Genomic DNA, 72,089 nt, shown 5'->3' on the forward strand with positions numbered 1-72,089 from the left:
CGGTTCTAAGGTTTAACTTCGTACCAAGAGCTTATTGGAAGCTTTTCCAGAAGTGAGACGTAAAACGTCTGTCTCGATCAGAAATTATAGACAGCAGTACTCCATGCAAAGCAACAATATTGTTTACATAAATATGCGCTAGTCTATCCATTGAGTACGACTCATTGATTGGTATGAAGTGTGCGGATTTTGTTAAACGATCCACAATTACCCATATAGCATTGTGTTGTCGAGTCATCTTCGGGAGTTTTGTATTGAAATCCATGGTTATTAACTCTCACTTCCATACGGGAAGTTCGGGTTGCTGAAGCAATCCCGAAGGCTTTTGGTGTTCAGCCTTGACTTTCAAGCAAGTTAAACATTTCGCAACATGTGAAGCGACATCCCTTTTCATCCCATTCCACCAATAATTCTCCTTAAGATTGTGGTACATTTTATCACTACAGGGATGCATCATGTATTTCGACTTATGAGCTTCGTTCAAGATTTTCTCACGCATACCTCCAATGATTGGTACCCAAATCCTATTACCGAGTCTAAGGATACCATCGTCACCTTTGATTAGCGAGTCAATGGTGCCGTTACGTTTTTCATCGCAGATTTGGTTTTCATTGATCGCTTGAGTTTGAGCGGATTTGATTTATTCGATGAGATCAATTTGAAGTTCTGAACGCAACGCTCGGACTCTTTTAGGATTCTCATGTTCCTTGCGACTTAAGGCATCGGCCACAACGTTGGCCTTGCCTTCATGGTAAACGATGTCACAATCGTAATCATTAAGCGTTTCCATCCATCGCCGTTGGCGCATGTTAAGCTCTTTTTGATCAAAAATGTGTTTCAAGCTTTTATGATCAGTGTACACGGTAAATCTTACTCCATAGAGATAGTACCTCCATATCTTAAGTGCAAAGATTATGGCGCCTAACTCAAGATCGTGAGTCGTGTAGTTCTTTTCGTGTAATTTCAGTTGACGAGAGGCGTAAGCGATAACTTTCTTGCGTTGCATTAGCACACATCCCAAGCCGGAGTGAGACGCGTCACTAAATACCACAAAGTCCTCAATACCTTCTTGCAAAGCCAAGATAGGTGCTTGGGTAAGCTTTTGTTTAAATATATCGAATGCCTCTTGTTGCTTTGCTCCCCATTCATATTTGATGTTCTTACGAGTTAAAGAAGTTTGGGGAACGGCGATACAAGAAAATTTTTCGATAAACCTATGGTAATAGCCGGCCACACCTAAGAAACTTCGAATCTCAGTTGACGACTTCGGGACCTCCCACTTAGAGATAGTTTCAATCTTAGCGGGGTCCACTTGTATGCCGTTTAGATTAATAATATGACCAAGAAATTGCACTTCGTGCAACCAGACATCGCATTTCGAGAACTTGGCATACAACTTCTCGGTTCTAAGAATTTCAAGCAACGTTCAAAGGTGGACTTCATGATCGGCCTTTGACTTAGAATAAATAAGTATGTATCGATGAATACGATAACAAATTTATCCAAGTAAGGATTGCAAATACGGTTCATCATGTCCATGAACGTGGCCGGAGCATTAGTAAGTCCAAACGGCATAACCGTGAACTCATAATGTCCATACCTTGTTCGAAAAGCAGTCTTTGGAATGTCTTCGGATTGGACTTTGAGTTGGTGATAGCCAGAACGAAGACCGATTTTAGAAAAGAAGCTAGCACCTTGAAGTTGGTCGAATAGATCGTCGATACGAGGGAGTGGATATCGGTTTTTTATTGTAACTTTGTTTAACGCACGATAGTCAATACAAATCCTCATGGAACCATCTTTCTTTTTGATAAACAGAATTGGCGCTCCCCAAGGCGACGAACTCGGACGAATGAAACCTTTCTCTAGTAGCTCATCGAGTTGTTTCTTTAACTCCTTAATTTCGGTTGGCGCTAAGCGATACGGAGCTTTGGTGATCGGAGCAGTACTGGGAACAAGATCGATCCTAAACTCTACTTCACGATCGGGAGGGATTCCGGGAAGTTCATTAGGAAAGACATCAGAAAAGTCGGAGACTATAGGTACGTCCTTTATCTCCTTTGGCTTTGACTCCTCAGTGACGTAAGCCATGAATGCTAAGCATCCTTGATTTAAACATTTGTTAGCCCTAATCATGGAAAATATGCTAACTTGGCCAGCGTCTTTGTCCCCTTCAATTCGAATTGTTCGTTTATCGGGGGCTTGAAGTTCAACAATTTTGCTATTCCAGATGATACGAGCATGGTTATCGGATAACCAATCCATACCAAGTACAATATCAATACCAGCCAGACTCATGGGTAGCAAACAAATCGGTAGAATATAACTAGCTAAAAGAATTTTTCCGTTTTCAAGGGCTTCGGAGATCTTAACGATTTCGCCACTAGCAGTCTAGACGCTTAGAGTTTTATCTAATTTTATTAATGGTTCATTTAATAGACTACAAAAATTATAATATATAAAACTTAGATTGACACCCGAATCAAATAAAACTCTAGCATAGGTGTTGTTGACTAGAAACGTACCGGTAATGGTTTCCGGCAAGTCAGCGGCTTTCTTTGTGTCGAGTACGAAGACTCGAGCATTTCCTTTCTTGTCTTTGCCACTTCCACCCACACCACCAGCAGTGGGTTTGTTCTTTGGGCACTCTAAACTCAAATGGCCCATTTCCTTGCAATTGTAGCAAGTGATTTTCTTCTTCCAACAGTCAGCAGCTGCATGACCCGTACGGTTGCATGACTCGCATACTTTGGGAGGCGGAGCAAAATTGCATCGGCCTTTGTGGTATCTTCTACAGGTCTTGCAAGGCGTGGCGTTTCTTAGATTTATGCCTTTGCCTTTGAAGTTGGAACCTCCTCCAGTTCTTCCTTGTGCGGTTGTTGTTGTAACTTTCTTGTCCTCTTCTTTATTGCGAACCATGCCGCCCATCAAGTAACCAGCCAACTCCATCGCAGAGTATGCGGTTTGAGGTAAGTGTAACCTTACCGTGTCGCAGATTTCCCGCGGAAATCCCTATATATATCGTGTGACTTTGCTGGACTCAGGGTTAACCAGCTGGGGAACCAGACGGTAGTATTCGTGAAACTTGGTGTTGTATTCACGAAGGTTCGTTCCCACGACCTTAAGATTGAGAAATTTTGTTTGGATTTGGTCGGTCTCAAGCATGGGACAGAATTATGCCATCAACAAGGCTTTGAATTCACTCCAACTAAATCTATACATCATCTCTCGTCCTTTGCTCATCAACAGAGCATTCCACCACTTCAGTGCCTCTCATTTAAACATTAAGGTGGAGTATTGAATCTTCTCCTCATCGGAACACTTACTAGTAATAACGATTGTTTCCATCTCCTCAAGCCATCTCACAGTCGTGATGGCTCCTTTGTCACCATGTAACTCTTTTGGTCCATAGTACTTGAAGTCTTTAAACGAACACCCACTAATCTTGAGTTTCTTGAACTCCTGCCTAACTCCACCATCAGCGTTAGACTCATGAACACTCTCTTCGACACGAGATTGTTTTGGATGGGATTTAACGGATTTGGAAGGACGAACGGATTGAGAATTTCTAGTTTGTCTAGAGTGGGTTCTATTCATCGATTCTTCCCTAACCACTTCTTTTATCATCTTTTGAATTTTATTCATGTATTTTTCGGGAATTTCTTCCTCTTGCTCGTTCTCGTGGCCTTTCCCCTTTATTTCTTTTTTCCTTTCGAGCATTCTCGATGTTGTTACTTTGTTCAGACATCTTTTTTTTATCTTTTTCAATTAAGTCTGAAATTTTTAACAACGTTTTTTTGTTAAACATATATTTTATTTCACATTAATATATATATCACAAATGATATATATATATTTTATTATACAACTCACTTATATATATATATATATCGTTTTGACGGATATATATATATATATATATATATATATATATATATATATATTATCCTATCATTACATGAGAACGTTTCAGACATTCTTTATTACACATATCATATAAAACTATATTACACATAGCTTCACATCGCATTCTTCTTTCCACCATCTTCAATCTTTCAAGAACTTCTTCACAACTTTCGTTAATTTTTTGCATTTGCGAAGAAGTGCTTATCCCATGTTCTTTTTCTTCTTTCCTTCCTCAGCCACCTTCTTTCTCCAGTTGTTGGTTTCGTTCAAAGCACGATCCAAATGCTCTTCATACGACTGCGGGACTACGTTTGGGTATCCATATTCTGGAGGTGGGTCACGGTAACCCAGTGTCACCATCTCGTAGTGATTCCTCGGTTCTGGATACGAAACGTAAGTCATGTCGGACAAGGTAGATGTAAGTCTTGGCGGCTTGGTTTTGCTCTCGGATCTCATCGGCTTGTTCTTGAATTGAAGGAATTTCTCCTTGGAATGGTGGGAAGCTTGTCGAAGCTTGGTTCTTAAGTTTCTCAAGGTATTGGACATATGGTTCCACAGAACCATAGCTTAGGTTTTGGGAAGTGAGTGATCCATTCATTGAGCTTGACATCTCATTAGGGTTCTCAGGATGCTCTTCTTCCGGTTCTTCCTCAGACTTTTCCTCAAGTTCCTCCTCTTCTTCAGGATCTTCCTCTTCATCGGGATCCTCCTCTTCCTCGGGTTCTTATTCTTCCAGTTCATCTTCCTCCATGGGTTGAGTAGTCTCAATGTTTATTGGGGTCATCTGGAAACTCTCGAAAGGCATCATAATCCTCATCTTGGGCTTTCGGGACGACCCTTCATTATTGTTTGGTTGAGAGCTGACTTCATTAAAAGTAGAGCTTCCGGTATACCATCGACATGGATCGGAGTGGCATTTCATCCAGTCGGAAGATCGGGATCTTGGTTCTTCCTTGATAGGTAAGTTGGATAGGAAAGCATATGATGGATGTGGATTTGGTGGTATGTATCCAGTCGGGAAATATTGTGGTACCTCCATGGGTTGATAAGTGGGGATCTCCGATGGGTGATACGTCGGAATTTCCGAGGGATGATACATTGGTATTGTTGGTGGATGATAGCTTGAGTGCCTTGGTGGCTCAACACTTGGTTTTGGTGGACTATCGGGAACATTGATTGGATAATGTTTACTTTCGGGGTAGTACACGGGTTTTGTTAAGTCATTTTCCACATCTTGGTCAAAGTACGCTTCGTAGTAACCATCAGTCATGTTGTCTTCGGGAAAAGGTTCGGCGATTCCGGCCTCCTTAGCCTTGCGCACATAATTTTCCATATAAGTCTTGAAATGACATCTAACAATTTGGGTGGTTTAGAATGTAGTGAGGGAAAGAAAAGGTTATCAGCCTATCTTATCCCTAAAACACATAAACAATTGTTTCCTATACTTGGATCGAAGCTTGGGTATTGTTTTATGATACCCAATTCGCTAAGATCGATGGCTTTGATACCAACCTGTCACACCCCCATCTTAGGCCTATGAGTGTGATCAATAGTTGGTACCACAAGTGTAAATAAATCAGAGTTACGTTAATTTAGCGGAAGTCTTATAAAACTTGCGGGTTTAAGATATAAATATTTACATAAACAAAAGTTGGGATTTTAAAAGATTCCCGAACTTAAGTACAAAAAGATTACTTGTTTTACATTACTAAAAACCACCACCATTTACATAATAAAGTTTTAACAAAAAATCCGAGCCATCGGATTTAATATAGCACTTCGATGCTTCCAAGTGCTAATCTTGTTCACCTGCAAAATGTAAGAAAATACGTTAGCCCAACCCCCGTCTCCCTCCCCAGCCCACTTTTCCAGCGATGCTACCACTGGCGAAGGTGGACGGCCTCCGGTGAGGCTCGTTTCACTTTCTTTAACGTTGTTTTAACCCAATTAAACATCATAAAGATGATTGATTTGGACCAAACTTTGTTAATGACCCATTAATTCGTGATTACAACTCATAATTTAAGCTTAATCGGTCCGTATCAACGCGAGAACGGCCGGAAGTAATTAAAATGTTAACGACCGATTTAAACGCTAAAATCTTCAATTACTTGTATAATAGGACATCAAGCATCAACTAAACTTGCAATGACAATCGTTTTAACCTCAAACACTCTCTATAACTCGTAACAATCGGTTATCCATTAAGCAGAGGAAATCATAGTTAACATAGACCCCTCTTGCAAGAACGGACTAACAGGGTCAGCTACCCAGCCATCCTTTATAATTAAATACCGTTACTGTATAGTAGAGCTTGTTGTGAAAGACCTATTACTGGATAATTCATGGGTAGAGCCGAAGAATGTGAACTATACAAGTTAGCAATAACATTGATTAAATGAAGTAAAGGCTCCGGTGTATAGAGAAGACCTCACCATTTAATAAGTAACCATAGAAACGATGGAATCCACTATTTCTTTATCATTACTTTGATTTTTTAATACCTAGTATAGTACAATTTCGTATTTCGAGGTGAAATGCCTAGAAAAAATAAAAAATTGTGGTTGGGAAGGTTATAGTAGCCAAAGCCATTGGAATTCTTAGTTTATACATTGGAATAATCAGTTTTGTTATTAATATACTAGGAAAGGGGCAAAGAATAACTGAAAGAAAGGAAATCTATTAGTTATTCGTTAAAGTTTCATTTATTCAATGACCAGAATTAGACGGGGATATATCGCTCGGAGACGTAAAACAAAAATTCGTTATTTGCATCAAGCTTTCGGGGGGCTCATTCAAGACTTACTCGAACTATTACTCAACAAAAAATAAGAGCTTTGGTTTCGGCTCATCGGGATAGGGATAGGAAAAAATAAATTTTCGTCGTTTGTGGATCACTCGAATAAATGCAGCAATTCGCGAAAGGGGGGTATGCTATAGTTATAGTAGATTAATAAATGATCTGTACATAAGACAGTTGCTTCTTAATCGTAAAATACTTGCACAAATAGCTATATCAAATAGGAATTGTCTTTATATGATTTCCAATGAGATCATAAAGGAAGTAAGTTGGAAGGAATCCACCGGCTAAACGGAGTTGCCCGGAGAATGAACTCCGGGAAGGTCGAATAAAAAAGAAAATCAAATCATTTTTCCTGCGAGGTTCCATTCTCCGTCAATCCGAAACCATACGAGGTAATTAATATATGGGTTGTCATTGTTTTTGGCCGTCATAAATAACCCCTAAACTTAATTGATCAAATATGGAACGGATAAACAGATTGAAATCTAGGGTTGTATTAAGAAGATGATGAACTTGATTGTGTAATATAAATATATATTTTTCTAGTTAGAATAACAAACAAACAATCAATCCTGTTGGTTGTGTTCATGTCTTGTTACCACGGAGATCCGAGTTCAAACCCAGGGCACTACACATCTTTTTATATAATATTTTTAAAAACTATGTTTATTAATTATAAAAAATTATAATAAATCATTATAAATCAAATAGAATCATTATTAAGTTAAATAAAAATTGTTCAAGATTCTTTTTAACCTTTTGAACCAAAAACCAAGCTTTTAGAAACCCGAAACGTTTATTAAAACTCGTAAAATATAATATATATATATATGTATATATATATATATATGTGTGTGTGTGTATTATCGTTGAAAACCTTATAAATTCTAAAACGACAACGCTAATATTAGAATAAAATATACCGTTAACGATAAAATCCCGCAAACATTATTATATTCAAATTTGATATTAATCTCGTAATGTAAACTAATATTAAATTAATAAATTCGTTAAAATTCGTTAATGTATAAAATCATATTATAATATCCAACTCATAAAATATACATTCAACACTTCTAATTCCCGACAACCCGATCTATTTACTTTATAAGTCGTTAGTAATAATTAATTTTGTACTTTTAATTCTAGTTCGTGACGTTCAATTGCTTCGGTTTCATTTACGTAATTTCGGTTTATTTCAACTTTGTTTTCAGCTTCAAGGTGAGTTTTTCACACCCTCTTTTTACCTTTTTTTAACTATTTTGGGGGTAGCATATATATCCTATCAACATTTCAATTTCATTTATTAATTATTTACAAACTACAATTCGTTACATAGACTTGTGTGTTTACTTGTTACTTGCTCAAAGATTACGTGCATGGTTTCCTCAGTAAGTATGATCATACGCCCCCCTATGCACTCAGGACCTCGATGTTATGAGTGGAATAGGGACCCCCCGATCCGAATACATTGGCTGTTATTAATTGGAAAAGACACTTACGTGCGCAATTATCCGAGTACGTTGGTTCACAATTCCAACTGGAAAGGACCTTACTTGCTCATTTTACACTTGTTCATGGAATTGTAGATTTTTATGTACTTATATCAAAATTTGTGTAAACTCACCAACTATTCATTAGTTGACATTATTTTATATATATGCTACAGGTATCTTATCTAGAGGATGCTGTCGTGACAAAGACACTAGTACTTAGGATATTCAACTCAAAAGGACAAATTTCTTAGACGTGTATTTCTTTGTAATTCTTTGAATTCCAAACTTGTGTACTTGTTGTTTAAATTAATTAATGGTAATATTGTCACTTAACAGTGTCACATGTGTTTTGAGCAATCTGTACGTCACACTCAGGCATTTCTGCTTTAGCTGGGTTGTTACAGGCTCTTCCGAACTCGACTACCTTTGTAACCATGTTCACGACCATTACCTCGACCATTTGAACACGCATATCCACTCCCCTGGTTGTGATTCTTGACATCTAATCGAGTGAACATTAGACTTCTTTAATCATATTTTATACCCCAAATCAAAACACGAGCGCATCATTCAAATCAAACCTTGGTAAAAACATAACTCATTTGACCCATATAAAAGCGAACCCTGAATTGAACCCGCTTGCCCAACCCGAATATCGAATATCACCAAATTGTTGTTTGTCTCCGAACCTTGTCTCGATCACGGACCTTCACCCTGATTATTCAATCTATTTACCGGCGTGCATACTAAAAGTCAGCTACGCTGAGTGAGTTCTAGTTAATCAGATAACATACTTACACATATACATGCTTGAAGGTACGTATTACATACTTAACCTGTTTATCATTCTTCCATATATACATACGTTCATTCTTTCATACTTTCTTTCTTTAGCATACATAGTATATCCATAACTATGCTTACATTATAAAGAGCACTTCACCCTGCATACCTCGGATATTATTAGGGTCTGGTACCCTCCATCCTCGTATATTATTAGGGTACGTTACCCTCCATCCTCGGATATTATTAGGGTTCGGTACTCTTCTTTCCATGCAACCATACCTTCATTCATTTATTACTTTCATATTTATGTACTCTTAACATTTCCTAAACCATTCATAGATCATTCATACCACATTCATATAGCATTCATACATTATTCACAACATATTCATATACCATACACTTACAACTTAAGGTAAGTGTATTAACTAATCACATCGAGTATGCACACAAACCCGAAAACATATCAAGGAAATGGGGCTAGAAACTCAAATGTGAACGATTCTTTTTAGAGTTAATGGTAACGTCTTTCCTCAACTGGGCGTGGCTAACTGTATAACAATTACATGTATCAATTAACTAGCCCTATCCATATCATATTTTTAGGTTATTGTAACCCCTAGCTACGTGGGTCCGGGGGCAGCGCCCTGGCAGTGGGGTTCTTAGGGCAGCAGCTCCTAGCGGGGTCCAAGGGCAGAGCCCCTGGCTGGGGTTAAGTCTTTACTCAAAATCTCATCAGAAAACTGAAGTTTAATTATTTAATCAAATCAAATATTCATTATAAACGTTACCTTTCACTATTAATTATTTACTTATCTTTAGCTCATATATCGTATAAGTCCATATCTATCGTTTACGTATGTATACTTTGTCTATCTTTCATTTATTTTATAAAATCATATCAAGTCCGTATAAGTTCACTATTGACGTATAAGTGAAATATAGCGTATAAGTTCCACTAGCGTATAAGGTGTCTCGCCGTATAAGTTCTATAGGCGTGTAAGCCATTCAGGCGTATAAGGTGTTCGATGTATAATTCATCATATTCCTACTTACGCGCTATGCTTACTTACACGTTGTCATGCTTACACGCTACTTACACGCTGTCATACTCGCACGCTTCTTACATATACAGCCGATACACTTTTACACTGCTTAGACTTACGCGGCATATATACTTATACAACGCATAAGTTATGTTCAACTCTTAAATACGCGTTTTTAAAGTTTTTCGCCGATTCCGGCGCCGTCAGCCGCCGTTAACCACCATGGTTGGTCGGGGTTTAATCGTTTATGACTTAGGTAGCTTCGGGGTGTCCAGATCTGAGCTAAGGTGGTCCTTAAGCTCATTTTTGGTTGGTTAAACACCCGAATAAAGCTAGATCTAGATCCAAACGGCTCATACGGCATCACGGGGCTACGGTATCGGGTTCTAATAGGTTGTGTCAGCTGAGATAAATTATTTCTTACGTTTGAATGGTCTCGGATCATTGAATATAGTAAAATAGAGAGTGTTTCGCTTAAGATTGTGTTTTTGATGGTGTAGGTTATAGTGTAGATATGAATGAAAATGGAGAGGATTAGGGTTTAAGTGGTATTTATACTCTTTTAAGCCCATGAACCTTCGGCCCATCTTTCATTTTTAGTCCATAATCCATTCATTTAACTAGTATGCCATCTTCTATCTTTATTATTATTTTATTAGTCTACTAACTCAATTTAATTCATACAACATAAATAATATATTAAATATTATTCTTAGAAATTTCGGGATGTTACACCTAACGTGTGTTACGCCAGAGAGTTCTGCTCTTGTGGTGGCACAACGACTGTCAAATAGGATTCGTCGGTATGGTTTTTTGGGGAACACCCAAGTCAAACTCTGAAGTCAGCATGGCCCAATAAAGACAACATAGTCTGGCCAGAGTGGGGCATCAGGGTTCTCAAATTTGAAGAGTGCGGTAACTTAAATACAAAAAAGTCGTCGTTCTAAAAAAGTAACTAATAATCATTAATTATTAATTAATGATAAGTTACAAAGTATTATTATTATTATTATTAATTTTGATATCAAATTTGATCCATTTAAAATCATTTAATCTAAAACATGACTTATCATTATTATTTTTTTCAATTTGATCTCAAGGGTGAAGTTTTTTTAATTTTAGTTTTTATCAACTATCATAGTGTAGATCGTACGTGTACTTTCAAATGTATTGTAGGAATAACTAATGTAGTGTATGTATATCTAATGCATGTAGTGTAGGCATCCTTTCAAATGTAGTGTAGACATAGTTACGCAATGTAGTATGAGCATAAGTTTGTTTATATAATACAGTGTAGGAAAAACACATTAAGTGTAGCCCATCAAAATGTATTATAGCCATCTTAAATAAAAGTTAAGTTTATGCATCAAAAAGTATTATTAAGAACAAAAATGTATTTGGAAATTAGTATAGTATACACTTTAATATTATGCAAGACTAAATGACTAATAACATAAAATTAAAAATTTCATTAATGCTTTACATTACATGCATTAATGCTACACATTAATAGCTACTTAATTAATTAATCAATTAACCAAGTACCTTTTTGGTAATTAAATGCATTTAAATTATACAAGTAATAATTATAGATTTTCCATTTTTAATGCATACTATTGATTTGCATACACATAATCAATTATCATGATTAATATCATTTCTCTCAAATGATCCACCACCATTACAACAAAATATATATAAATATTTGATATAGGTAGTTAAGAACTTTTTAAGTAATTTAAAAGTTATACGTCATTTGACCAATATATAGCATAACACTTTGTGCATTCACTTTGAATGAATAAAACATTTTTAAGAAGTAAAATTGTCTTTTATACATACTATTAATTTATATACATTATTTATTAATGAATATTTAATTCACTGTACATATAATAATAAACATTTAATAATGACAATGATAACCATAACAATAATAATAATAATACTCAAATATAATAAAAGTTTAAGACAAGTCGAGTTAGATTTAACTCTTATGAACCCGTTAAAAAATTTAGTTTAGGCATCAAAAAGTATTAGTAAGAATAAAAATGTATTTGAAAAGCCATGAAATATAGTATACACTTTAATATTATGCAAGACTAATAACATAAAATTAAAAGTTTCTCTAATGCTGCTTTACATTACATACATTAATGCTCCACATTAATAGCTACTTATACAATTAATTAATTAACTAAGTACCTTTTTGATAATGAAATACATATAAGTTATACTAGTATTAATTATAAATTTGCCATTTTTAATGTAAACTATTTATTTGCATACACATAATCAGTTATCATGATTAATTTCTTGATTAATATCATTTCTCAAATGATCTACCATCATTACAACAAGTATTATATATATAAACATAAACATTTGATATAAGTAATTAAGAACTTTTTAAGTAATTTAAAAGTTTTACATCATTTGATCAATATATAGCATAACACTTTCTGCATTCACTTTGAATGAATAAAACTTTTTTAAGGAGTAAAATTATCTTTTGTAATAACTATTAACTAATACACTATAATTATTTATGAAATGTTTAATTCACTACATTACGTATGTATAATAATACACATTTAATAATAATAATAATAATAATAATAATACTTAAATATAATAAAAGTTTAAGACAAGTTGAGTTAGATTTAACTCTTATGAACCCGTCGTAAAGCATGGGCCGCATACAAGTATATATATGGTAAGGATCATAAGAAAACTTTTTTAAATTGAGAACCTTTTAGAACCATTTTGAATTGAACCACTAATTTTCAATTAAGCAATTTGTTTTGATCTTATGCATATGTGTATTAAGCAAAACATGTGTGCGTATATATATATATATATATATATTTATATGTATTTGATCATTTCAGAAGTTCTTTTACAGCGAGAAGTGAAGGAGTAAATCTATTAATCCCTAGTTTAACTCAATTTCTTATGTGTAGGTGCGTTGTGTAGGTGCATATGTATGTGTGTATGTACGTATGTTTGTATATGTGTACGTATATATGTATATGTGTATGTATGTTTGTATGTGTGTAGGTACATAGATTTGAATGTGTCTCGGTACATTTATATGTTTGTAGGTAAGTTTGAATGTGTAATTAAGACATAAATACAATCAACCTACATATATGTATGTAACATCAAGTGAAAGGGAGTGAAATTAGGGATTAATGGAGTTATACCTTCACGTCTCGCACTTTTCGCTGTAATATCACTTCTCGCAAGATCCAAACGGCTCATACGGCATCACGGGGCTGCGGTATCGGGTTCTAATAGGTTGTGTCAGCTGAGATAAATTATTTCTTACGTTCGGTTGGTCTCGGATCATTGAATATAGTAAAATAGAGAGTGTTTCGCTTAAGTGTGTGTTTTAGATGGTGTAGGTTATAGTGTAGATATGAATGAAAATGGAGAGGATTAGGGTTTAAGTGGTATTTATACTCTTTTAAGCCCATGAACCTTAGGCCCATCTTTCATTAGTCCATAATCCATTCATTTAACTAGTCTGCCATCTTCTATCTTTATTATTATTATTTTATTAGTCTACTAACTCAATTTAATTCATACAACATAAATAATATATTAAATATTATTCTTAGAAATTTCGGAATGTTACACCTAACGTGTGTTACGCCAGAGAGTTCTGCTCTTGTGGTGGCACAACGACTGTCAAATGGCATTCGTCGGTATGGTTTTTTGGGGAACACCTAAGTCAAACTCCGAAGTCAGCATGGGCCAATAAAGACAACATAGTCTGGCCAGAGTGGGGCATCAGGGTTCTTCAAATTTGAAGAGTGCGGTAACTTAAATACAAAAAAGTCGTTGTTCTAAAAAAGTAACTAATAATCATTAATTGTTAATTAATGATAAGTTACAAAGTATTATTATTATTATTATTAATTTTGATATCAAATTTGATCCATTTAAAATGATTTAATCTAAAACATGACTTATCATTATTATTTTTTTCAATTTGATCTCAAGGGTGAAGTTTTTTTAATTTTAGTTTTTATCAACTATCATAGTGTAGATCGTATGTGTACTTTCAAATTTATTGTAGGAATAACTAATGTAGTGTATGTATATCTAATGCATGTAGTGTAGGCATCCTTTCAAATGTAGTGTAGACATAGTTACGCAATGTAGTATGAGCATAAGTTTGTTTATATAATATAGTGTAGGAAAAACAAATTAAGTGTAGCCCATCAAAATGTATTATAGCCTTAAATAAAAGTTAAGTTTATGCATCAAAAAATATTATTAAGAACAAAAATGTATTTGGAAATTAGTATAGTATACACTTTAATATTATGCAAGACTAAAAGACTAATAATATAAAATTAAAAATTTCATTAATGCTTTACATTACATGCATTAACGCTACACATTAATAGCTACTTAATTAATTAATCAATTAACCAAGTACCTTTTTGGTAATTAAATGCATTTAAATTATACAAGTAATAATTATAGATTTTCCATTTTTAATGCAAACTATTGATTTACATACACATAATCAATTATCATGATTAATATCATTCTCTCAAATGATCCACCACCATTACAACAAGATATATATAAATATTTGATATAGGTAGTTAAGAACTTTTAAGTAATTTAAAAGTTTTACATCATTTGACCAATATATAGCATAACACTTTGTGCATTCACTTTGAATGAATAAAACTTTTTTAAGAAGTAAAATTGTCTTTTATACATACTATTAATTTATACATATTATTTATTAATGAATATTTAATTCACTGTACATATAATAATACACATTTAATAATGACAATGATAACCATAATAATAATAATAATAATACTCAAATATAATAAAAGTTTAAGACAAGTCGAGTTAGATTTAACTCTTATGAACCCGTTAAAAAATTTAGTTTAGGCATCAAAAAGTATTAGTAAGAATAAAAATGTATTTGAAAAGCCATGAAATATAGTATACACTTTAATATTATGCAAGACTAATAACATTAAATTAAAAGTTTCTCTAATGCTGCTTTACATTACATACATTAATGCTTCACATTAATAGCTACTTATACAATTAATTAACTAAGTACCTTTTTGATAATGAAATACATATAAGTTATACTAGTAATAATTATAAATTTGCCATTTTTAATGTAAACTATTTATTTGCATACACATAATCAGTTATCATGATTAATTTCTTGATTAATATCATTTCTCAAATGATCCACCACCATTACAACAAGTATTATATATATAAACTTAAACATTTGATATAAGTAATTAAAAACTTTTTAAGTAATTTAAAAGTTTTACATCATTTGATCAATATATAGCATAACACTTTCTGCATTCACTTTGAATGAATAAAACTTTTTTAAGGAGTAAAATTATCTTTTGTAATAACTATTAATTAATATACTTTAATTATTTATGAAATGTTTAATTCACTACATTAAGTATGTATAATAATACACATTTAATAATAATAATAATACTTAAATATAATAAAAGTTTAAGACAAGTTGAGTTAGATTTAACTCTTATGAACCCGTCGAAAAGCATGGGCCGCATACAAGTATATATATGGTGAGGATCATAAGAAAACTTTTTTAAATTGAGAATCTTTTAGAACCATTTTGAATTGAACCACTAATTTTCAACTAAGCAATTTGTTTTGATCTTATGCATGTGTGTATTAAGCAAAACATGTGTGCGTATATATATATATATATATATATATATATATATATTTGATCATTTCAGAAGTTTTTTTACAGCGAGAAGTGAATGTGTAAATCCATTATTCCCTAGTTTAACTCAATTTCTTATGTGTAGGTGCGTTGTGTAGGTACGTATGTTTGTATATGTGTACGTATGTATGTATATGTGTATGTATGTTTGTATGTGTGTAGGTACATAGATTTGAATGTGTCTCGGTACATTTATATGTTTGTAGGTAAGTTTGAATGTGTAATTAAGACATAAATACAATCAACCTACATATATGTATGTAACATCATGTGAAAGGGAGTGAAATTAGGGATTAATGGAGTTATATCTTCACGTCTCGCACTTGTCGCTGTAATATCACTTCTCGCAAGATCCATCTCATATATATATATATATATATATATATATAGAAAATGGTTCAAATAAAAAGAAATAGTTTTCTAAGAAGGGTAAGAACCAATAGATTTTTTACAAGTGGCATTACAACATATGGTGAAAGAACAATTCTAAGAAACTATGTCGGTTATAGTGGTGAAAGAGTAATTATAGGAAACTATGTCGGTTTTTGGTAATTTTAAATCTCAACCATTGATTAACATGATCCAATGACTATGATTTATTCCTAGTCTTCCTAGGAAATTACTTCTTTTTAGTATAACCCTCCCATATATATATATATATATATACATACATACATACATACGGGTTTTAAGTTGGAAAACAAGTATTATACATATATGTATAAATAAATAAAAATAATAATAAATTATGTGATATAGGAAAATGATTCTTAATAGTAACAAAATAAAAAACCGCCATAATGATCCTCATTCTCTTTCTCAGTTCAAATTTTTTGTCTTATAATCCAAGATCCCTAACTAGAATGTATATAAACTATCAATTTACGAGATGATGTGTTTAGAGAAGCAACAAGTGCTTATCCTTTTTTCTTACAATACTTTTCTAGCCCTAGAGAGGCTATGGAGTTTTTTAATAGGGTTCAATAGGTCGTGCCTAGTATATTTTTGTCTCTAAGACCCAAAACAATTTTTTTAGTAAGATGGTGTTGCCTTTTAAAATGGGTTGCAGATTGTAATCATTTGAACATGAAATTAAATAATGTAAAAAGCCAAAATAAAAAAGAAGAAAAACATTCAATAATAAATAAAGAAAAAAATTCATGCTCAGAACTTGGCTTAAATGTTACAAACAAACACTGTGATAAGAGGAAATGGTGTAGTATTATTATACCATATATGTAAAGATTTGAATCAGATTACGAGAATCCGGTCACCTCCTGAGTTCAGAAATTAATACCTCTGTGATTTCATAATTTCATCTGCACCTAAAACCCCCATTTCAGAATTTCTGCAAATTGTTTCAGTTTTCAATAGATTTGAACCATCGTTCTTAGTTCTGCAACAAACCATGAATTCACACTCAAACAGAGCTATGGTGAAAGCTGATTTAATAAGCAGATTGCATGACGCTCTGCTTATTCAAATCCTGTCACTTCTTCCATTACCATATGCACAACGAACACGAATTCTGTCAAAAAGGTGGAAGAACCTGTGGACACTTCTCCCCGTTCTTCATCTAGTGATGCCCTTCTGCTGGACGGCAGAAGAAATCAACAGGTTTCATGACTTGGTCGATCAAGCCCTTGATCTTCGTGGCAATATGCCGATCCAAAGGTTTTATCTCTACTGTTCTAAGAACTGTAGTTATGACCGTGTTAGTGGTTGGCTTCGTAAAGTTGTCCAGTGTAAGGTTCAAGAGCTTGAGCTCAGGTTTCCTGAGGACAGATTTACAGTTAGACTTTGCTGGGATTTGTTTCAGACTTGCCACTTTGTGTGGCGAATTTGTGCTAAATGTGCCTCATGAAGCCGAGATGTTGTTTCCATGTTTAAAGACCGTCAATCTAATATCTATTGTTTATTGTTGCAATAAATGTTTTAAGAATCTGATTTGCGGGTGTCCGGTTTTGGAAGAGTTGTTTGTGGAGAGACAATTGTTAAACGGTCTGTTTGATAACATGGATACATTTGAGGTCATATCGACATCTCTGAAGACATTAAGGATATCATTTGCGTTGTGTGTTAATGAGAATCTTAGGGTTGCTATCAATGCCCCTAATCTGGAATACCTTAGAATATTGGACTTTATGTCGTCACACTACTCTTTGACCAACTGAAGCTCACATTAACGTAGAACAAACTTATCCTGGTCCTCAAATCGTGAGGTGCCTCACGTCTGTCAAAATCTTGACACTAAATCATAGGACTTTAATGGTATGTTTATTCATTTATATTCAAAGTTTGATCCATTTAAGATATTTAGTTGGTTATCCAGACTGTAAATCGTTATGGCTGAATAAATCGCTCATTTAAGTTTCCTTGAAATAAAACATGCAATTGTTAGTTTCAAGGGGGCGATGAGCGCTTGAGTCTCTTGCTAGACTGGTTTTTCGCTGTCAACCCCCTTGAAGGCGACCTTTCCAACGCAAGTTGTGTTTTCATAGGGTATTACTATAACGCTTTCTCACAGTTACAAAAAAAAAAGAAACAGTCAAATAAACTTTTGATGCAAGCAAGAACTAATACTGAAATAATTATGAAAAAAAGATAGAAATTTGGATTCAGATGTTGATGCATACTGTTTCATTTTTGCAGTCTCTATCCCAATTTTATGGTGTTTACATCCCCACATTCCCTAAAGTGGTTAAGTTTGTGATTGAAGTCAAAGCTAGTTTAGGCTGGAGAGTGCTTCTGGTCCTCTTAAATAAAATGCCTAATCTTGAGCATATTACCTTTTCAGATATAAGTTTACGTGTCCCAAATACTCTCTTAAGTTACAAAGCTAACTCATTAACTTATGAATATATGTTCTGTTCACTATGATCTTTACAATTGCTGTCATTTGGAGGTTGAATGGAAATATGTAATCTATTCTTGTGTTCATCTATAGGGATTTTATCCTGGCACGCATGCACGTGCTTTAAACGAGAGCTGGAACCCACCAGCAGAGGTACCGGCTTGTTTACGTTGTAAGATGAAGGAGATTATTATTGATAATCAAGAAACTGTATCACCAGAACAGTTTGAGTTGATAAGATATCTGTTGAATAGCGCGGATAAGTTGGAGAGTTTGACAATGAATGCTCGTACAATCAACACAAAGATGCGTGAGCAGGTATTGAACTTATACCGTAGCTCCAAATCATGCCGGATTCAATTTGTTTAAACGGATGGTAATTCTCAAGGAATCACAACCACAGTTATCTCAGCGGTCATTTTCAATCTTTGCATACTCGACTTTTTTTTTTCAGACTTTTTTGTTTCTTGATTTGTACAATTAGTAATCTTGAATTGTTTTATACACAGTAAACCGACTTGTGCTGATTTGATGTACCCCCTTTCAGACCTCCATTTTACATAAATGGTTTGGTCAGTGGTTCATAACATGCACTATGTATATTAATTTGTGGAGGCTGAAAAAACTAAATGTTAACGTGCTAAAAGTAAATCGATTTAAACAGGTTCTGTCCTGGCTTAGCCGTAGACCAGAACATGAATATATTAATTAGAAAGCATATAATGTTAAAATAAACACGTATGAAATTTGGAAAATTTTATAAACAATGGACATATTTTTGAGAAGCCCTTGATGCTCATACGCGTCCTGGATCAATTTTAGTGCAACAACGAAATGATAGACGGGTCAACTTCAGAGTCCTTCCTACGCTTTTTTTTTTCCTTTTACATGAACGCAGGTATGTAAGTTAATTGCGTGAAGAAAACCTAAAATAATAGGGCTAATAATGGCGATTTGGGAAGAAAATACGAAAACGCTATCAACAAGTGAATACAGGTAGTTCCTCGCTCAACAAATTCACGTACATTTAACTCGGTATGTCTGAGGAAATTTTGTTACAGTAATATGAGCAGATAGATTTTGTATCACATTTTTGCTATAGTTTTCAACATTATCACTAAAATAAGAAACTGCGTAACAAATCCCTTAGTTGTAACTCTACCTCCGTCCACAATAACATCCGTGTAGAGATTGCTTAACAAAATAAGAAAAGATAAAGTAAGCATAGTAGAATGTAATTTGAAAAGAATTCTGTTAGAATGTATCTTTATCTGTAAAACTATATATTCATTGTCCAGATTTTTCTGTATAGTATATTAAGTTAATATGCACCTATCTATATTACCTTCGTTATCCAACTCTCCAGACCCGTCCATATTGCCACTTTTATGAAATTATGCTGTTATCTAGTGCTTGAGCCAGGACACAATCTTCAACGAAGCGGAAAATCTCAGCTAAGTGACGTTATGAGTTTGTAGACCGTATATATACCTAATAATCATCGGCACTGAAGAGGTAGGTCCCAGCAGAGCCCAGTTGGACCCGCAAGACTCACCTTAAACAGGGACGTCTGCGCAGAAACTAACTGGATCCGCAGGACCAACCATGCTCAGAGACGTGACGTCCTTACGCGCAGTACGCAAGCTGGTCCCGCAGGAAATGCCTCCCAATGGTGAAGGACTCCGCCTGTCCCCGCAGCCTCGGATACAAGCCATTAGGGAAGGCCACCCGCGCAGCAAGGCTACACGCACAAGGCACTTAGCTCTCAATCGTTCAGTGTCACCTGAAGGAATGAGAGAAGCCGGGAACAATCCCGCACAAGGGCGGGAGGGGGAATACTCCCGCCCAAATAAGCCAGTCCGTACGATACGGGAAGATCTTCTGTACTGTACCTGACGAGGTATGGGAAAAAGATCTGACTAAAGATACGACAGCTTATAGACAACAGTATGGCGAGCAGCATGCTCCTACACTGTATGTCACTATTAGCCGCTGCCTACTCACCAACTCTTGTCATACCACGTGCGTAGCTGACAGTTGGTGGAAAAGGAATAGTATACAGCAGGCCTGGTCGCTATCAGCCGCTACCTACCCACCAACTACCAGCAGGGCACGTGCGTAGGCTACTGTTGGTGGAACAGGAACACTGTTGCAGCCGGCCATACCTCCTTGGAAACCTACCTTCGGCTATAAATACCACAAATGGTATGACCATCTCATCTTATCTTGTATTATCATATCATATCTTATCACATTATCATCATATTATACCTGATATCTGCTCTAGCAATCTCTTAATATACTTTTATATTTAAAGAGCAATCTAGTCTGATTCTCACGCCGGAGGGTGGTCACAAGGAGGAACCCCCCCTTCTCAGTGACGAGCTCACGGTGTCTGTTTTGCAGGTTATCAGAAGAACCATCTTCAAAGGGTCTAACCCCTCGTGGGAAACATCTATCTAACCCCCAGGTTACCAGTAATCTGCCCGGGGTCCGGTTGGTGTTTCTTCATTGGCGCCATCCGTGCATAAAGCTAGAACTACATTTTTCTCCAGTTTTTTCAAACTTCTACAAAGATGGTTAGAGAAATTCCGGTAACCACAACCCCAGCTACTGGGGGGAATACCGGTAACACAGTTTTTACAAACACTACCCCGGTTACCCAAGCCGGGGCAAGTGAAGTAAATTTTACGAACACTACCCCAGTTACTCATGCTGGGGCAAGTGCAGTAAATGATCGCCTACTGGGATCCACGGATACCCAGGTCGAGAAACGAAGACTCTCCCGCCAAACTCTCAATGAAGTCAAGGCATGGGCGGAGGCACGACAAAAGGAATTCCAGGCCGAGTTGAACGAACGCTTGCGTTCCGTACAACAGGCCGAAGAATTCGAATACTGGGAGGATGACTCGGAGGAATCCGACTCCGACGCGAACCCTCGCCATAGGGCAAAAGGGAAGCGTAAGGAAATGGAATCCCAACCGAAAAGGCATTTTGGACAAGCCTTCAAACCAAAAAGCACAGGTGGAAGTCCACGAGACTTCTCCAAAACGTTCAGACCAAACGTTGCAAATGCAGGAACGTCCAAGTTTGCAAGGGACATTGCAGAGGCAATCGCCCCAAAGAGTGCCAAACAAATGCCTAACATAGGCACATATGACGGTATATCTGATCCAGACGATCATTTGAACAGGTTCATAGCGGGGGCAACCGTCAGCAATTGGACGGAACCCACGTGGTGCTACATGTTCCAAATGACGCTTGTTGGGGCTGCTAGAGCTTGGTTTGATCGTCTACCGGTCAACCACATCTACGACTGGGCAGACTTCCAGCAGAAGTTTAGCCAACACTTCAGCCAGCAACGGAAGTATACCGAGGAGCAATGGACAATCCTCAAATGCATACGAGAAGAAGATGAATCTCTGCCAAACTTCATCACTCGCTTCAACTCAAAAAAGCTAAGTTTGGGCAATATCAGCGAAGATCTTGTTCGCGCAGCCTTCATCCAGGGCGCGCATGACCCAGAACTCATCCGCACCCTAACGGGTAAAGATGGTATGCCATCCACATGGGATGCCATCATGACAGCAGCAAAACGCTATGCAGAAACGGAGAAGCAACTGGGTAGAGATCTCCCACAGAGCACAAACATCTACACTCAGAAGACGAGAGAAGACAATGTCCTCACCGCCCGATTAAATAAAAAGCGGAAGCTAGGCATTTGGCAGTCAAGGGTAAACTTTGACACCTCATCCGGCTTGCAACATCGATTGGGCGGAAGGGATAATGTACAGCCGCACCGAAACTCCAGATGGACGCCACTCACCAAAAGCGTCACTGAGATATTCGCCACTGAAGAGCTCCCGTGGCCAAAGCCTCCAATAATCCGACATCGCCACGATGCTGATCGGAGCAAATACTGTGACTTTCACAAGACAAAAGGCCACAACACTGAAGAATGCATAGACGTAAAAGACATGGTTGAAGCATTTGTCAGAGATGGGACGCTCACGCACCTCGTGGCGCAATAAAAGCTGAGCAGGCGGGTGCGTGTAGAACCCCAGCGGGGGAAAACACGAATCAAAATTCCAGCTTCAATATCGAGACTACATGCTGCGTAAAGAACGAGATCCCGAACCAGGTGCGTATCGTCTCGATGGCACTCCCATCCCAACATGGAAGGGAGCTCATTTACACAGTTTACATGTAAATCAATTCCAATTTATAAAGAAGGCCAAGAGCCACTTCTAATGGAAATGATTCTCTTTAGAACATCGAAGCTGATGATTTTACTTTTCTGCACTAATATGACGATATTCACTAAACGTGAAGTCGTTGCGTGGGAAGGCGGTCCTACCCGCACAAACCCAATAATAGGAAAAAACCTTCACGCAGGTCAGTCAAAGGGGAAGAGTTCAATGATCCCATTAAATGAAAGTGCCGGTCTATCCGCATGAGTCATGAAAGGAAACTGAACACTAACCTATTGACAACCGCGCGTCGAACGGTTCAAAACAAATTTCTCAAAAGGATGAGGAAAACCTACACGCAGGTCAGATATGGGTAAAGTTTTGCCATCCTACTAAGTGCAAGTGACGGTTCTACCCGCACAATCACGAAAGAGGAAGCAAAACTTCACACCTATTATCAACCACGTTCAAAGGTTAACTTATCCTCAAAAGATGAGGAAAACCTACACGCAGGTCAGATATGGGTACAGTTTTGCCATCCTACTAAGTGCAAGTGACGGTTCTACCCGCACAATCACGAAAGAGGAAGCAAAACTTCACACCTATTATCAACCACGTTCAAAGGTTAACTTATCCTCAAAAGATGAGGAAAACCTACACGCAGGTCAGATATGGGTACAGTTTTGCCATCCTACTAAGTGCAAGTGACGGTTCTACCCGCACAATCACGAAAGAGGAAGCAAAACTTCACACCTATTATCAACCACGTTCAAAGGTTAACTTATCCTCAAAAGATGAGGAAAACCTACACGCAGGTCAGATAAAGGTACAGTTTTGCCATCCTACTAAGTGCAAGTGACGGTTCTACCCGCACAATCACGAAAGAGGAAGCAAAACTTCACACCTATTATCAACCACGTTCAAAGGTTAACTTATCCTCAAAAGATGAGGAAAACCTACACGCAGGTCAGATAAAGGTAAAGTTTCGCCATCCTACTAAGTGCAAGTGACGGTTCTACCCGCACAATCACGAAAGAGGAAGCAAAACTTCACACCTATTATCAACCACGTTCAACAGGTTAACTTATTCTACACTTGGAAAATTGCTAATTTAAACTAAGTATGCAAGTCATAAGTTTATAAAGCAAGAAACCCAAAGAAGGAAATAACAATCTTATACACAAAAAGATTAATATTTCACAAATGAATTATTACAAGAATGGCCGGGTAACTACCCGCCTACGAAAAAAAAAAAAAAAAAATCAATACAAGCTAAAACTATCCTAGCAGTGGGAAGGGATCTTCAGGATCAGGCTTCAGGGCCACTTCCACTTGGACCAGCCCCATCGGTAGAGCGTGGCAGTTCAAGGAAAGCTTTGAGGATAGCTAGCCCATCATCAGCAGCAGCTACTTGGTTCACCTTCTCCACCACTGGATGCGGGAAGGCGGCGTATTGATTTACTGCTTGGTCGTATATGGCTTCAGTATCAACATTGTACAAAGGGAAGTTGGAAGGCGGGAAGCCTTTCTCAACGAACCCTAGACCAAGCAGGAAGCCGGCCCGTTCCCCATCCTCGTGAGAAGCGTTGAGGGCTGCGCTCATGGCATCATCATAAGTAGTCTCTGAGAAGACCCGATGCACAACCTACAAAGAAAATATACAAGTGTCAAAACACCTTTTCTATGTACAAAGGAAAGCGTGAAGACGTAAAGCTAAAATACCTGAGGCAACGCTTCTCGAAGAAGCCATTCCTTGGCAACCAGAGCTTGGGTGCAGGCGCGTTCGGCTTCGCTCTTAGCAAGATTGGCAAGAAGCACTTCCTTTGTAGCAGCCTCTTCAACGCCCTTAAGCTTCCGCTCGGTGTGGTCAAGCACACCCCTCTGGTCCAGGATCTCTTGGAGCTTCTTGGCATCTTCCATGGCCAAGGCATCATGAGCACGTTGGAGGGCCTCTAATTGGGCCTTGAGCTCCTCGTTCTCCATGCGTAAAGGCTCAGCAACGGCTTCAGCCTTGGTAGCCCTCTCAGTCGCGTTCCTCGCAGTCTCCTTAGCCAGCCGAAGCTGTTCGTTAACAGCTTGGGCAGCCTTGGAGCGGGCCTCGAGTCGCGCTTGAACGTCAACCTCGAGGGCCTTGAAGGCCTTCTCCTTCTCCGCAGCAGCTGCGGTCAATCGTTGGTTCTCCTCCCGAAGAGCACGCGCCTGAGATACGTCCTTGGCGCGAGCTGCTTTCAACTTGTCGTTTTCACGACAAAGCAGCTCGACGCGCGGCTGCATCCGGGCCTGGAGAACCCGAAGCTCATTGGTTAGCCTACCCTCCTGGTAGCTAGCCATGGCTTCCCCCAACGCACCATGAGGAGCAGCGTGGCGAGCCCAGTCCACGCACTCCACAGGGGTACGAAGGGTTGTTCCTCGGCGTATGTTCCATCGCGGAACATACACTTCATTGGAATCCGACACTGCAAAAAACAAAAAAGCAGTTAGGAAAAAGATGATAAAAATAGTAAAAAAAAAAAAAAAAAAAAAGGGCCAAAGGAACCCTACGCACCTGTAGGGTCTATAACAGGCCGATAACCGCCGAACCCATCACCTGAACCCAAAGGAAACCCATCCAAAAGGTCAGGCAGATGGGAAGGTGGCAAAGACTGGCGAGTACTCCCATGCGTACCTGATGGGCCGGCCATCGGTGCCGGTGGCGGGGGCATGGTGGCAGCCGCCGCAGTCGCTGCCGCAGAATCCGCAGCAATCGTAACCGCCGGCTCGGTGAAGGACGCCGTAAAAATCGCACTCACGGCCGGCGGTGGCATAAACTCGGCTGGAACAGTCGGCTCAGAGTGAGCAACTGAACCAGCGGGACCAGGCGCAGGCGCCTGGGTCGACGCCTCAGGTAGGCTGACCAAGCCTACCGTCATCGGCGGAGAGGTACTACTAGGCACTCCACCCGGGAATGCGTCAACATCCACGCCTGCACAAGAAGATAAGTGTTAAAACAATAAATTTATGAAGTATGTTAAATCTACAAAAACAAGGATGTTTGTACTTACGGGTTTTCTTGAGCCTGAACGTACGGACAGGCGGGGACAAACCCGATGGAGCCGGTCTCTTGATGCCGGTCACCGTCGTCGTCGTTGGTTCTCCGGAGGTAACAGTCGTAGCCTCCGGAGCAGTGGTCTTCTCACCACCGGGGTGCCCCGCCACCTCTTCATTATCTGACTCACTGTCAGATAGGAGCACCGGATCAGCTGTGGAGGCCACCTCCTTCCCTTTCCCACCGGCAGCCTTCCTCTTCCGCACCAGCGGAGGACCATCTGCGGATTCCTCAGAAGAAGACAGGATGTCAGGAATTCCAGCAGCAGGTACAGCATTGAGGGGTTGAGGATAGAGTATCGCCTTACCTGGCCGCCGTTGGCTCAGGATCTCGTGGCCCAGCGGATAGACCTCCACAAACCGATCCGCCGTTTGCTCCAGGATGGGCAACTCGTTCTCGTCAAGAGCACGAGTACCCACCCGCACGGGACCGTCAGCTTCCCGCGGGTACAGGAGCAACTCCAAATTGTTCCCCTCTGAAAGAAAAACAGTTAGAAGACAGACTTATATCAGCAAGAAAGACAAGACATACCATAAAGAATAGAGTTCAAACCGTATTCGAGAAGGATGGGAAACCGGGACGCATCCTTCCATACCCGGCTCATCCCCAGCATCACCATCCCGGACTCTGCAAACCGGTAAACCGGAGATTGCACCCGGGATATCTTCGCGAACCATTCCGCCTCCTGGTAGCTGGAAGCGTGAAGGCTCGGAAGCGCTTGACCCTTCTTGAACTTCATAGCAATGGGGATGGCGCGGGCAGAGATGTAGAAGAACTCCCGCTTCCACGATCGTAGACTGCGCTCGGTCACGCAGATCTTCAAACCCTTAATACGGGTTGTCAGGGTGTACCACCCCTGGACGCACCTCCAAGTATAGAAGGTCATCAGGCGGTCCACGTAGGGCTCAATACCCAGAATCCGGCACACCCACTCGAAGTGCCGGACCTTGGCAATCGCCATCGGATGCACCTCGGTCAGGTGCACACCGTGCCTCTCCAGGACACGGTACACAAACTTTGTCAATGGGAACCTAAGGTTCCCATAAACAAAGAATGCAGCATATACCCCGATCTTGCCACTGGGGGCATCGTACACAGTCTGGTGGGATTCAGGAAACTCAGGCTCGAGAGACTCAAGCATGAACTTCTTGACGATGTACTGGTACTGATCGACATGTAGAGCACACTGGCACTCGCCAGCAGTACTCCTATCGTCGGCTACAGCTTCAGCATCATGAGAAGACATTTTGCAGAAAGAAGAAAGTGATTTCGGGAAAATGCTTGCCTGAAAAGGGGAGTATTTGCCGGAAATCACTAAGAAGAGAGGTGAAAGAATGGATTACAAAGAACCCTCTCCCCCTTTATATAGTAATCGCAATTAATGCGGTGAATTTAATGCGGAGGAGAGAGAAATCGAAGGTGCAATGAAACTATGACACGTGGCAAAAAGCAAGCTGGAAACAGCTGTTGAAAGGACGTGTGCCAGTAATTTCGCGGCCACGCGCCCGAAAAATCGCGCCCACGCGCCTGAAAAGCGTCTGGAATGACCATGTACTGTCACGTCACCATAACTTCCTGCACGTCCTGACACAGTCAGAAGAGACCGTCGCACGACGTTTCAGAGGTTTGGACTGTTCCTATCTTTCCACCAACCTTTCGAATTTCAAAATTCAAAATTTGAAAATATTAAAAAGTAAGCGGGAAAATACCCCTTACCTTGGCAAACAAGTAACCATAAGACGGATGCGGGTACAGTGTAAAGGCAAAACCCTTCACATACCTAGCACCCGCAGGGAATTGAAGCCAAGTAAAACCTTGGCAAACAAGTAACCGTAAGACAGATGCGGGTACAGTGTAAAGGCAAAACCCTTCACGCACCTAGCACCCGCAGGGAATTGAAGCCAAGCAAAACCTTGGCAAACAAGTAACCGTAAGACGGATGCGGGTACAATGTAAAGGCAAAACCCTTCACATACCTAGCACCCGCAGGGAATTGAAGCCAAGTAAACTTTGGCGAACAAGTAACCGTAAGACGGATGCGGGTACAGTGTAAAGGCAAAACCCTTCACATACCTAACACCCGCAGGGAATTGAAGCCAAATATTCCTCGGCAACCAAGTAACTATAAGACGGGTGCGGGTACAGTGTAAAGGCAAAACCCTTCACATACCTAGCACCCGCTGGGAATTGACGCCAGGAATACCTTGGGAAGTAAAGTAACCGTAAGACGAGCGCTGGTACAGTGTTAAGGCAAAACCCTTCACATACCTAGCGCTCCGCTGGGAATTGAAACCAAGAAGGATCTTCTGGGCAATGCTTGCGGAAACGGAAATAACATCCCCGCATAGCGGGAACGTCGAGAACTACGTTGTTTGAAGCTCCAGGATGGAATTGGTGGTTTTAACATAATTGATCACTATGTTCAAAACTACCAAAACCTCATGGAGAGTCCACACAAGTGGGACTCAACGCTCCTGACTTGCGAGGAGGTTACAGACCTACCCGCATCATACCCAAAGACCAAGCAGGAAACTCGGGAATTTCTACAAGTGACAAGGACTTCCGCGGGAAGAATCCACATGGAAAACCTTAAAAAACCCTTTTCAAAACCCTTTGCTTAAGTCCAAAAGTTCACCTCACTTTATTAAACACGCATGAGAAGAACATTGGACTGGGGGACTTGAAGAGGTAGGTCCCAGCAGAGCCCAGTTGGACCCGCAAGACTCACCTTAAACAGGGACGTCTGCGCAGAAACCAACTGGATCCGCAGGACCAACCATGCTCAGAGACGTGACGTCCTTACGCGCAGTACGCAAGCTGGTCCCGCAGGAAATGCCTCCCAATGGTGAAGGACTCCGCCTGTCCCCGCAGCCTCGGATACAAGCCATTAGGGAAGGCCACCTGCGCAGCAAGGCTACACGCACAAGGCACTTAGCTCTCAATCGTTCAGTGTCACCTGAAGGAATGAGCGAAGCCGGGAACAATCCCGCACAAGGGCGGGAGGGGGAATACTCCCGCCCAAATAAGCCAGTCCGTACGATACGGGAAGATCTTCTGTACTGTACCTGACGAGGTATGGGAAAAAGATCTGACTAAAGATACGACAGCTTATAGACAACAGTATGGCAAGCAGCATGCTCCTACACTGTATGTCACTATTAGCCGCTGCCTACTCACCAACTCTTGTCATACCACGTGCGTAGCTGACAGTTGGTGGAAAAGGAATAGTATACAGCAGGCCTGGTCGCTATCAGCCGCTACCTACCCACCAACTACCAGCAGGGCACGTGCGTAGGCTACTGTTGGTGGAACAGGAACACTGTTGCAGCCGGCCATACCTCCTTGGAAACCTACCTTCGGCTATAAATACCACAAATGGTATGACCATCTCATCTTATCTTGTATTATCATATCATATCTTATCACATTATCATCATATTATACCTGATATCTGCTCTAGCAATCTCTTAATATACTTTTATATTTAAAGAGCAATCTAGTCTGATTCTCACGCCGGAGGGTGGTCACAAGGAGGAACCCCCCCTTCTCAGTGACGAGCTCACGGTGTCTGTTTTGCAGGTTATCAGAAGAACCATCTTCAAAGGGTCTAACCCCTCGTGGGAAACATCTATCTAACCCCCAGGTTACCAGTAATCTGCCCGGGGTCCGGTTGGTGTTTCTTCAGGCACGAGGCCTATTGTTTTGACCCGTAGTAAACAAACTGGCAGTACTGGTTCCACATATCATTCACCCATCCGAATTATCTGACATTTTGGGAAATGAGAGTAAAATTCTAAAACTATGACAAGATTAAGTAACTTTAGTTAGTTTCCCCTTATACGATCAGTTTAGTTGAATACTGATTTATACGTTTCTGTTTTACTACCGACACGTTCTTCATGAAGCCCCATGGTTAATTTACCTAATATTAAGGACCTGGTTAAGATTATTTAAAGTGACAAGTTGAATATACAAGTGACTGTACGTTTTACCAATTATGAACACCTAGTATGTGTAATGAGATGCATCATTTATCTCTTTTTTATAATAAAATGGCTATATATTGGTGGCTTTGGTTGTCCAAATAAGTGATATATATGATGTGTAGTGCTCATGGTTAAACCGAGAAAGAAGAGGGTTAAAGATTAAAAGTTGGTAATCAAGATAGTCAAGAATGATAAGAGATAATGATGGAGTTTGTAGTGATACACATTAGATTTAGAGAGAATATTAATTTTAATTAGTTTATATGGTTTTCTAGTTTGTGTCTAGTTAGAAATGTTGGTGAGCAAGTTAAAGTTTTAGTATAAATAGATGGTTTAAAGTATTGTTTTGTGTGTGGTTTTCGTTCTTAATTATATTGAAAGAGTCGTGGTTAGATATCACAAGTTTAATTACCGATGTTGTAGTCTTGCTCGATCCTATTGATTATGACAATTGGTATCAAAGCTAAAGATCAAGTCGGTCAAACGAAAAAAAAGAAAAAAAAAGTGATCGAGAAAATAGGTAGAACGAAGCCATACCGGGACGGATTCAGTGAAGGCCATGGTTTAGAATTGATCAAGGAAATAGAAACGAAGAAGGTAGGCGAGTTTGTTTGCAGAGAAGGGCCATTAGCAGGACCTACACTTAAGTTAGGGAGTTCGCCGTCCCCTATGAAAAAAATAGTATTAATATGGTGTAGAAATTCCGGCCAACCCTTTTAAAAATTCGACCCCGCCTCATGTGGAATTTCGAGATGACCCTTGAGATCGACCATAATAAATGAAAACTGTTAATAATATAATTATATAAATGTAATATCAATATTATTTCCAATTTATTAGAGACTATTACCAATTTTAAGTCTAACACCCAACTCAATTATATCTCAACCCAAATTTTAAGCAAGTCCAACTCATTTAAACTCGACCCAACTTTCAACCCAACACCCAACCCAATTCTAATTTGTTTGAAATGAGATACACGGTTTGAAAACTTGAATGGTTTAACAAGTCTTGTTTAAGAGCATTGTCATCCAACACCCGTGAGGGGGTGTTTTTATAATTTAGAGAGTGATTTAAAGTGTTGTGAGTTAAGATTTTTTTATAGTTTAGAACACGTAGTGATTTTTCTGTATATTTGAAAAGCTACTATTCACCCCCTATAATTTTTTAATATATTTTGAAAGTGGTTGTGAATTAAAGAAAGAGAAATGATAATGATAAATGTATAAAAAATATTATTTAATTGAAAAAGAGAGAGAAAATGTAATGTGTTTTAGTGTAATTTTGAATTTAGGGATAGGGGGTTGGATGGGAATGCTCTAATTGATGGTTCAAATAGAGAAGCACCATTTATTTGCATTGGTGTATCGTTTATTAAATTCGGCTCTCGTATATATTACCCGTCACAAACACAAGCGTTGAAAGATGTTTTTGGCAGTGAATTAAGTGAAGTTTGATTTGCGGATGAGTGAAAAAAATTTAAGTGATAGTACGTTGCATTTGTTTATTGAGAAACACATGTTTAAAAATGTTAAAGTAATGGTTAGATTTCAAAAATTGAAAACTCAGAGAGAACTTTAGACATTGTATTTTAATTATGCATTTTTAATAAAACAGTTTTACGTACTTTCTTTGGTTTTTGGTATTATGTTTTTTTATGTGACCTAACCCGGCAGGTACAGTTAAATCGGTCCAATAAAAAGTTATATACCAATTTAACCTAACCTGAACAACCCAACCAAACTGAAAAAAATTGTGTATATAACTAAGTATATATCAAAAAAAATTCCGACCCCGTGAGAATTTTTTTTAGAAGAAATTATAGCAAACAACAACCTCAAAAGTCAAAGGCCATCATTGAAAAAAGAAAAGTCAGATAAAACTAAGCAGCCAAGGTAGAGAGTTAAAGCTAGTAGGTGAAGAATAAAACCTACCGCTTCTATAAATTTGTTGGAAAATAATGAGGAACAAGCACATAGGAGGAGACGAATGTAACGACTGTAGGAAAAAACAAAGAATTGTGATTTGTCAGAGTAAGTTTCCGAGAAGAGGGAGTAGTTGGCCGCTGTTCGACAGAAGGTGTGTTAAATGTGATTGCCCAGCAATCAATTGAAAAAATAAGGAGAACGGAGCCCAGCAGTGTAGCATTCGAAGAAAAGCATAGGACGATGGATCGTATCTGTATGAACAACCAAGAAAAAGATGAAGACAGTCGTATACGTGTGAACGATCAATACAGAGACATTCGTATATGTGTGCACCATCTGGAAGAAGGAACATGGTCTATCTGTGTGATTTGTTGAAAAAAAACCACTTAAATTTGTATGATTCGTTGAAAGAAGAAGAAGCAAAGTAATCTCCCAGTAGCATGTGTGTCCGTATTGTTGTTTGAGAATGTGTTGGCACGGGCGTACCAATGCCGTCACGAATGTACTCATCTCGAGTACGGAACAAAACTTTCGAGTAATTGTCATTTTAGGAAAGTTTAGCGCAGTCATTAAAACTAGGTCTAAAACATGATGCTGTTAAGCCTAAGTTAGGTTAACAGTGCATTAAACCTCAAATGGGGTTAAATGTTGATAAGCGGAAACTGCGCGCTATCACCGGTTTCTATAAAATGTGAGTACTCTTGGCAACTCCCCAATGTTACTATCTTTTGGTTGGAATACATGCAAATGGTTTATGCGAGTCTATGTACTTTTTGAGTAAATTAAATGGTGTTTTTGCGACACAATATATATTGTTGAGATCGAACACTTGCTAATCATTAAGTTGTTTAACGCAGGATAGAAATATAGTCATAGTGTAGTACTGTCATTTTTCATGTCATCGGGTGCCTATGATAAAAGTATTTTAACAAGATACATCTCTGTAAAGGATGAGAATTGATTTAATGGTATCATGTGTTAGGAATTTACATGATAATGGTTAATGATCACCTTTAAGTCTTTGGAAATCTAGACACTCAAGGACGTATATTTTTCGCTACATTTTTTTCCACAGGAGTTCGATATCAACCATACAAAATGTCAAATAAACTTAGGACCATAGAGTATTTTTAACAGAGGCAGACGGGCACCGCCCTCTCTCGTCCACGAATGCCCGCCCTCCCTTCTCAACCATCAGTTCTTGTACAAACCAAAGGGCCCCATTCAAATTCCACAACGCACATATCCAGCTCTTCTTTATCCACAAGCTCGCCACTTTTCTTCCATTTAAGCAGACAAAGATTGTGAAGAAATCATCAGAGAAGAAGTCAAAATAATCCGGTATAGGATGAACAGTGTAATGTTAGATTTAATCAATCCAAGTTAGAGTCTAAGGTTAGTTATGTAAATATGTCATAGTATGTTTTAGTTATTTTTATATTTGTGTATTGTAGAAGGACTAAAGTTGTAATTAGCACTAAGATCAAAAGACATGAACGAACATGTATGTGGTCTATATATACCCTCAAATCAATAAAGATCATATACCTTTTGCAAATTGTTATCTTCTTGTTTTCATTGATAAATCATTCATTCTTATATCTTGGGCAACAATTGGCATCAGAGCCATCTTTATTGCTCTCAGTTGAAATCAATTGTGGAATTTTTTTTTATTCGATTTGGGTTCTACAAATTGTTTGTGGAATTGTTTGAAACGTCAACAGAATAATCGAAATCAAATCCATTAAAATCGTGTTTCACATTCATTGTGATCTTTTCTAAACTGTTTAGAAAACTTTAACTATTGAAACATCGGTTGTTACAAGAATCTTTGTGATTTTTATTTGATGTTTATATCAATTAACCAGATTGTTGATATTTATTGCAATCATTATTGAATTCAAATTAAAAACAAGTTTTGTTGTTTGTTCGCTGTATTGGACATAAGGCTTTAAAAGCCATTAAAGTTGATTGTTGTGTTGTACGCCGGGAACAAAAAAAAAGGGGGCACCCATACACCCCTAATTTAAAGTTTGTTTAATCAAAGGTTTGAGATTTAACCAACCAATTGTTGGTTGTGTTTCTGTTCTACGAAAATTAAGAAAGGGGGCTGCACCAATTTCTTTTCCACGGTCAAGGGAAAGAAACCCCAAACATATGATTTTTTTTGTTAAAAAAAAAGGTACCCCAAGTATTTTGAAATACATGATTTGATATCGAAAACCAAAATATTAATTGTTGAAATCATTGGTCATAAATCTAATAAAGATTTACTCTTTATTTAGAAATCATTTTGGTAAAATTAAACCAGAAATCAGATCGTTGGAATCTGTTAGTGTAGTGGTTTAATTATATACGAATAAGGATTCGTGATTTGTTTTCATAACCGAGTTTTGATGTAAACTTTTAAAGACGGTTCTTATAAGTTTAAAAGGTTAAACTTAATTATCTAAAACCTTGTTTATACTTTGTGTATAATTTATACTTTGTGTATAATAAGTATTATTATCTCTAAAGAAAACCATGTCAGAAGGTCCAAAGGTTAATAATGCTATTGTAACACATAAAGAATCAGGATCATCATTTTCGAATTTCCAATGCCCTATGTTAAAATCAACTAACTATACAACATGGGCAATTCGAATGAAGACCATGCTAGATGAAAATGGCCTCTGGGAGATGATAGAACCCAGTGAAGAAACATCAATAGATGTTAAGAAAGACAAATATACTATTGCCTACTTGTTTCAAATTTTACCCGAATATTTACTCCTACAAGTTGCAGACTGTAAAACTGCAAGAGAGGTATGGGATTCATTAAAAACCAGACATATTGGTGCAACACAAGTGCAAGAAGTACGGTTGCAAAGCATTAAGTCTGAGTTTGATAAATTACAAATGAAAGATGATGAGACTATTGATTCTTTCACATTAAGACTAACGAATGTTGTTAGTAAAGCAACTAGTTGTGATGAAAAGATTGATCAAACCACGCTAGTAAGAAAAATCTTAACCTTAATGCCCGATAGGTTTTTGCATATAATTGCTTCGATTGAGCAATTTACTGATCTAAAGCAAGTAACCGTGGACGATATTATCGGGAGGCTTAAAACCTATGAGGAAAGGATTAAATCCAAAAGAGGAGTTGTGACCGACACTCAGGATAAACTCTTGTTCACACGCCATGACAAGAATGAGGGTCATGGGAAAATTTTTGGAAGTCATGGACCGAAGAGGTTCAATGCATCACGAAAGAATTGGCGTGATGGCAAGGAAAGACATGTTGATAAGGATGAAAAATCATCTCAACATTCCCATTATAATAAACCTAAGAAAACTCAAAGAGATCTGAGTAAGGTTAAGTGCTATAAATGCAAGCAACGTGGGCATTATGCCAACATGTGTCCTCAAAGGGATCAAACACATGATCAATCTAACTTGGTGGAAGAGGACGAAGAACCCACGTTGTTGATGGCAGTTCTTAGTGAACATATGTCCACAAATGAAAGTCTATGGTACTTAGACAATGGTGCAAGTAACCATATGACTGGTAATAGAAATCATTTCAAAGAACTTTACGAAAAGATCTTCGGACGAGTTCGTTTTGGTGATGGTTCGTTTGTAGATATTAAAGGGCGAGGCTCAATTCTGTTGGAATGTAAAATTAAGGAACAAAGAATTATATCTCATGTTTACTACATTCCAAGTTTGAAAAGCAATATTCTGAGCCTCGGAAAATTAACAGAAAACGGCTGTAAAGTTCTATTGGAACGTGACTCTTTATTTCTATATGATCATAATCAAACATTGCTTATGAAAATCACACGCTCAAAGAATAGACTTTACAATATCAATTTGAAAATTGGTGAACCCGTTTGTTTATTGTCCAAATTAGATGCCGAGGCGTGGCTGTGGCATGCTCGGTTGGGTCATTTGAACTTTGACGCGATAAAGTCAATGACTCATAAAAATTTGGTTCAAGGGATTCCTCACATTAAGCATGCAAGTCAAGTCTGTGACGCATGTCTCTTGGGAAAGCACATTAGAGCTCCATTCCCGAACCAAGCCAAGTTTAAATCTGTTAAACCATTAGACTTGGTTTATGGAGACCTTTGTGGTCCTATATCACCACCTACCTATTCTGGAAAGAAATATATATTCTTACTTGTAGACGATTGTACTCGTTATATGTGGGTATATTTCTTAACTTCTAAAGATCAATCTTTTGAAGTCTTTAGAGAATTTAAAAGGATGGTGGAGAACGAGGTTGGAATAAAATAAAAAATGTTAAGAACTGATAGAGGAGGAGAGTTCACATCGAGTGAATTCCATCAGTTCTGTAAAGATAATTGTATAGCCATGCAACTTATAGCACCCTATTCACCACAACACAATGGTGTGGTTGAACGTAGAAACAGAACTACGTTATATACTACGCGTATCATAATGAAGGCCATGTCAATGCCTCAAAACTTTTGGGGTGAAGCTGTAAGACATACCATATACATTTTAAACCGAATCCCAACTAAAGCACTAACGAATGCTACACCGTTTGAAGCGTTAAAAGGTAGAAAACCAAACCTAAAACATTTAAGGGTTTTTGGGTGTGTAGAATATGCTAAGGTACCATCAAATCATCTTGCCAAATTAGATGATAGAAGTGTCAAGATGGTATATTTTGGAATTGAGGAAGGATCAAAATCATATAGACTTTACCATCCCAATACTAAACGAATTTGCATCAGTCGAGATGTAAAATTCTTGGAAAAGGATTCATGGAATTGGAAAGAGTACATGAATGAAGTTGGTAGTGAGGAACCTGAATGGGTAGACTTCATTGTTGAGGATAACTTTAATGATGTTCCTCAAGAAAACAATGAAACAATCCCTGTGACTCGAGAGGATAAATATACGAAAGAAAATGACCAAGAATATAAAGAACCATTATCCCCTAATTCTCCTAGCAATCCTGTCACACCTCCAACATACGTTTATGAGCCAAATTAAGCCGAGGTTGCTGAATATAGACCAATTACTTATAGCTCATTAGACTCTTTCGATCATACACCATTGAGAGGTTTTAAACCGTTGGGAGATGTGTATAAAAGGTCCAAAAAGATTAACACTGATGTTAACGAACTTTTTCTGGCTGAAGAAGAACCTCATAATTACAAGGAGACAGCCAAGGACAAGAAATAGATTGAGGCTATGCAAGCTGAGATAGACTCAATCAATAAGAATAATACTTGGAAATTGACCAAATTACCCAGTGATGCTTAAAATGGGTATTCAAGACCAAAAGAGATGCGAGCGGGGAAATAATAAAGCATAAGGCTCGTTTGGTAGCAAAAGGCTATGTACAACAACATGGTATAGACTTTGATGAAGTCTTTGCCCATGTAGCCCGCATAGAAATGGTTCGTCTCATCTTAGCTCTTGCAGCTTATAATGGATGGAAGTACATCACCTTGATGTAAAATCCGCATTCCTACATGGCGAACTGAAGGAAGAAGTCTATGTTTCACAACCCGAAGGATTTGTGAAAACACAAGATGCAGGAAAGGTCTACAAACTTTCCAAAGCATTATACGGACTTAGACAAGCGCCACGTACATGGAATGTGAAACTTGGTCACACTTTAAAATCACTTGATTTTAAGAAATGTACGTTTGAACATGCAGTCTATACAAAGAAAAGCAAAACCTCTACTTTGCTTGTTGGAGTCTATGTTGATGATCTAATAATAACTGGATCTTCAAAGAAAGAAGTAGACTCGTTCAAATCTCAAATGGAAGAAAAATTTGAGATGAGTGACCTTGGGTCATTGGCTTACTATCTTGGTATAGAAGTTACCCAATCAGGGGGTGAAATATCTATCAAGCAAGCCAGTTACATTACAAAAATTCTAAAGAATGCTGGAATGTTGGATAGCAATGAAACCAAAATCCCTATGAACCCTGGTACACTCTTGACTAAAACCGAAGGTGGAAAATCGGTTGATCCCACTGAATTTAGAAGTCTAATTGGATGCTTAAGATATTACTTCACACTAGACCAGATTTGTCATATTCAGTTGGTTTACTCAGCAGGTTTATGCAAGAACATAAAAAACACCATTTCAAAGCCATTCATCAAGTTCTACGTTTTATCAAAGGCACTAAAGACTTTGGTATAACTTATAAGAGGAATGGAGGATGTAAAATAACTGGTTATAGTGATAGCAGTTATGGTGTTAATACTGAAGAAGGAAAAGGCACTACGGGGATAGTGTTCTATTTTGGGAATTCTCCCATAACTTGGTGCACACAGAAGCAACAAACTGTGGCACTCTCTTCATGTAGAAGGACTATGTTTTATGTAAATATGTCATAGTATGTTTTAGTTAGTTTTATATTTGTGTATTGTAGAAGGACTAAATTTGTAATTAGCACTAAGATCAAAAGACTTGAACGAACATGTATGTGGTATATATATACCCTCAAATCAATAAAGATCATATACCTTTTGCAAATTGTTATCTTCTTGTTTTCATTGATTAATCATTCATTTTTATATCTTGGGCAACATGTAATTATGTTATGCACTTATGCAATACAACCCTCTAGTTCAAAAGAAAATTCGATATGCTAACATTAACTAACTTCGAAGTACATTTTATATATCTTTACTTATTATTTTCTCTAATTAACAACAAAAACATAACACAACCATAGTGATCCTTGTTTCTCTTTCTCACAAGTCCTGGAGCACAACATGTGCTTACCCTTTTTTTTTTCAATACTTTTCTAGCCCCTGAGAGGCTATGGAGTTTTTTAATAGGGTTCAACGGGTCGTTCCTAGTATATTTTCATCTCTAAGACCCAAACAATTTTTTTAGTATGATGGTGTTGCCATTTAAAATGGGGTTGCGGATTGTAATCATTTTAACATGAAATTAAATAATGTAAAAAGCCAAAAAGTAAAAAATCAATAACAAATAAAGAAAAAAATTCATGCTCAAAAACTTGGCTTAAATGTTACTAACAAACAGTGTGATAAGAGAAATATGGTGTAATATAATTATACCATATATGCAAAGCTTTGAATCAGATAACGAGAATTAATCCGGTCACCTCCTGAGTTCAGAAATTAAAACATCTGTGATTCCATAATTTCATCTGCACCTAAAACCCCCAATTCAGAATTTCTGCAAATTGTTTCAGTTTTCAATAGATTTGAACCATCTTTCTTAGTTCTGCAACAAACCATGAATTCACACTCAAACAGAGTTATGGTGAAAGCAGATTTAATAAGCAGATTGCATGACGCGCTGCTTATTCAAATCCTGTCAGTTATTCCATTACCAGATGCACAACGAACACGAATTCTGTCAAAAAGGTGGAAGAACCTGTGGGCACTTCTCCCCATTCTTCATCTCGTGATGCCCTTCTGCTGGACGGCAGAAGAAATCAACAGGTTTCATGACTTGGTCGATCAAGCCCTTGATCTTCGTGGCAATATACCGATCCAAAGGTTTTATCTCTACTGTTCAAAGAACTGTAGTTATGACCGTGTTAGTGGTTGGCTTCGTAAAGTTGTCCAGTGTAAGGTTCAAGAGCTTGAGCTCAGGTTTCCTGCGGATAGATTTACGTTTAGATTTTGCTGGGATTTGTTTAAGACTTGCACTACTCTAGTCAGTTTAACTTTGCGTGGAGAATTTGTGCTAAATGTGCCTCATGAAGCCGAGATGTTGTGTCCATGTTTAAAGACGGTCAATCTAATATCTATTGTTTATCGTTGCAATAAATGTTTTAAGAATCTGATTTGCGGCTGTCCGGTTTTGGAAGAGTTGTTTGTGGAGAGACAATTGTTAAACGGTCTGTTTGATAACATGGATACATTTGAGGTCATATCAACATCTCTGAAGACATTAAGGATATCATTTGCGTTGTGTGTTAATGAGAATCTTAGGGTTGCTATCAATGCCCCTAATCTGGAATACCTTAGAGTATTGGACTTTATGTCATCACACTACTCTTTGACCAAGCCTTCGGCGCTTACCGAAGCTCACATCAACGTAGAACAAGCTTATCCTGGTCCTCAAATCGTTAGGTGCCTCACGTCTGTCAAAATCCAGACACTAAATCATAGGTCTTTAATGGTATGTTTATTCATTTATATTCAAAGTTTGATCCATTTAAGATATTTAGTTGGTTATCCAAACTGTAAATCGTTATGGCTGAATAAATCGCTCATTTAAGTTTCCTTTAAATAAAACATGCAGTTGGTAGTTTCAAGGGGGTGATGAGCGCCTGAGTCTCTGCTAGACTGGTTTTTCGCCATCAACCCCCTTGAAGGCGACCTTTCCAACGCAAGTTGTGTTTTCATAGGGTATCGGTGGGTCCGTGAGATTACCGTAACTCTTTCTCACGGCTACAAAAAAATGGAAACAGTCAAATAAACTTTTGATGCAAGCAAGAACGAATACTGAAATAATTATGAAAACAAGATAAAAACTTTGGATTCAGATGATGATGCTGACTGTTTCGTTTTTGCAGTCTCTATCCCAATTTTATGGTGTTTACATCCCCACATTCCCTAAAGTGGTTAAGTTTGTGATTGAAATCAAAGCTAGTTCAGGCTGGAGGGTGCTTCTGGTCCTCTTAAATAAAATGCCTAATCTTGAGCATATTACCTTTTCAGATGTAAGTTTACGTGTCCCAAATACTGTCTAAGTTACAAAGCTAACTCATTAACTTATGAATATATGTTCTGTTCACTATGATCTTTACAATTGCTGTCATTTTGGAGGTTGAATGGAAATATGTAATCTATTCTTGTGTTCATCTATAGGGATTTTATCCTGGCACGCATGCACGTGCTTTAAACGAGAGCTGGAACCCGCCAGCAGAGGTACCGGCTTGTTTACGTTGTAAGTGAAGGAGATTATTATTGATAATCAAGAAACCGTATCACCAGAACAGTTTGAGTTGATAAGATATCTGTTGAATAGCGCGGATAAGTTGGAGAGTTTGACAATGAATGCTCGTAAAATCAACACAAAGATGCGTGAGCAGGTATTGAACTTATAACGTAGCTCCAAATCATGCCGGATTCAATTTGTTTAAACGGATGGTAATTCTCAAGGAATCACAACCACAGTTATCTCAGCGGTCATTTTCAATCTTTGCATACTCGACTTTTTTTTTCAGACTTTTTTGTTTCTTGATTTGTACGATTAGTAATCTTGAATTGTTTTATACACAGTAAACCGACTTGTGCTGATTCGATGTACCCCCTTTCCGACCTCCATTTTACATAAATGGTTTGGTCAGTGGTTCGTAACATGCACTATGTATCATTATTAATATGTGGAGGCTGAAACTCTAGAAGTATTGCATTCACAGCTACAACAAACTGAAAAAAACTAAATGTTAACGTGCTAAAAGTAAATCGATTTAAACAGGTTTTGTCCTGGCTTAGCCGTAGACCAGAACATGAATATATTAATTAGAAAGCATATAATGTTAAAATAAACAATGGACATATTTTTGAGAAGCCTTTGATGCTCACACGCGTCCTGGATCAATTTTAGTGCATCAACGAAATGATAGACTGGTCAACTTCAGAGTCCTTCCTACGCTTTTTTTTTCCTTTTACATGAACGCAGGTATGTAAGTTAATTGCGTGAAGAAAACCTAAACAAATAGGGCTAATAATGGCGATTTGGGAAAAAAATACGAAAACACAATCAACAAGTGAATACAGGCACCCAGTTCCTCGCTCAACAAATTCACGTACATTTAACTTGGTATGTCTGAGGAGATTTTGTTACAGTAATATGAGCAGATAGATTTTGTATCACATTTTTGCGATAGTTTTCAACATTATCACTAAAATAAGAAACTGCGTAACAAATCCCTTAGTTGTAACTCTACCGCCGTCCACAATAACATCCGTGTAGAGATCGCTTAACAAAATAAGAAAAGATAAAGTAAGCATAGTAGAATGTAATTTGAAAAGAATTCTGTTAGAATGTATCTTTATCTGTAAAACTATATATTCATTGTCCAGATTTTTCTGTATAGTATATTAAGTTAATATGCACCTATCTATATTACCTTCGTTATCCAACTCTCCAGACCCGTCCATATTGCCACTTTTATGAAATTATGCTGTTATCTAGTGCTTGAGCCAGGACACAATCTTCAACGAAGCGGCAAATCTCAGCTAAGTGACGTTGTGAGTTTGTAGACCGTATATATACCTAATAATCATCGGCACGAGGCCTATTGTTTTGACCCGTAGTAAACAAACTGGCAGTACTGGTTCCACATATCATTCACCCATCCGAATTATCTGACATTTTGGGAAATGAGAGTAAAATTCTAAAACTATGACAAGATTAAGTAACTTTAGTTAGTTTCCCCTTAGACGATCAGTTTAGTTGAATACTGATTTATACGTTTCTGTTTTACTACCGACACGTTCTTCATGAAGCCCCATGGTTAATTTACCTAATATTAAGGACCTGGTTAAGATTATTTAAAGTGACAAGTTGAATATACAAGTGACTGTACGTTTTACCAATTATGAACACCTAGTATGTGTAATGAGATGCATCATTTATCTCTTTTTTTATAATAAAATGGCTATATATTGGTGGCTTTGGTTGTCCAAATAAGTGATATATATGATGTGTAGTGCTCATGGTTAAACCGAGAAAGAAGAGGGTTAAAGATTAAAAGTTGGTAATCAAGATAGTCAAGAATGATAAGAGATAATGATGGAGTTTGTAGTGATATACATTAGATTTAGAGAGAATATTAATTTTAATTAGTTTATATGGTTTTGTAGTTTGTGTCTATTTAGAAATTCTGGTGAGCAAGTTAAAGTTTTAGTATAAATAGATGGTTTAAAGTATTGTTTTGTGTGTGGTTTTCGTTCTTAATTATATTGAAAGAGTCGTGGTTAGATATCACAAGTTTAATTACCGATGTTGTAGTCTTGCTCGATCCTATTGATTATGACAATTGGTATCAAAGCTAAAGATCAAGTCGGTCAAACGAAAAAAAAGAAAAAAAAGAGTGATCGAGAAAATAGGTAGAACGAAGCCATACCGGGACGGATTCAGTGAAGGCCATGGTTTAGAATTGATCAAGGAAATAGAAACGAAGAAGGTAGGCGAGTTTGTTTGCAGAGAAGGGCCATTAGCAGGACCTACACTTAAGTTAGGGAGTCCGCCATCCCCTATGAAAAAAATAGTATTAATATGGTGTAGAAATTCCGGCCAACCCTTTTAAAAATTCGACCCCGCCTCATGTGGAATTTCGAGATGACCCCTATGAAAGTTTGAGATCGACCATAATAAATGAAAACTGTTAATAATATAATTGTACAAATCTAATATCAATATTATTTCCAATTAATTTGAGACTATTACCAATTTTAAGTCTAACACCCAACTCAATTATATCTCAACCCAAATTTTAAGCAAGTCCAACTCATTTAAACTCGACCCAATTTTCAGCCCAACACCCAACCCAATTCTAATTTGTTTGAAATGAGATACACGGTTTGAAAACTTGAATGGTTTAACAAGTCTTGTTTAAGAGCATTATCATCCAACACCCCATATTGTGTGAGGGGGTGTTTTTATAATTTAGAGAGTGATTTAGGGTGTTATGAGTTAAGATTTTTTATATTTTAAAACACGTAGTGATTTTTTGTATATTTGAAAAGCTACTATTCAAAACCCCCCCACCACATATAATTTTTTAATATATTTTGAAAGTGGTTGTGAATTAAAGAAAGAGAAATGATAATGATAAATGTATAAAAAAATATTATTTAATTGAAAAATAGAGAGAAAATGTAATGTGTTTTAGTGTAATTTTGAATTTAGGAATGGGGTGGATGGGAATGCTCTAATTAATGGTTCAAATAGAGAAGCACCATTCATTTGCATTGGTGTATCGTTTATTAAAGTCGGCTCTCGTATATATTACCCGTCACAAACACAAGCGCTGAAAGATGTTTTTGGCAGTGAATTACGTGAAGTCTGATTTGCGGATGAGTGAAAAAAATTTAAGTGATAGTACGTTGTATTTGTTTATTGAGAAACACATGTTTAAAAATGTTAAAGTAGATAATGTAATGGTTAGATTTCAAAAATTGAAAACTCAGAGAGAACTTTAGACATTGTATTTTAATTATGCATTTTTAATAAAACAGTTTTACGTACTTTCTTTGGTTTTTGATATTATGTTTTTTTATGTGACCTAACCCGGCCGGTACAGTTAAATCGGTCCAATAAAAAGTTATATACCAATTTAACCTGACCTGAACAGCCCCGCCAAACTGAAAAAAATTGTGTATATAACTAAGTATATATCAAAAAAATTTCCGACCCATGAGAATTTTTTTTTTTGAGAAGAAATTATAGCAAACAACAACCTCAAAAGTCAAAGGCCATCATTGAAAAAAGAAAATATAAATAAAACTAAGCAGCCAAGGTAGAGAGTTAAAGCTAGTAGGTGAAAAATAAAACCTACCGCTTCTATAAATTTGTTGGAAAATAATGAGGAAACAAGCACATAGGAGGTGACGAATGTAACGACTAAAGGAAAATACAAAGAATTGTGATTTGTCATAGTAAGTTTCCGAGAAGAGGGAGTAGTTGGCCGCAGTTCGACAGAAGGTGTGTTAAATGTGATTGCCCAGCAATCAATTGAAAAAATAAGGAGAACGGAGCCCAGCAGTGTAGCATTCAAAGAAAAGCATAGGACGATGGATCGTATCTGTATGAACAACCAAGAAAAAGATGAAGACAGTCGTATACGTGTGAACGATCAATACAGAGACATTCGTATATGTGTGCACCATCTGGAAGAAGGAACATGGTCTATCTGTTAAATGTGATTGCCCAGCAATCAATTGAAAAATAAGTACTTTTGTGATTGGGAGCATAACATGAGATTAATCCTTCGAGGCGTAGTGTTTCCGAAGACTTTAAGAATTTTACCGTTGACAAGCGGAATGCGAATGAATTTATCGAAACAAACAACTTCGGCACGGTGCAAAGATAACCAATCCATGCCTACTACGAAACTTCCCATTTGCATCGGGATGAGATCAACGGAGAATTTATGCTTGGAAAGGATGAGAGTACAATCGCGGACGACAGAATCGACTGTAATAGAATTGCCATTGGCGACCTCAACAGAAAACGGTCGGGAAAGCTTAGTTCGAGCATAGCAAGTTTCGACTCAAATTTCAAAGAAATAAAACTTCTATCGGCACCAGTATCAAATAAAATAGAAGCCAAATGATAGTTCTCCAAAATCATACTTTTCACGACATCGTTTGCCACTTGATCTTGATTAGTGTTCATCATAAAAGCTCGCCATTGATTACCATGGTTGACTTGAGGTGCTTATTGGGGGGGGGGGGGTGGAGGTGGTGCTTGGATTGCTTGGATGGGTTGGATGAGTGGTGCATTGAGTTGGGGAATTTGGGGTTGGTAAGTTTGAACATGGTAGGCTTGGGTTTGATAGTAAGGTATGGTCACGGTTTGGGCTTGGTTGGCAAAAGTGAGGCGAGGGGAGTTGTTGCGGAAATGGTTAGGATCTCCACAATTGAAGCAAGCTCGGGGTTGTTGGGGTTGGTTTTGGGGGTTTTGAGGAGTGGTTCTTGGTTGGTTGGTTGGTTGGGTTTGTTGTGCAGATCGGCATGAGGTGTTGAGATGACAATAACGATTACAAATAGTGCATTGGCGACATGGTAAGTGTGATGGGTAGTGGCATTGACAATTGTTACATAATGGGAAAGTACCGGTATAGGGCCTTCGGTTTTATTGAGGAGCTTGGGTTTATTGTTGAGGTTGGGTAACGCCAAAGTTTCGGTAGTTGGATTTGGGTTTCTTGTTGTTGTTGTTGTGGCGGGAAGAGTTTGAGTAGTTAATGGCTTGGGGTACGGGTTCAACCTTGGCGGTCCAAACTATGTTATGAGATCAACTTAGATCCAACATTTTCAAGTACTTAAGAAAATAATTAAAGTCAGCTTGTAAACTATTTTTAAAGAAATATACAAGTCTTGATATCTAAAAACACACTTGTGTGTCTTAAGTGAGTAAAAATCGGATTGGTCTGGTTTCCATCTCACAATATGTTCCTTGATAGTTTTCACATGCCCAAATAACCAAGAACTTGTATAATAATGTACAAATTAAAATACTTAAGTTTTACAATCAAAAAGTTAACAACAAAGTCTTTAAACAAAAGTTTGGTTTACAGTCTAGAGCTATTTACGGTTAAACCGAAGCATAGACTCTTTGAACTCATAACCATGGAACTTGTAAATAAACTAAAATGAGTAGAAGTTAAGCATGAATAATATGTATAAAGAAGTTATATAAGTATATATATATATATATATATCAAGGACACGAAGTCCTCCATGAAGCCTTGCCTTACAAGGTCCGAAACCTCACCGACCTGAATCAGAGAAGTAACTACCAAAGGTAACAAGGGGTATTATATATATATATATATATATATATATATATATATATATGTTGTGCCACCATTAACAAGTATTAATAAGACTAAATAAGCTAATTAGAATGAAAGATTAAACTCAGTTTGACTTTTGGAAGTCAAACCTTCAAGAACACATAAATAAACAACCTTGGATCTTTGATATTTGAAAGAATTTTTGGGGTTGTAGCAGGGAAAATGAAAGGAATTGGGGGTGTATATATAAGGTAATGTTGGTGGTCAAATATGGGTGTTAAACACAAGAGTTTTTATGCAAAAAAGATTAAAACAAAACAAAAGATTAAACTCAGTTTGACTCTTGGAAGTCAAACCTTCAAGAACACATAAATAAACAACTTTGGATCTTTGATATTTGAGAGAGTTTTTGGAGTTGTAGCAGGGGAAAATAAAGGGAATTGGGGGTGTATATATAAGGTAATGTTGGTGGTCAAATATGGGTGTTAAACACAAGAGTTTTTATGCAAAAAAGATCAAAACAAAACACAAAACAAACAAAAATCGTCCAAAAACGTCAAGACCCCTCTAGGCGCAGCGCGACCATGCCCCCTGACCTGATCGCACGGCGCGGCATGCTTAGGGTGGGTGGTTTGGTCCAGCTCGTCAAGTGTGGTTCGTTATGCGTCCGGAATTTCGTTTTTGATGTATTTTGATCGTTTTAAAGCCGTTTTCGAATCCGTAAAAGAGGTTTTTCAAATTGAACAAATGGGAATGATTTGGTAACATAAAAATCCAATATTTTATATATCATGAGTTTCGTTTTACAAAACGGTTCAGTTTACAACATAAAACAATACAAATACGAATAAAATCGAGACCCGAATTTGACGAATGTCACATTAACGATTTGTCATCACCCGGGGTTTTTGTATCGGAAATTCGAACAAGATCAAGGATTTTTCCTCGTAAAAATTCATTGCGTTTGTGTTTGCAATCGTTTCATTATTGTTATCATAAAATTAGCACTAGACCTAACCTAACGAATTTGGTTACCATACCCTTACCGGGACGGATTCAGTGAAGGCCATGGTTTAGAATTGATCAAGGAAATAGAAACGAAGAAGGTAGGCGAGTTTGTTTGCAGAGAAGGGCCATTAGCAGGACCTACACTTAAGTTAGGGAGTCCGCCGTCCCCTATGAAAAAAATAGTATTAATATGGTGTAGAAATTCCGGCCAACCCTTTTAAAAATTCGACCCCGCCTCATGTGGAATTTCGAGATGACCCTGAGATCGACCATAATAAATGAAAACTGTTAATAATATAATTATATAAATGTAATATCAATATTATTTCCAATTTATTAGAGACTATTACCAATTTTAAGTCTAACACCCAACTCAATTATATCTCAACCCAAATTTTAAGCAAGTCCAACTCATTTAAACTCGACCCAACTTTCAACCCAACACCCAACCCAATTCTAATTTGTTTGAAATGAGATACACGGTTTGAAAACTTGAATGGTTTAACAAGTCTTGTTTAAGAGCATTGTCATCCAACACCCGTGAGGGGGTGTTTTTATAATTTAGAGAGTGATTTAAAGTGTTGTGAGTTAAGATTTTTTTATAGTTTAGAACACGTAGTGATTTTTCTGTATATTTGAAAAGCTACTATTCACCCCGTATAATTTTTTAATATATTTTGAAAGTGGTTGTGAATTAAAGAAAGAGAAATGATAATGATAAATGTATAAAAAATATTATTTAATTGAAAAATAGAGAGAAAATGTAATGTGTTTTAGTGTAATTTTGAATTTAGGGATAGGGGGTTGGATGGGAATGCTCTAATTGATGGTTCAAATAGAGAAGCACCATTTATTTGCATTGGTGTATCGTTTATTAAATTCGGCTCTCGTATATATTACCCGTCACAAACACAAGCGTTGAAAGATGTTTTTGGCAGTGAATTACGTGAAGTTTGATTTGCGGATGAGTGAAAAAAATTTAAGTGATAGTACGTTGCATTTGTTTATTGAGAAACACATGTTTAAAAATGTTAAAGTAATGGTTAGATTTCAAAAATTGAAAACTCAGAGAGAACTTTAGACATTGTATTTTAATTATGCATTTTTAATAAAACAGTTTTACGTACTTTCTTTGGTTATTGGTATTATGTTTTTTTATGTGACCTAACCCGGCAGGTACAGTTAAATCGGTCCAATAAAAAGTTATATACCAATTTAACCTGACCTGAACAACCCAACCAAACTGAAAAAAATTGTGTATATAACTAAGTATATATCAAAAAAAATTCCGACCCCGTGAGAATTTTTTTTAGAAGAAATTATAGCAAACAACAACCTCAAAAGTCAAAGGCCATCATTGAAAAAAGAAAAGTCAGATAAAACTAAGCAGCCAAGGTAGAGAGTTAAAGCTAGTAGGTGAAGAATAAAACCTACCGCTTCTATAAATTTGTTGGAAAATAATGAGGAACAAGCACATAGGAGGAGACGAATGTAACGACTGTAGGAAAAAACAAAGAATTGTGATTTGTCAGAGTAAGTTTCCGAGAAGAGGGAGTAGTTGGCCGCTGTTCGACAGAAGGTGTGTTAAATGTGATTGTCCAGCAATCAATTGAAAAAATAAGGAGAACGGAGCCCAGCAGTGTAGCATTCGAAGAAAAGCATAGGACGATGGATCGTATCTGTATGAACAACCAAGAAAAAGATGAAGACAGTCGTATACGTGTGAACGATCAATACAGAGACATTCGTATATGTGTGCACCATCTGGAAGAAGGAACATGGTCTATCTGTGTGATTTGTTGAAAAAAAACCACTTAAATTTGTATGATTCGTTGAAAGAAGAAGAAGCAAAGTAATCTCCCAGTAGCATGTGTGTCCGTATTGTTGTTTGAGAATGTGTTGGCACGGGCGTACCAATGCCGTCACGAATGTACTCATCTCGAGTACGGAACAAAACTTTCGAGTAATTGTCATTTTAGGAAAGTTTAGCGCAGTCATTAAAACTAGGTCTAAAACATGATGCTGTTAAGCCTAAGTTAGGTTAACAGTGCATTAAACCTCAAATGGGGTTAAATGTTGATAAGCGGAAACTGCGCGCTATCACCGGTTTCTATAAAATGTGAGTACTCTTGGCAACTCCCCAATGTTACTATCTTTTGGTTGGAATACATGCAAATGGTTTATGCGAGTCTATGTACTTTTTGAGTAAATTAAATGGTGTTTTTGCGACACAATATATATTGTTGAGATCGAACACTTGCTAATCATTAAGTTGTTTAACGCAGGATAGAAATATAGTCATAGTGTAGTACTGTCATTTTTCATGTCATCGGGTGCCTATGATAAAAGTATTTTAACAAGATACATCTCTGTAAAGGATGAGAATTGATTTAATGGTATCATGTGTTAGGAATTTACATGATAATGGTTAATGATCACCTTTAAGTCTTTGGAAATCTAGACACTCAAGGACGTATATTTTTCGCTACATTTTTTTCCACAGGAGTTCGATATCAACCATACAAAATGTCAAATAAACTTAGGACCATAGAGTATTTTTAACAGAGGCAGACGGGCACCGCCCTCTCTCGTCCACGAATGCCCGCCCTCCCTTCTCAACCATCAGTTCTTGTACAAACCAAAGGCCCCCACTCAAATTCCACAACGCACATATCCAGCTCTTCTTTATCCACAAGCTCGCCACTTTTCTTCCATTTAAGCAGACAAAGATTGTGAAGAAATCATCAGAGAAGAAGTCAAAATAATCCGGTATAGGATGAACAGTGTAATGTTAGATTTAATCCCTCCAAGTTAGAGTCTAGGGTTAGTTATGTAAATATGTCATAGTATGTTTTAGTTATTTTTATATTTGTGTATTGTAGAAGGACTAAAGTTGTAATTAGCACTAAGATCAAAAGACATGAACGAACATGTATGTGGTCTATATATACCCTCAAATCAATAAAGATCATATACCTTTTGCAAATTGTTATCTTCTTGTTTTCATTGATAAATCATTCATTCTTATATCTTGGGCAACAATTGGCATCAGAGCCATCTTTATTGCTCTCAGTTGAAATCAATTGTGGAATTTTTTTTTATTCGATTTGGGTTCTACAAATTGTTTGTGGAATTGTTTGAAACGTCAACAGAATAATCGAAATCAAATCCATTAAAATCGTGTTTCACATTCATTGTGATCTTTTCTAAACTGTTTAGAAAACTTTAACTATTGAAACATCGGTTGTTACAAGAATCTTTGTGATTTTTATTTGATGTTTATATCAATTAACCAGATTGTTGATATTTATTGCAATCATTATTGAATTCAAATTAAAAACAAGTTTTGTTGTTTGTTCGCTGCATTGGACATAAGGCTTTAAAAGCCATTAAAGTTGATTGTTGTGTTGTACGCCGGGAACAAAAAAAAAGGGGGCACCCATACACCCCTAATTTAAAGTTTGTTTAATCAAAGGTTTGAGATTTAACCAACCAATTGTTGGTTGTGTTTCTGTTCTACGAAAATTAAGAACGGGGCTGCACCAATTTCTTTTCCACGGTCAAGGGAAAGAAACCCCAAACATATGATTTTTTTTGTTAAAAAAAAAGGTACCCCAAGTATTTTGAAATACATGATTTGATATCGAAAACCAAAATATTAATTGTTGAAATCATTGGTCATAAATCTAATAAAGATTTACTCTTTATTTAGAAATCATTTTGGTAAAATTAAACCAAAAATCAGATCGTTGGAATCTGTTAGTGTAGTGGTTTAATTATATACGAATAAGGATTCGTGATTTGTTTTCATAACCGAGTTTTGATGTAAACTTTTAAAGACGGTTCTTATAAGTTTAAAAGGTTAAACTTAATTATCTAAAACCTTGTTTATACTTTGTGTATAATTTATACTTTGTGTATAATAAGTATTATTATCTCTAAAGAAAACCATGTCAGAAGGTCCAAAGGTTAATAATGCTATTGTAACACATAAAGAATCAGGATCATCATTTTCGAATTTCCAATGCCCTATGTTAAAATCAACTAACTATACAACATGGGCAATTCGAATGAAGACCATGCTAGATGAAAATGGCCTCTGGGAGATGATAGAACCCAGTGAAGAAACATCAATAGATGTTAAGAAAGACAAATATACTATTGCCTACTTGTTTCAAATTTTACCCGAATATTTACTCCTACAAGTTGCAGACTGTAAAACTGCAAGAGAGGTATGGGATTCATTAAAAACCAGACATATTGGTGCAACACAAGTGCAAGAAGTACGGTTGCAAAGCATTAAGTCTGAGTTTGATAAATTACAAATGAAAGATGATGAGACTATTGATTCTTTCACATTAAGACTAACAAATGTTGTTAGTAAAGCAACTAGTTGTGGTGAAAAGATTGATCAAACCACGCTAGTAAGAAAAATCTTAACCTTAATGCCCGATAGGTTTTTGCATATAATTGGTTCGATTGAGCAATTTACTGATCTAAAGCAAGTAACCGTGGACGATATTATCGGGAGGCTTAAAACCTATGAGGAAAGGATTAAATCCAAAAGAGGAGTTGTGACCGACACTCAGGATAAACTCTTGTTCACACGCCATGACAAGAATGAGGGTCATGGGAAAATTTTTGGAAGTCATGGACCGAAGAGGTTCAATGCATCACGAAAGAATTGGCGTGATGGCAAGGAAAGACATGTTGATAAGGATGAAAAATCATCTCAATATTCCCATTACAATAAACCTAAGAAAACTCAAAGAGATCTGAGTAAGGTTAAGTGCTATAAATGCAAGCAACGTGGGCATTATGCCAACATGTGTCCTCAAAGGGATCAAACACATGATCAATCTAACTTGGTGGAAGAGGACGAAGAACCCACGTTGTTGATGGCAGTTCTTAGTGAACATATGTCCACAAATGAAAGTCTATGGTACTTAGACAATGGTGCAAGTAACCATATGACTGGTAATAGAAATCATTTCAAAGAACTTTACGAAAAGATCTTCGGATGAGTTCGTTTTGGTGATGGTTCGTTTGTAGATATTAAAGGGCGAGGCTCAATTCTGTTGGAATGTAAAAATAAGGAACAAAGAATTATATCTCATGTTTACTACATTCCAAGTTTGAAAAGCAATATTCTGAGCCTCGGAAAATTAACAGAAAACGGCTGTAAAGTTCTATTGGAACGTGACTCTTTATTTCTATATGATCATAATCAAACATTGCTTATGAAAATCACACGCTCAAAGAATAGACTTTACAATATCAATTTGAAAATTGGTGAACCTGTTTGTTTATTGTCCAAATTAGATGCCGAGGCGTGGCTGTGGCATGCTCGGTTGGGTCATTTGAACTTTGACGCGATAAAGTCAATGACTCATAAAAAATTTGGTTCAAGGGATTCCTCACATTAAGCATGCAAGTCAAGTCTGTGACGCATGTCTCTTGGGAAAGCACATTAGAGCTCCATTCCCGAACCAAGCCAAGTTTAAATCTGTTAAACCATTAGACTTGGTTTATGGAGACCTTTGTGGTCCTATATCACCACCTACCTATTCTGGAAAGAAATATATATTCTTACTTGTAGACGATTGTACTCGTTATATGTGGGTATATTTCTTAACTTCTAAAGATCAATCTTTTGAAGTCTTTAGAGAATTTAAAAGGATGGTGGAGAACGAGGTTGGAATAAAATAAAAAATGTTAAGAACTGATAGAGGAGGAGAGTTCACATCGAGTGAATTCCATCAGTTCTGTAAAGATAATTGTATAGCCATGCAACTTATAGCACCCTATTCACCACAACACAATGGTGTGGTTGAACGTAGAAACAGAACTATGTTATATACTACGCGTATCATAATGAAGGCCATGTCAATGCCTCAAAACTTTTGGGGTGAAGCTGTAAGACATACCATATACATTTTAAACCGAATCCCAACTAAAGCACTAACGAATGCTACACCGTTTGAAGCGTTAAAAGGTAGAAAACCAAACCTAAAACATTTAAGGGTTTTTGGGTGTGTAGTATATGCTAAGGTACCATCAAATCATCTTGCCAAATTAGATGATAGAAGTGTCAAGATGGTATATTTTGGAATTGAGGAAGGATCAAAATCATATAGACTTTACCATCCCAATACTAAACGAATTTGCATCAGTCGAGATGTAAAATTCTTGGAAAAGGATTCATGGAATTGGAAAGAGTACATGAATGAAGTTGGTAGTGAGGAACCTGAATGGGTAGACTTCATTGTTGAGGATAACTTTAATGATGTTCCTCAAGAAAACAATGAAACAATCCCTGTGACTCGAGAGGATAAATATACGAAAGAAAATGACCAAGAATATAAAGAACCATTATCCCCTAATTCTCCTAGCAATCCTGTCACACCTCCAACATACGTTTATGAGCCAAATTAAGCCGAGGTTGCTGAATATAGACCAATTACTTATAGCTCATTAGACTCTTTTGATCATACACCATTTAGAGGTTTTAAACCGTTGGGAGATGTGTATAAAAGGTCCAAAAAGATTAACACTGATGTTAACGAACTTTTTCTGGCTGAAGAAGAACCTCATAATTTCAAGGAGACAGCCAAGGACAAGAAATAGATTGAGGCTATGCAAGCTGAGATAGACTCAATCAATAAGAATAATACTTGGAAATTGACCAAATTACCCAGTGATGCTTAAAATGGGTATTCAAGACCAAAAGAGATGCGAGCGGGGAAATAATAAAGCATAAGGCTCGTTTGGTAGCAAAAGGCTATGTACAACAACATGGTATAGACTTTGATGAAGTCTTTGCCCATGTAGCCCGCATAGAAATGGTTCGTCTCATCTTAGCTCTTGCAGCTTATAATGGATGGAAGTACATCACCTTGATGTAAAATCCGCATTCCTACATGGCGAACTGAAGGAAGAAGTCTATGTTTCACAACCCGAAGGATTTGTGAAAACACAAGATGCAGGAAAGGTCTACAAACTTTCCAAAGCATTATACGGACTTAGACAAGCGCCACGTACATGGAATGTGAAACTTGGTCACAATTTAAAATCACTTGATTTTAAGAAATGTACGTTTGAACATGCAGTCTATACAAAGAAAAGCAAAACCTCTACTTTGCTTGTTGGATCTTCAAAGAAAGAAGTAGACTCGTTCAAATCTCAAATGGAAGAAAAATTTGAGATGAGTGACCTTGGGTCATTGGCTTACTATCTTGGTATAGAAGTTACCCAATCAGGGGGTGAAATATCTATCAAGCAAGCCAGTTACATTACAAAGATTCTAAAGAACGCTGGAATGTTGGATAGCAATGAAACCAAAATCCCTATGAACCCTGGTACACTCTTGACTAAAACCGAAGGTGGAAAATCGGTTGATCCCACTGAATTTAGAAGTCTAATTGGATGCTTAAGATATTACTTCACACTAGACCAGATTTGTCATATTCAGTTGGTTTACTCAGCAGGTTTATGCAAGAACATAAAAAACACCATTTCAAAGCCATTCATCAAGTTCTACGTTTTATCAAAGGCACTAAAGACTTTGGTATAACTTATAAGAGGAATGGAGGATGTAAAATAACTGGTTATAGTGATAGCAGTTATGGTGTTAATACTGAAGAAGGAAAAGGCACTACGGGGATAGTGTTCTATTTTGGGAATTCTCCCATAACTTGGTGCACACAGAAGCAACAAACTGTGGCACTCTCTTCATGTAGAAGGACTATGTTTTATGTAAATATGTCATAGTATGTTTTAGTTAGTTTTATATTTGTGTATTGTAGAAGGACTAAATTTGTAATTAGCACTAAGATCAAAAGACTTGAACGAACATGTATGTGGTATATATATACCCTCAAATCAATAAAGATCATATACCTTTTGCAAATTGTTATCTTCTTGTTTTCATTGATTAATCATTCATTTTTATATCTTGGGCAACATGTAATTATGTTATGCACTTATGCAATACAACCCTCTAGTTCAAAAGAAAATTCGATATGCTAACATTAACTAATTTCGAAGTACATTTTATATATCTTTACTTATTATTTTCTCTAATTAACAACAAAAACATAACACGACCATAGTGATCCTTGTTTCTCTTTCTCACAAGTCCTGGAGTACAACATGTGCTTACCCTTTTTTTTTCAATACTTTTCTAGCCCCTGAGAGGCTATGGAGTTTTTTAATAGGGTTCAACGGGTCGTTCCTAGTATATTTTCATCTCTAAGACCCAAACAATTTTTTTAGTATGATGGTGTTGCCATTTAAAATGGGGTTGCGGATTGTAATCATTTTAACATGAAATTAAATAATGTAAAAAGCCAAAAAGTAAAAAATCAATAACAAATAAAGAAAAAAATTCATGCTCAAAAACTTGGCTTAAATGTTACTAACAAACAGTGTGATAAGAGAAATATGGTGTAATATAATTATACCATATATGCAAAGCTTTGAATCAGATAACGAGAATTAATCCGGTCACCTCCTGAGTTCAGAAATTAAAACATCTGTGATTCCATAATTTCATCTGCACCTAAAACCCCCAATTCAGAATTTCTGCAAATTGTTTCAGTTTTCAATAGATTTGAACCATCTTTCTTAGTTCTGCAACAAACCATGAATTCACACTCAAACAGAGTTATGGTGAAAGCAGATTTAATAAGCAGATTGCATGACGCGCTGCTTATTCAAATCCTGTCAGTTATTCCATTACCAGATGCACAACGAACACGAATTCTGTCAAAAAGGTGGAAGAACCTGTGGGCACTTCTCCCCATTCTTCATCTCGTGATGCCCTTCTGCTGGACGGCAGAAGAAATCAACAGGTTTCATGACTTGGTCGATCAAGCCCTTGATCTTCGTGGCAATATACCGATCCAAAGGTTTTATCTCTACTGTTCAAAGAACTGTAGTTATGACCGTGTTAGTGGTTGGCTTCGTAAAGTTGTCCAGTGTAAGGTTCAAGAGCTTGAGCTCAGGTTTCCTGCGGATAGATTTACGTTTAGATTTTGCTGGGATTTGTTTAAGACTTGCACTACTCTAGTCAGTTTAACTTTGCGTGGAGAATTTGTGCTAAATGTGCCTCATGAAGCCGAGATGTTGTGTCCATGTTTAAAGACGGTCAATCTAATATCTATTGTTTATCGTTGCAATAAATGTTTTAAGAATCTGATTTGCGGCTGTCCGGTTTTGGAAGAGTTGTTTGTGGAGAGACAATTGTTAAACGGTCTGTTTGATAACATGGATACATTTGAGGTCATATCAACATCTCTGAAGACATTAAGGATATCATTTGCGTTGTGTGTTAATGAGAATCTTAGGGTTGCTATCAATGCCCCTAATCTGGAATACCTTAGAGTATTGGACTTTATGTCATCACACTACTCTTTGACCAAGCCTTCGGCGCTTACCGAAGCTCACATCAACGTAGAACAAGCTTATCCTGGTCCTCAAATCGTTAGGTGCCTCACGTCTGTCAAAATCCAGACACTAAATCATAGGTCTTTAATGGTATGTTTATTCATTTATATTCAAAGTTTGATCCATTTAAGATATTTAGTTGGTTATCCAAACTGTAAATCGTTATGGCTGAATAAATCGCTCATTTAAGTTTCCTTTAAATAAAACATGCAGTTGGTAGTTTCAAGGGGGTGATGAGCGCCTGAGTCTCTGCTAGACTGGTTTTTCGCCATCAACCCCCTTGAAGGCGACCTTTCCAACGCAAGTTGTGTTTTCATAGGGTATCGGTGGGTCCGTGAGATTACCGTAACTCTTTCTCACGGCTACAAAAAAATGGAAACAGTCAAATAAACTTTTGATGCAAGCAAGAACGAATACTGAAATAATTATGAAAACAAGATAAAAACTTTGGATTCAGATGATGATGCTGACTGTTTCGTTTTTGCAGTCTCTATCCCAATTTTATGGTGTTTACATCCCCACATTCCCTAAAGTGGTTAAGTTTGTGATTGAAATCAAAGCTAGTTTAGGCTGGAGGGTGCTTCTGGTCCTCTTAAATAAAATGCCTAATCTTGAGCATATTACCTTTTCAGATGTAAGTTTACGTGTCCCAAATACTGTCTAAGTTACAAAGCTAACTCATTAACTTATGAATATATGTTCTGTTCACTATGATCTTTACAATTGCTGTCATTTTGGAGGTTGAATGGAAATATGTAATCTATTCTTGTGTTCATCTATAGGGATTTTATCCTGGCACGCATGCACGTGCTTTAAACGAGAGCTGGAACCCGCCAGCAGAGGTACCGGCTTGTTTACGTTGTAAGTGAAGGAGATTATTATTGATAATCAAGAAACCGTATCACCAGAACAGTTTGAGTTGATAAGATATCTGTTGAATAGCGCGGATAAGTTGGAGAGTTTGACAATGAATGCTCGTAAAATCAACACAAAGATGCGTGAGCAGGTATTGAACTTATAACGTAGCTCCAAATCATGCCGGATTCAATTTGTTTAAACGGATGGTAATTCTCAAGGAATCACAACCACAGTTATCTCAGCGGTCATTTTCAATCTTTGCATACTCGACTTTTTTTTTCAGACTTTTTTGTTTCTTGATTTGTACGATTAGTAATCTTGAATTGTTTTATACACAGTAAACCGACTTGTGCTGATTCGATGTACCCCCTTTCCGACCTCCATTTTACATAAATGGTTTGGTCAGTGGTTCGTAACATGCACTATGTATCATTATTAATATGTGGAGGCTGAAACTCTAGAAGTATTGCATTCACAGCTACAACAAACTGAAAAAAACTAAATGTTAACGTGCTAAAAGTAAATCGATTTAAACAGGTTTTGTCCTGGCTTAGCCGTAGACCAGAACATGAATATATTAATTAGAAAGCATATAATGTTAAAATAAACAATGGACATATTTTTGAGAAGCCTTTGATGCTCACACACGTCCTGGATCAATTTTAGTGCATCAACGAAATGATAGACTGGTCAACTTCAGAGTCCTTCCTACGCTTTTTTTTTCCTTTTACATGAACGCAGGTATGTAAGTTAATTGCGTGAAGAAAACCTAAACAAATAGGGCTAATAATGGCGATTTGGGAAAAAAATACGAAAACACAATCAACAAGTGAATACAGGCACCCAGTTCCTCGCTCAACAAATTCACGTACATTTAACTTGGTATGTCTGAGGAGATTTTGTTACAGTAATATGAGCAGATAGATTTTGTATCACATTTTTGCGATAGTTTTCAACATTATCACTAAAATAAGAAACTGCGTAACAAATCCCTTAGTTGTAACTCTACCGCCGTCCACAATAACATCCGTGTAGAGATCGCTTAACAAAATAAGAAAAGATAAAGTAAGCATAGTAGAATGTAATTTGAAAAGAATTCTGTTAGAATGTATCTTTATCTGTAAAACTATATATTCATTGTCCAGATTTTTCTGTATAGTATATTAAGTTAATATGCACCTATCTATATTACCTTCGTTATCCAACTCTCCAGACCCGTCCATATTGCCACTTTTATGAAATTATGCTGTTATCTAGTGCTTGAGCCAGGACACAATCTTCAACGAAGCGGCAAATCTCAGCTAAGTGACGTTGTGAGTTTGTAGACCGTATATATACCTAATAATCATCGGCACGAGGCCTATTGTTTTGACCCGTAGTAAACAAACTGGCAGTACTGGTTCCACATATCATTCACCCATCCGAATTATCTGACATTTTGGGAAATGAGAGTAAAATTCTAAAACTATGACAAGATTAAGTAACTTTAGTTAGTTTCCCCTTACACGATCAGTTTAGTTGAATACTGATTTATACGTTTCTGTTTTACTACCGACACGTTCTTCATGAAGCCCCATGGTTAATTTACCTAATATTAAGGACCTGGTTAAGATTATTTAAAGTGACAAGTTGAATATACAAGTGACTGTACGTTTTACCAATTATGAACACCTAGTATGTGTAATGAGATGCATCATTTATCTCTTTTTTTATAATAAAATGGCTATATATTGGTGGCTTTGGTTGTCCAAATAAGTGATATATATGATGTGTAGTGCTCATGGTTAAACCGAGAAAGAAGAGGGTTAAAGATTAAAAGTTGGTAATCAAGATAGTCAAGAATGATAAGAGATAATGATGGAGTTTGTAGTGATACACATTAGATTTAGAGAGAATATTAATTTTAATTAGTTTATATGGTTTTGTAGTTTGTGTCTATTTAGAAATTCTGGTGAGCAAGTTAAAGTTTTAGTATAAATAGATGGTTTAAAGTATTGTTTTGTGTGTGGTTTTCGTTCTTAATTATATTGAAAGAGTCGTGGTTAGATATCACAAGTTTAATTACCGATGTTGTAGTCTTGCTCGATCCTATTGATTATGACAATTGGTATCAAAGCTAAAGATCAAGTCGGTCAAACGAAAAAAAAGAAAAAAAAGAGTGATCGAGAAAATAGGTAGAACGAAGCCATACCGGGACGGATTCAGTGAAGGCCATGGTTTAGAATTGATCAAGGAAATAGAAACGAAGAAGGTAGGCGAGTTTGTTTGCAGAGAAGGGCCATTAGCAGGACCTACACTTAAGTTAGGGAGTCCGCCATCCCCTATGAAAAAAATAGTATTAATATGGTGTAGAAATTCCGGCCAACCCTTTTAAAAATTCGACCCCGCCTCATGTGGAATTTCGAGATGACCCCTATGAAAGTTTGAGATCGACCATAATAAATGAAAACTGTTAATAATATAATTGTACAAATCTAATATCAATATTATTTCCAATTAATTTGAGACTATTACCAATTTTAAGTCTAACACCCAACTCAATTATATCTCAACCCAAATTTTAAGCAAGTCCAACTCATTTAAACTCGACCCAATTTTCAGCCCAACACCCAACCCAATTCTAATTTGTTTGAAATGAGATACACGGTTTGAAAACTTGAATGGTTTAACAAGTCTTGTTTAAGATCATTCTCATCCAACACCCCATATTGTGTGAGGGGGTGTTTTTATAATTTAGAGAGTGATTTAGGGTGTTATGAGTTAAGATTTTTTATATTTTAAAACACGTAGTGATTTTTCTGTATATTTGAAAAGCTACTATTCAAAACCCCCCCACCACATATAATTTTTTAATATATTTTGAAAGTGGTTGTGAATTAAAGAAAGAGAAATGATAATGATAAATGTATAAAAAAATATTATTTAATTGAAAAATAGAGAGAAAATGTAATGTGTTTTAGTGTAATTTTGAATTTAGGAATGGGGTGGATGGGAATGCTCTAATTAATGGTTCAAATAGAGAAGCACCATTCATTTGCATTGGTGTATCGTTTATTAAAGTCGGCTCTCGTATATATTACCCGTCACAAACACAAGCGCTGAAAGATGTTTTTGGCAGTGAATTACGTGAAGTCTGATTTGCGGATGAGTGAAAAAAATTTAAGTGATAGTACGTTGTATTTGTTTATTGAGAAACACATGTTTAAAAATGTTAAAGTAGATAATGTAATGGTTAGATTTCAAAAATTGAAAACTCAGAGAGAACTTTAGACATTGTATTTTAATTATGCATTTTTAATAAAACAGTTTTACGTACTTTCTTTGGTTTTTGATATTATGTTTTTTTATGTGACCTAACCCGGCCGGTACAGTTAAATCGGTCCAATAAAAAGTTATATACCAATTTAACCTGACCTGAACAGCCCCGCCAAACTGAAAAAAATTGTGTATATAACTAAGTATATATCAAAAAAAATTCCGACCCATGAGAATTTTTTTTTTTGAGAAGAAATTATAGCAAACAACAACCTCAAAAGTCAAAGGCCATCATTGAAAAAAGAAAATATAAATAAAACTAAGCAGCCAAGGTAGAGAGTTAAAGCTAGTAGGTGAAAAATAAAACCTACCGCTTCTATAAATTTGTTGGAAAATAATGAGGAAACAAGCACATAGGAGGTGACGAATGTAACGACTAAAGGAAAATACAAAGAATTGTGATTTGTCATAGTAAGTTTCCGAGAAGAGGGATAGTTGGCCGCAGTTCGACAGAAGGTGTGTTAAATGTGATTGCCCAGCAATCAATTGAAAAAATAAGGAGAACGGAGCCCAGCAGTGTAGCATTCGAAGAAAAGCATAGGACGATGGATCGTATCTGTATGAACAACCAAGAAAAAGATGAAGACAGTCGTATACGTGTGAACGATCAATACAGAGACATTCGTATATGTGTGCACCATCTGGAAGAAGGAACATGGTCTATCTGTGTGATTTGTTGAAAAAAAACCACTTAAATTTGTATGATTCGTTGAAAGAAGAAGAAGCAAAGTAATCTCCCAGTAGCATGTGTGTCCGTATTGTTGTTTGAGAATGTGTTGGCACGGGCGTACCAATGCCGTCACGAATGTACTCATCTCGAGTACGGAACAAAACTTTCGAGTAATTGTCATTTTAGGAAAGTTTAGCGCAGTCATTAAAACTAGGTCTAAAACACGATGCTGTTAATCCTAAGTTAGGTTAACAGTGCATTAACCCTTAAATGTGGTTAAATGTTGATAAGCGGAAACTGCGCGCTATCACCGGTTTCTATAAAATGTGAGTACTCTTAGCAACTCCCCAATGTTACTATCTTTTGGTTGGAATACATGCAAATGGTTTATGCGAGTCTATGTACTTTTTGAGTAAATTAAATGGTGTTTTTGCGACACAATATATATTGTTGAGATCGAACACTTGCTAATCATTAAGTTGTTTAACGCAGGATAGAAATATAGTCATAGTGTAGTACTGTCATTTTTCATGTCGTCGGGTTTTAACAAGATACATCTCTGTAAAAGATGAGAATTGATTTAATGGTATCATGTGTTAGGAATTTACATGATAATGGTTAATGATCACCTTTAAGTCTTTGGAAATCTAGACACTCAAGGACGTATATTTTTCGCTACATTTTTTTCCACAGGAGTTCGATATCAACCATACAAAATGTCAAATAAACTTAGGACCATAGAGTATTTTTAACAGAGGCAGACGGGCACCGCCCTCTCTCGTCCACGAATGCCCGCCCTCCCTTCTCAACCATCAGTTCTTGTACAAACCAAAGGCCCCCACTCAAATTCCACAACGCACATATCCAGCTCTTCTTTATCCACAAGCTCGCCACTTTTCTTCCATTTAAGCAGACAAAGATTGTGAAGAAATCATCAGAGAAGAAGTCAAAATAATCTGGTATAGGATGAACAGTGTAATTATGTTATGCACTTATGCAATACAGCCCTCTAGTTCAAAAGAAAATTCGATATACTAACATTAACTAATTTCGAAGTACATTTTATATATCTTTACTTATTATTTTCTCTAATTAACAACAAAAACATAACACGACCATAGTGATCCTTGTTTCTCTTTCTCACAAGTCCTGGAGCACAATATGTGCTTACCCTTTTTTCTTTCAATACTTTTCTAGCCCCTGAGAGGCTATGGAGTTTTTTAATAGGGTTCAACGGGTCGTTCCTAGTATATTTTCATCTCTAAGACCCAAACAATTTTTTTAGTATGATGGTGTTGCCATTTAAAATGGGGTTGCGGATTGTAATCATTTTAACATGAAATTAAATAATGTAAAAAGCCAAAAAGTAAAAAATCAATAACAAATAAAGAAAAAAATTCATGCTCAAAACTTGGCATAAATGTTACTAACAAACAGTGTGATAAGAGAAATATGGTGTAATATTATTATACCATATATGCAAAGATTTGAATCAGATTACGAAATTAATCCGGTCACCTCCTGAGTTCAGAAATTAAAACCTCAGTGATTCCATAATTTCATCTGCACCTAAAACCCCCAATTCAGAAGGCGGAGCGAATCCGGAAAGATTGCCTCGGTTCGATTGTTCTCTGCAACTCGGGAACATGAAGTTGGAATCGCTAGTAATCGCGGATCTGCAAATTGTTTCAGTTTTCAATCGATTTGAACCATCTTTCTTAGTTCTGCAACAAACCATGAATTCACACTCAAACAGAGCTATGGTGAAAGCTGATTCAATAAGCAGATTGCATGACGCGCTGCTTATTCAAATCCTGTCACTTATTCCATTACCAGATGCACAACGAACACGAATTCTGACAAAAAGGTGGAAGAACCTGTGGGCACATCTCCCCATTCTTCATCTCGTGATGCCCTTCTGCTGGACGGCAGAAGAAATCAACAGGTTTCATGACTTGGTCAATCAAGCCCTTGATCTTCGTGGCAATATACCGATCCAAAGGTTTTATCTCTACTGTTCAAAGAACTGTAGTTATGACCGTGTTAGTGGTTGGCTTCGTAAAGTTGTCCAGTGTAAGGTTCAAGAGCTTGAGCTCAGGTTTCCTGCAGATAGATTTACGTTTAGATTTTGCTGGGATTTGTTTAAGACTTGCACTACTCTAGTCAGTTTAACTTTGCGTGGCGAATTTGTGCTAAATGTGCCTTATGAAGCCGAGATGTTGTTTCCATGTTTAAAGACGGTCAATCTAATATCTATTGTTTATCGTTGCAATAAATGTTTTAAGAATCTGATTTGCGGGTGTCCGGTTTTGGAAGAGTTGTTTGTTGAGAGACAATTGTTAAAACGGTCTGTTTGATAACATGGATACATTTGAGGTCATATCGACATCTCTAAAGACATTAAGGATATCATTTGCATTGTGTGTTAATGAGAATCTTAGGGTTGCTATCAATGCCCCTAATCTGGAATACCTTAGAGTATTGGACTTTATGTCATCACACTACTCTTTGACCAAGTCTTCGGCGCTTACCGAAGCTCACATCAACGTAGAACAAGCTTATCCTGGTCCTCAAATCGTTAGGTGCCTCACGTCTGTCAAAATCCTGACACTAAATCATAGGTCTTTAATGGTATGTTTATTCATTTATATTCAAAGTTTGATCCATTTAAGATATTTAGTTGGTTATCCAAACTGTAAATCGTTATGGCTGATTAAATCGCTCATTTAAGTTTCCTTTAAATAAAACATGCAATTGTTAGTTTCAAGGGGGTGATGAGCGCTTGAGTCTCTGCTAGACTGGTTTTTCGCCATCAACCCCCTTGAAGGCGACCTTTCCAACGCAAGTTGTGTTTTCATAGGGTTCGGTGGGTCCGTGAGATTACCGTAATGCTTTCTCACGGCTACAAAAAATGGAAACAGTCAAATAAACTTTTGATGCAAGCAAGAACGAATACTGAAATAATTATGAAAACAAGATAAAAACTTTGGATTCAGATGATGATGCTTACTGTTTCGTTTTTGCAGTCTCTATCCCAATTTTATGGTGTTTACATCCCCAAATTCCCTAAAGTGGTTAAGTTTGTGATTGAAATCAAAGCTAGTTCAGGCTGGAGATGCTTCTGGTCCTCTTAAATAAAATGCCTAATCTTGAGCATATTACCTTTTCAGGTGTAAGTTTACGTGTCCCAAATACTGTCTAAGTCTAACTCATTAACTTATGAATATATGTTCTGTTTATTAGATTATAATTATAAGCTAGATTATTAGTATTATTTGTAAAGTTTATTTATGTAATTATGTAACTCTTGTACTTAGGTTATACCGATTAAATGATTGTTAATCGGATAACCCTAACTTCTCCAAAGGGATTATATATAACCCTCCCTGGATACATTTGACGGTTACCAAAGAATACAATAACGATTCTCTTATTATCAAATTCATCTACAATATAATCTATTGATCCAGTATCTTCAATAATCTGGTTTCAGAGCCGGATAAACAAATCATACAATCAGGCGATTCAACAGTTTTTTTTCCTTCAATCATCACGAAAAAAAAAAACAAAATCACAAGATTTCTTTAGGGCGATGCAAGGCAGTGGAATACAAACCCAAATATCAAATTTATTGGGAAACAATTATTATCACTGGCATATTAAAATGCGAGTGCTACTTGAATCTCAAGATTTATGGAATATTGTTGAAACGGGCCATCGCGAACTACCAGCGGAATCAACCGAAGCCGTTATCAATGAACATAGAGAAAATGGAAAAAAGGATAGAAGGGCTCTACATATTCTATTCCAGGCATCGAGTGAACCAATATTTGAACGAATTGCAACAACAAACACATCTAAAGAAGCATGGGATATACTACATAAAGCCTATCGAGGGGAACAACGAGTACAACGGGTAAAACTTCAAACACTTCGTTGTGAATTTGATATATGTCGTATGAACGAAACAGAAACCATAGAAGAATACTTTAATCGAATCACGTTAATAGTAAACCAATTAAGAATGAACGAAGATAAGATTGATGAGCAAAGAATTATTGAAAAGATTATGCGAACCTTGACTCGAAAATACGAGTCCGTTGTAGTTGCAATTGAAGAATCAAAGGATATAACAACATTGTCCACGGAAGAACTTATGGGAACTCTACAATCCCATGAATTGAGAATAAAGCAATATGATACCCAACATATTGATCAAGCCTTTCAAATGCAAAACCAAAACATGAATGGTATAGTAATACATTAAGAAATCAAAGGAATTTTATTCCAAATAGAGGCATAGGAAGAGGACGAGGGGCAGATTCTCACCCCAAAACACGAACCAAATTAGATGTTATAATTGTCAAAAGTTAGGCCACATAAGTAGGTTTTGCCCAACCAGAAATTCGGATGAAACAAGAGAGAATATATTAATGCATGAGAGTGAAGTTAAGGAAGATGATGAGGATACGATGTTTATGATATTTAACATGGAGGAAAACACAAACGAAATAAGTTGGTATTTAGATAGCGGATGTAGTAATCATATGACTGGAAATAAAGATGCGTTTTTATCACACGGGAAGTTAGGACAGGGGACGATAAGAAACTTGCAGTTCTAGGATGTGGGGAAGTAAGTATTAACTTACAAGGAAAGAAAAAAATAATACCTAATGTATTCTATGTTCAAGGATTGAAGCATAAGTTGTTGAGTGTGGGACAATTAATTCAAAAAGGATATGAGGTGTTCTTCATGAAAGACTGCTGCAAAATCTAAGACCAACAAGGGTATAACATAGCCAATGTCAGAATGACTGAAAATAAAATGTTTCCATTAAGCTTAGATCGTGATATTAACCTTGCCCTAAAGGTCACCCTAAAGGATTATTCAATTTTATGGCACCATCGATATGGACATGTCAATTATGACAAATTAGTAGAAATGAGCAAAAAAGGAACAGTTAAAGGTCTTCCATCAGCTTACAGAATTGAACAAACTTGTGAAGGTTGTGTTATGGGTAAACATGCAAGGAAAACAATTCCAAAGAAAGCAACATGGCGTGCACAAAAGGTATTGGACTTGATCCATTCTGATATATGTGGACCCATGAGAACTCCAACCATAGGGGGATGCAAGTATTTCCTAACTTTCATAGATGATCATTCTAGGAAAAATTGGATCTATTTCTTAAAAGAAAAGTCACAAGTCCTATATTACTTCAAAGTATTTAAGAATCGAGTTGAGAACCAAAGTGAAAGGAAGATAAAAGGCATTAGAACAGATAGGGGGGGTGAATATTGCGGTCATGAATTTCAAACCTTCTTAAACGATCAGGGAATACATCACCAATTAACTACAAGTTACACACCACAACAAAATGGGGTGGCAGAACGGAAAAATAGAACTATAATGGAAATGAGCAGAAGTATGCTAAAGTCAAAGAATTTACGGGAGAGGCTGTTGCATGTGCTGTGTACATACTAAACAGAACCACATAAGGCACCTTAAAGTTTTTGGAAGTTTGGCATACGTTCACATCCCTCAACAAAAAAGAGGAAAATTAGATGATAAAAGAGAAAAAATGGTTTTTGTCGGATATAGAGAAAACAGCAAAGCTTATAGGCTTTATGACCCAACAACTAAGAAAATCATTGTAAGTCGGGATGTTATCTTGACGAAAATAGAACATGGGAGGAAAGCAACAATGAAAGAAAGAATGAAATACCATTTTGGATATCAGAAGACAAGATAGAAAATGCTCCTTCACAAAACACACTTTCTGGTAGGACACAAAACGTAAATGATGATGATCACAATGAACCAGACTCGTCCGAAAGTTTAGCAAATAACAGTCCTTTAATAAGAGAGGAAAATAATCAGCCTCAAACTATTGGAGTCGAGAACACTCTAGATGCCACAGCAAGTGTTAATGATCCACCAATAAAAGAAAAGGCTCTTAAAAACATCTACCGAAGGACGAAACCAATTACCCCTAGACAAGTAACCAGAATATATGAACAATCTGATGAAACAACTCAGAACAATAGAGAGCGATTACACTTTGCTTTATATATTGATAATGACCCACAAAGTTTTGAAGAAGCATATAAGAACGAAAAATGGAGAATAGCAATGGATAGTGAAATAGAATCCATTATCAAAAATAAAACATGGGGCATAGTGGATTTACCATCAGGACATAAATCCATAGGAGTAAAGTGGATCTACAAAACCAAGTACAATGAAAAGGGAGAAGTAGACAAATATAAAGCAAGGTTGGTAGTTAAAGGTTATAAGCAAAATATGGAATTGATTATCAAGAAGTATTTGCTCCTGTCATTCGCTTTGAAACTGTGAGACTAGTCATTGCATTAGCGGCTCAATATGGATGGTACATGCACCAAATGGATGTGAAATCGGCCTTTTTAAATGGAAGTTTAAATGAAAAGGTCTATATAGATCAACCTGAGGGTTATATTAGAAAAGGTCAAGAACACAACGTATGTCTTCTAAACAAAGCCCTATACGGACTAAAACAAGCACCACGTGCTTGGTACAACAGAATCGATGCATACTTTCAAAAACATGGATTCAGCAAATGCACATTCGAACATACGTTGTTTCTAAAATTCAACAACGATGTTAGATTGATAGTTTGTCTATATGTTGATGATTTAATCATAACAAGCAATTCTCTGGAAGAAATATACACTTTTAAAAGGGATATGAAGGCTGAATTTGAAATGACCGACATGGGTATGCTGCACTATTTTTTGGGAATGGAAGTCACACAGCATGAAACTACTATTGGCATCTCACAACAAAAGTATACTCAAAGCATGTTAAAGAGATTTAACATGAGTGATTGCAAATCAGCTATCACACCAATGGAGTATGGACTGAAGTTATCAAAGGATGATCCAGAAGAGTTAATTGATCCCAATCTTTATAGAAGTTTAGTGGGGAGTCTAATGTACCTCACCAACACAAGACCCGATATAATGTATGAGGTTAGTAAAATAAGTCGCTTCATGGAAGAACCCACTAAGACACATTGGGAAGCCGGGAAAAGGATACTACGTTATATAAAAGGAACAGTGAATCATGGAATTATTTACACAAAAGGAAGTGGAAAACTAATCGGGTTTAGTGATAGCGACTATGCGGGAAACCTTGACGATAGCAAAAGCACATCAGGCTGTGCCTTTCACTTAGGGTCAGGGATAATATCATGGCAATCAAAAAAACAAAAGGTAGTAGCACTTTCATCAACCGAAGCAGAATATATAGCATTGTCTCTAGCCGGATGTCAAGCCTTGTGGATTAAAGGAATACTAAAAGAGCTTAGACTCAATGATGAGCAACCCACAACAATGTTCTGTGATAACAAATCTACAATCTGTCTCACTAAAGAACCAACGTACCATGGAAAGAGCAAACATATGCGTATAAAATATCATTTCATTAGAGACTTGGTGAAAAATCAAGACATTGATGTTCAGTTCTGTGCAACCAAGGATCAAATAGCAGATATATTAACCAAAGCACTCCAACCAAAGGACTTTCATCGCTTCAAAGCCTTCATGTGTGTTGCACAAATCATCTAGCTTACGGGAGGATATTAGATTATAATTATAAGCTAGATTATTAGTATTATTTGTATAGTTTATTTATGTAATTATGTAACTCTTGTACTTAGGTTATACCGATTAAATGATTGTTAATCGGATAACCCTAACTTCTCCAAAGTGATTATATATAACCCTACCTGGATACATTTGACGGTTACCAAAGAATACAATAACGATTCTCTTATTATCAAATTCATCTACAATATAATCTATTGATCCAGTTTCTTCAATACTGTTCACTATGATCTTTACAATTTCTGTCATTTTGGAGGTTGAATGGAAATATGTAATCTATTCTTGTGTATCTATAGGGATTTTATCCTGGCACGCATGCACATGCTCTAAACGAGAGTTGGAACCCGCCAGCAGAGGTACCAGCTTGTTTACGTTGTAAGATGAAGGAGATTATTATTGATAATCAAGAAACCGTATCACCAGAACAGTTTGAGTTGATAAGATATCTGTTGAATAGCGCGGATAAGTTGGAGAGTTTGAAAATGAATGCTCGTACAATCAGCACAAAGATGCGTGACCAGGTATTGAACATATACCGTAGCTCCAAATCATGCCGGATTCAATTTGTTTAAACGGATGATAATTCTCAAGGAATCACAACTACAGTTATCTCAGCAGTCATTTTCAATCTTTGCAAACTCGACCTTTTTTTCAGACTTTTTTGTTTCTTGATTGTGCAATTAGTAATCTTGAATTGTTTCTTATAGCTTATACACAGTAAACTGACTTGTGCTGATTTGATGTACCCCCTTTCCGGCCTCCATTTTACATAAATGGTTTGGTCAGTGGTTCATAACATGCACTATGTATCCTTATTAATTTGTGGAGGCTGGAACTCTAGAAGTATTGCATTCACAACTACAACAAACTGAAAAAACTAAGTGTTAACGTGCTGAAAGTAAATCGATTTAAACAGGTTTTGTTCTGGTTTAGCCGTAGACCAGAACCTGAATATATTAATCAGAAAGCATATAATGTTAGAATAAAGACGTTTGAAATTTGGAAAATTTTATAAACAATGGACATATTTTTGAGAAGCCCTTGATGCTCACACGCGTCCTGGATCAATTTTAGTGCATCAACGAAATGATAGACTGGTCAACTTCAGAGTCCTTCCTACGCTTTTTTTTTTCCTTTTAGATGAACGCAGGTATGTAAGTTAATTGCGTGAAGAAAACCTAAACAAATAGGGCTAATAATGGCGATTTGAGAAGAAAATACGAAAACACTATCAACAAGTGAATAGTTCCTTGCTCAACAAATTCACGTACATTTAACTCGGTATGTCTGAGGAGATTTTGTTACAGTAATATGAGCAGATAGATTTTGTATCACATTTTTGCGATAGTTTTCAACATTATCACTAAAATAAGAAACTGCGTAACAAATCCCTTAGTTGTAACTCTACCGCCGTCCACAATAACATCCGTGTAGAGATCGCTTAACAAAATAAGAAAAGATAAAGTAAGCATAGTAGAATGTAATTTGAAAAGAATTCTGTTAGAATGTATCTTTATCTGTAAAACTATATATTCATTGTCCAGATTTTTCTGTATAGTATATTAAGTTAATATGCACCTATCTATATTACCTTCGTTATCCAACTCTCCAGACCCGTCCATATTGCCACTTTTATGAAATTATGCTGTTATCTAGTGCTTGAGCCAGGACACAATCTTCAACGAAGCGGCAAATCTCAGCTAAGTGACGTTGTGAGTTTGTAGACCGTATATATACCTAATAATCATCGGCACGAGGCCTATTGTTTTGACCCGTAGTAAACAAACTGGCAGTACCGGTTCCACATATCATTCACCCATCCGAATTATTTGACATTTTGGGAAATGAGAGTAAAATTCTAAAACTATGACAAGATTAAGTAACTTTAGTTAGTTTCCCCTTATACGATCAGTTTAGTTGAATACTGATTTATACGTTTATGTTTTTCTACCGACACGTTCTTCATGAAGCCCCATCGTTAATTTACCTAATATTAAGGACCTGGTTATGATTATTTAAAGTGACAAGTTGAATATACAAGTGACTGTACGTTTTACCAATTATGAACACCTAGTATTTGTAATGAGATGCATCATTTATCTCTTTTTTAAATGGCTATATTGGTGGCTTTGGTTGTCCAAATAAGTGATATATATGATGTGTAGTGCTCATGGTTAAACCGAGAAAGAAGAGGGTTAAAGATTAAAAGTTGGTAATCAAGATAGTCAAGAAAGATAAGAGATAATGATGGAGTTTGTAGTGATACACATTAGATTTAGAGAAAATATTAATTTTAATTAGTTTATATGGTTTTCTAGTTTGTGTCTAGTTAGAAATTTTGGTGAGCAAGTTAAAGTTTTTGTATAAATAGATGGTTTAAAGTATTGTTTTGTGTGTGGTTTTCGTTCTTAATTATATTGAAAGATTCGTGGTTAGATATCACAAGTTTAATTACCGATGTTGTAGTCTTGCTCGATCCTATTGATTATGACAATTGGTATCAAAGCTAAAGATCAAGTCGGTCAAACGAAAAAAAGGAAAAAAAAAAGAGAGTGATCGAGAAAATAGGTAGAATGAAGCCATATATACCGGGACGGATTCAGTGAAGGCAATGGTTTAGAATTGATCAAGGAAATAGAAACGAAGAAGGTAGGCGAGTTTGTTTGCAGAGATAGGCCATTAGCAGGACCTATACTTAAGTTAGGGAGTCCGCCTCCCCTATGAAAAAAAATAGTATTAATATGGTGTAAAATTCCGGCCAACCCTTTTAAAATTTGACCCCGCCTCATGTGGAATTTCGAGATG

The 72,089-nt window shown here is 36.8% G+C and overlaps 2 protein-coding genes and 3 pseudogenes across 2 annotated transcripts; all 5 read left to right on the forward strand.

Annotated features, from left to right (window-relative positions):
• The first annotated feature begins 17,236 nt into the window (after nucleotides 1–17,236).
• On the forward strand, nucleotides 17,237–19,142 carry LOC143557412 (putative FBD-associated F-box protein At3g50710). Its single transcript, XM_077046490.1, has 6 exons — nucleotides 17,237–17,554; nucleotides 17,602–17,637; nucleotides 17,676–17,834; nucleotides 18,457–18,615; nucleotides 18,752–18,976; nucleotides 19,113–19,142. Exons 1-6 carry the CDS (start codon nucleotides 17,237–17,239, stop codon nucleotides 19,140–19,142), a joined length of 927 nt encoding a protein of 308 aa, XP_076902605.1.
• A 19,754-nt stretch (nucleotides 19,143–38,896) lies between these two features.
• Nucleotides 38,897–40,954, forward strand: LOC143557399 (F-box protein At4g22280-like; annotated as a pseudogene).
• Nucleotides 40,955–51,297: 10,343 nt separating this feature from the next.
• On the forward strand, nucleotides 51,298–52,371 carry LOC143557415 (uncharacterized). Its single transcript, XM_077046491.1, has one exon. The coding sequence runs from the start codon at nucleotides 51,298–51,300 to the stop codon at nucleotides 52,369–52,371; it is 1,074 nt and encodes a 357-aa protein (XP_076902606.1).
• Nucleotides 52,372–55,859: 3,488 nt separating this feature from the next.
• On the forward strand, nucleotides 55,860–57,851 carry LOC143557400 (F-box protein At4g22280-like; annotated as a pseudogene).
• A 5,432-nt stretch (nucleotides 57,852–63,283) lies between these two features.
• Nucleotides 63,284–70,308, forward strand: LOC143557416 (F-box protein At4g22280-like; annotated as a pseudogene).
• The last annotated feature ends 1,781 nt before the right edge of the window (nucleotides 70,309–72,089 follow it).

Source organism: Bidens hawaiensis, unplaced genomic scaffold, assembly GCF_021521415.1.
Source record: "Bidens hawaiensis isolate Kalapana, Puna unplaced genomic scaffold, B.hawaiensis_p1.1 tig00018958_1, whole genome shotgun sequence".
Classification (NCBI taxonomy): Eukaryota; Viridiplantae; Streptophyta; class Magnoliopsida; order Asterales; family Asteraceae; genus Bidens; species Bidens hawaiensis.

Excerpts from the sequence above, each read along its gene's own strand:
- LOC143557415 (XM_077046491.1), top strand. The coding sequence starts at position 51,298 with ATGTCAGAAGGTCCAAAGGTTAATAATGCTATTGTAACACATAAAGAA.
- LOC143557412 (XM_077046490.1), top strand. The coding sequence starts at position 17,237 with ATGGTGAAAGCTGATTTAATAAGCAGATTGCATGACGCTCTGCTTATT. Across the intron at positions 17,555-17,601 it reads GTAAAGTTGTCCAGTGTAAG|ACTTTGCTGGGATTTGTTTC; the intron begins GTTCAAGAGCTT and ends ATTTACAGTTAG. Across the intron at positions 18,977-19,112 it reads ACACAAAGATGCGTGAGCAG|ACTTTTTTGTTTCTTGATTT; the intron begins GTATTGAACTTA and ends TTTTTTTTTCAG.